General features: G+C 34.8%; 5 protein-coding genes and 1 pseudogene across 6 annotated transcripts; 1 reads left to right on the forward strand and 5 right to left on the reverse strand.

Moving 5' to 3' along the window:
- Nucleotides 1-17,769: 17,769 nt before the first annotated feature.
- Nucleotides 17,770-19,791, forward strand: LOC147282842 (uncharacterized). 2 transcript variants are annotated; one of them, XM_086246855.1, is made up of 3 exons: nucleotides 17,770-18,621; nucleotides 18,779-19,240; nucleotides 19,365-19,791. In XM_086246855.1, exons 1-3 carry the CDS (start codon nucleotides 18,159-18,161, stop codon nucleotides 19,613-19,615), a joined length of 1,176 nt encoding a protein of 391 aa, XP_086102981.1. In that variant the 5' UTR covers nucleotides 17,770-18,158; the 3' UTR covers nucleotides 19,616-19,791. The 2 variants fall into 2 exon arrangements, with proteins under 2 accessions (XP_086102981.1, XP_086102982.1); XM_086246856.1 differs by having other exon boundaries at nucleotides 19,368-19,791.
- Nucleotides 19,792-37,976: 18,185 nt separating this feature from the next.
- LOC147282843 (uncharacterized) lies at nucleotides 37,977-41,718 on the reverse strand. The gene is made up of 4 exons (XM_086248286.1): nucleotides 41,679-41,718; nucleotides 38,511-41,092; nucleotides 38,345-38,410; nucleotides 37,977-38,258 (listed from the first exon to the last, which is right to left on the reverse strand). The coding sequence occupies exons 1-4, from the start codon at nucleotides 41,716-41,718 to the stop codon at nucleotides 37,977-37,979; spliced, it is 2,970 nt and encodes a 989-aa protein (XP_086104412.1).
- A 1,871-nt stretch (nucleotides 41,719-43,589) lies between these two features.
- Nucleotides 43,590-44,983, reverse strand: LOC147282844 (peroxidase 44-like). The gene is made up of 2 exons (XM_086248739.1): nucleotides 44,774-44,983; nucleotides 43,590-44,477 (listed from the first exon to the last, which is right to left on the reverse strand). The coding sequence occupies exons 1-2, from the start codon at nucleotides 44,981-44,983 to the stop codon at nucleotides 43,716-43,718; spliced, it is 972 nt and encodes a 323-aa protein (XP_086104865.1). The 3' UTR covers nucleotides 43,590-43,715.
- Nucleotides 44,984-59,155: 14,172 nt separating this feature from the next.
- On the reverse strand, nucleotides 59,156-60,390 carry LOC147282845 (peroxidase 44-like). The gene is made up of 2 exons (XM_086248713.1): nucleotides 60,179-60,390; nucleotides 59,156-59,917 (listed from the first exon to the last, which is right to left on the reverse strand). The coding sequence occupies exons 1-2, from the start codon at nucleotides 60,380-60,382 to the stop codon at nucleotides 59,156-59,158; spliced, it is 966 nt and encodes a 321-aa protein (XP_086104839.1). The 5' UTR covers nucleotides 60,383-60,390.
- Nucleotides 60,391-64,998: 4,608 nt separating this feature from the next.
- Nucleotides 64,999-66,807, reverse strand: LOC147282846 (peroxidase 44 pseudogene; annotated as a pseudogene).
- Nucleotides 66,808-69,307: 2,500 nt separating this feature from the next.
- LOC147282847 (peroxidase 44-like) lies at nucleotides 69,308-71,182 on the reverse strand. The gene is made up of 2 exons (XM_086249048.1): nucleotides 70,973-71,182; nucleotides 69,308-70,069 (listed from the first exon to the last, which is right to left on the reverse strand). The coding sequence occupies exons 1-2, from the start codon at nucleotides 71,180-71,182 to the stop codon at nucleotides 69,308-69,310; spliced, it is 972 nt and encodes a 323-aa protein (XP_086105174.1).
- Between the last annotated feature and the right edge of the window lie 907 nt (nucleotides 71,183-72,089).

Consider the following 72,089-nt stretch of genomic DNA (forward strand, 5'->3'; position numbering starts at 1 on the left):
AAGGAGAGTAAGAAAAAAAAAAAAAGATCCAAAAGAAATTATGCAACGATTATTAGTGATCACATAACTAAAGCACCAATATCCATTATCAAAATAAATAAATCACATGCAAGAGACATAATGTAATATTTGGTAGTGATCACATGATCTCTTCTTGTAAATTAAAGAGGTCCTAAATTTAGATTTTTCATACTCTGTCACTCTTCAACGATTAGATATGAAAAAAAATTTAAGCTGAAATCTCTTTTCTCATAATAAAGTAATTAGACTTAATTATCATAAGATAAAGTATCAATATTTAGTATATTTTTTGAGCCTACGCTGTCCAACGCCGTAGTTTTAATTAATTTGTATATAATCAATCTCTAAGGAATTAGTAGAGAATTGTTATAAATCATAAGGTGTTTAATGTGTGGATGACCACCATTTCTATACTTTTGATTATCATGTGACCTATGTCTTAATTACATATTTGTAACCTAGCTATATCCTAATTAATGATGATAATTAGTGTTTTTTGTAACCTACAAATTTGTGGGTGGTTAATGATTTGTATTAACCATCCTATTATTATAAGCCTATAAATAGGCATGCATCTTTACCAAATATAAATACACAGCTAATTGAGAAACACTCGATCTTTACCTTTTCAATTTTTCATATTTTTCCTTTCTAGTTTATATATAACAAGAATTAAAATCTTATTAAATCTTATTTTTTTATTGACTTAACCTCTTAATTAGGATAATGTACCTAAATCATAACATAGTTATAGTGTTTACTACTCGCCAGCTCCCACATGGTTGAACAGTAGTATTGGTTAAATCAAGGGCAGGATTCCTATTTGGTCAGCAGGAATAAAACTAAGTCTATAGCATAAAACATGCATGTCGATCTTTGTTATACCTACCACTAACTGTGGAAGATTGAGAATAACGACCTAAGCTATATTTGTGATAGAGACCTAAAATCTTATATACAAGACATATATCATCTTAGAACATATATAGCTCCAAATATAATTTCTCAAATTTGATCGCATTCTCATCCAAAAACTAAAATAAAATCGTTATTTAATTTAGTGGAAGGTTGATCACTTAGTTGGTTAACCGTTCCGATTCCACCAATTATTCCAAGTGAAAGAGTCAAAGAGATCAAAAGCTTTTTTGTGGGCTTGTGGGTCTCTCCAGGGTAAAAAATATAGTATATGATTCATGCATGCAACAAATTATGGGTCAGCTATCAGCCACGAAAAGAGAAAAAATAGACAAAAGAACATTGGGTGGGACATACATAACTATATAAGATGGTGACCAAATAAAACTCGGCTAACGGCATGATCTATAGGTGATAATTGTGTACAAGGTACATAAACAATTAATAAAGTATATATAGAAAAATCATTTTCTTTAATCAATCTAGTTAGTTTCTCATATAATCCTCTTGTTATTGTCGATAACTATAGGCCTTGTTTAGTTAGTTAGATACAAGAAGTTAAACTCAAATCCACCTTAGTTAATTTCATATTGAAGCATCCAAATCTCTACTTAGTATAACGAACCACATGGTGCATCACGAAGTGGAATGATGTGATATTGTTGGTCGATGTGATCCTCCTATGAGTTCATCAATTACAAAGTACTGACAACCTTTTAAATTAACCAAAAACACCCAAACAAAAATAATTACTCAAAACCTACCTAACTTACCTCCCAAAAAACCAAATAGAAAACACACTACATTAAAACAAAAAAGGACACACAAAAGCGGAAAATACCAATTGATTGATTAGCGTGGTATGTCCAAAACAAAATTTAAAACCATTTATATTTGTCATGCAACAAAACACAAGGGTAAACTTGAAAAATATTGAAACTGAACTGATCAGAAAATTGAAATTACGAACTGAAACTATATCGAAAAACTGAAATTGCATAAAAAAACTGAAACTTTGAACTGAAACTGTAAACTGAAACTACATCATAAAACTGAAATTGCATCAAAATAATAATCAAATCTCAATCAATTTAAAATCAAAATAATCCAAAACTATTTTGGCGAATGAACCACAACTTCTTGGCGAATGAACCTCATCATTTGCTGGATTTGCTTGGAGCTACACATAGGAGGCTAAGGACGGCGAGAGTCCGATCTTCAGAGAGAGAGAGAGAGAGAGAGCAAAAATAAGAAATAAATGGCAATTGCAGCCCACTCAACTGAAGTCAATGGAATGATATGTAGTCAAACTAACCATATTATTATATATTAATAATTATGGTATCAGAAGTTAAAAACCATAGCAAAGATGTAATATAGAGTAATTATTTCTCCTCCTATTTGGATTCCATATGTACTTGCAAATACCAATAAAGTTAGGGTTACTAAATTTGCTCACCAATTAAATTACGTCAAACAATATACAAAAAATAATTATTTTATTTAATTAAATAAATGAATAGAATCCACAATTAAATAAAATCAAATGTTATATACCTCATCATTCTATGAATGAATTTAATGAGTGTAGCACTATACTTATTGTTTATTATATACAGTTTACATGAGAGAGCTTCAAATAAGATATGTCTTATTTAAAGGGTATATCTTATTTAAAGGGCCCTCTAGTTTACATATGCACTAAATATACATATATTTATTAATTAATTACTGATTTACTAGTATTTTTTATATTTTTTTGGAAAATGTTCAAAATTCTAATTTTCTCTCCTCCGATAAAAGATACTTATATATATATATTTATGTATGGGAATAGCATCAACTGTATATGACTAGTAAATGATGTTCCTATTCTTGATGTTAATTCGTTATTGTTGTTTGATATTTGTGTAATATCAAAGTTTCTTTGTTGATTTGGAGGAAAAGTTCTTCGGCCAATAGTCCTTTTTATAAGGAACGGTTAAATAAAGGTATAAATATATGGTGATAACTTATGATACTCTTTCAACAAAGGCTGCTCTTTGAGTCCTTTTGCTTCTAAATAAACAAACCTAGCTAATGTTTATATCTGACTAAATTATATTTTGTGTCATTATGTTTTGGCCCTGTAATTTCGTTATCGTGGTTTTGATTTTCCCAATTTGGTCCTCGTGTTTAATATTGTTTGCAATCTTAGGATATTGTGGACGAAAATTTTTCTCAAATCGAGAAAACTCAGGAATTTTACTCCATAATGACCGAAAATCATGTTGTAGCCTTGGATTTGATTTTCAAACAATAATTCAAATAACTCTCAAACTTAAAGTTTAAACCATTAAAATTTTGTGAGCCTCCATTTCTTTAGCAAATAAATATAAAAATGAAAATTGAAATTAGTTCTAGACTATCAATTCCCAAAAAAAAAAAAAAAAGAATAATTTATTCCCAAAATGAAAATATGAGTTTTGTTAAACTTGTCCTAAAATTGCCAAAACATAAGACACAATAACTAAATTGAAAAAATTGAAACTATGAAAACCAAATATGATTCTGAGCCAAAACACGAAACAAAAATGGTAGTTTACCCATTTAGATATGGAAAAGGTGCAATTTGAGCCTAAAAATAATTGATACCAAATCAACTAAAAAGCATGAGTAAGATGGTAATAGACGATTAAGGTACCTGTGAAGAGTTTACGAGTCTTTTAGTTCCCATATTTCACTGCTATTCACCATAATTTAACCATTTTAGAAGTGTAAGTGTAAGGTTAAATCTCGAACAATAAGACTTACATGCAATTTTGTTTTACATAGATCTATTGGTCCAACACATTTGGCTAATACAGTCGAGATGATAAGTCTAATAGGTGTGCATCATACTCATCAAATTGGATATGATGGACCAAACTTATACAGGTCCGACCCATTTTACTTCTCTTGCTAAGAATTTAAAAATAAAAAAATTCTCAAAGAACAAAAAGAAATTAACTATAGCCATGAACCCAATACTATAAAGTATTTTAAATTAGGGAAAATTTTAGCTAAGGACTCCAACTATACCCCATGTCTTTATTCAGATTTCAGGACATAAATTTCACTTTGTGTCAACTGAGGATTAAATTTTCATTTTGTGGCAATTAAGGATCTTGTTTTTTTTGTTTTTTTGTTTTTATCTTAACTTTGGTCCGATGTTGGACCCATCAAACCTCCACCAAATTCAGCAAACTTATATTGAGTTTAAAGATGTGCTTCTCCTCTTTGCAACCATATAAAAATTACCCAAATCGAATAATCGGCCCCAAAGTAGGATATCAGAAACTGTCCAATTTTCTAGATATTTTTTCAGATGTCCGATTGGACAGTTTCAGGTACCCTACTTTGGGGCCGATTATCTGGAGTTGTAGATGTTCGTTTGAGTGATCTTTATATGGTTGTAAAAAAGAGATACATAGCTTTAAACTCAGTATAAGTTTTCTAAATTTGGTGGAGCTTTGATGGATCCAATGTAAGGCCAAAGTTAAGATAAAAGCTAAAATTAAAAAAAAAATGGTCATTAATTGACACAAAATGAAAGTTTCAGTACTCAATTGACACAAAGTGAAATTCATATCCTGAATAGAGACATGAGGTATAATATTGGTCCAACACATTTGACTAATACAGTCGAGATGATTAGTCTAACAGTGTGCATCATACTCATCAAATTGAATGTGATGGACCGAACTTATACCTAAGTTATGGTCCGATCCATTTTACATCTCTTGCTAAGAATTTAAAAAAAAAAATTATATTTTTTTTCGAAGAACAAAAAGAAATTAATTGTAGCCATGAGCCCAATACTATAAAGTATTTTAAATTATTTGTCATTTTATAAATTTGTTATTTTATATCTCATGAATCACAGTTCTTTTTTTTTTTTTTGGTACTTACATAAACAGCATTGTTAATTTAAAAGAATCTTACTATTTTTTCATAAAAAAGAAAAGAATCTTACTATTTAAAAAAAAAAAACAAAATGAAATTATGAGCTATCATTGAGTAGGCCAACCCTTTGAATTTTTCTGTTAAAATAAGAAAAATTTACCTTTTTGAATTTTGATTACTGCAGCCAAAGCGCACGACTGTACAAGCTTGAAAACGCCCCAAAAGCCGCGAGGAGTGTTTGATTGATCAAATGTACCTAAGAGGAAGATGGGCCCTCACCATGGGCAATTTCGTCCGTCCAATAAATTTTCATAAAACTTTCTCAACTAGTCTTTCAACTTTGAAGTATGGGACCCACACCCATTTCCCATATCCTCATAGATTTCGTTACCCGAGATCGGCAGGTTCCCTTTCACTGTACACGTGTACGGCGAGGATGCACCCGCACGTGTAACCGAAGCCAAAACAAAAGAGCAAAACGGTTTCGGGAAAGAGACAAAACGCCAATGCATGAGAATAGAGAAAAGCATGAAAAGCAAATAACAATAATGGCGATGCCAAAAAAGTAAAATAATAATAAATAAATAAATAAATTACTGAAAGGCAGTTTGGAGTTTGGACCGACTCGCTATTATTACGTTTACGTTATAATTCAGACGATGAAACCGTTGGGTGTCGCAGCGGCTTCTCTCGCGCGTGTGCGTATAAGACGTAACGTACTGTAACGATTCTTTTGATACTTTTTTTACTCTCTCTCTCTCTCTCTCTCTCTCTCTCTCTCTCTCTCTCTCTCTCTCTCTCTTCTGTTACAGAGATCCGGGGCAGTGAAAACGAGATCTTTCGGTCACTCTTTTCTGATATGATCTTTTATTTGTGACATAGAGTCATAGAGATAGACTTTACTTTTTTTTTACCTTTTCTTTCTTTTTTCTCTATTATTATTTTTGGGTTTTTAATGTGGAATGTAATGATGAGTTCGTTTGGTTAGGTGGGTACGTTCATTATGCAAATCAAAGGCAATGTTAATTTTTTTTTTTTAATGAAATGCTTGCATTCTTAAAAAGCAATGCTTTTATGTGAAATGCTAGCTGCATTTTCTTTTATGAGCAAATTATTAGTTTGGGGTTATTCACAATTTATACTTTATAGTTTTAATTTTTTAATTAAAAATCTAATGTTTTGATTTACTTACACGACTACAGTTATATTTTTTATTGTCTAATTGTATATTAATTTATGACTTGGTAGTTGCCGGCTTTACATTTTTGCCAACTTGTAAGGTCTAATGACCTTTTTGCATGTGCATTTTTAGTACATCAATTTTGATATGGATTTTGGAAAGTCGTTCAAAAACAAAAAAAAAATCATATCAAAGAGCTAAATCACTTCTTATAGGGCAGTCTGAGAGGTCGTTCGATCTTACAAGTCAACAAAAATGTGAGACCCAAAATTGCTACGTCATCAATTAACGTCTGATTAAACATTTAGATAGGCTACAATAGTCAATTGTAAATAAATCAAAATGTTAGGTACTAAATTGAAAAAATTTAAACGATAGGGCGCAAGTCCGTTGTAAAACACCCCAAACTTCAAGGGTGTAAGTTGTAATTTTATCTTCTTTTATTATTTTCATTATGTACAATGGTCTCATGATTGAAACGTTTATTTTTTAGATCACCATTTAAATATCATTTTTCTAAAAAAAAAATTAATTAAAAAAATCGTTTGAGTATATAACTTTTATTAAATAAACATACGATTTTGGTTACAGTTAGACTGAGTGTTTGTTTATTTAATAACTATTATATGACAGAATGATTTTCGATTTAATTGATTTTGTAAAGATTTTAAAAAATAAATGGTTTCGATCATGAGACTATCTACATTGCAGAATGAGAATAATAAGAAAGAAGATCGGGGAGAAGGTAAATTGGGTAAGGTAGATAGCATTTCATTATGCATATTTCTTTGTTTTTTGTTTTTTGTTTTTTGTTTTTTGTTTTATAAAAAAATTTATGTTTTTTTTTAGTCTAAATCTATAAGTACAATGATAAAACATGTCACATGTCGAAAAACATTATAAATTGGTCCACTTTTAAGTTGAGCAAAACTTCGAATGCTCACTTGTAATTTGCTCAAATGTTTTTGACAATTTCAAGCCACTGTTCATAAATTACAATCCACAATTACCTCAAAATAATCACTGAATAAGGTTTTTCTTATATGTTACATGTGTAATGTTAATACACAAGAAAGTAACACAAATCCCTTGTGAATCTCCTACGTTCGGTGTGAATTTTTTTTCTTTGACTGGTCTAAGGGATTAGTCTAGTAAGCAAAGGCTTGCTTAGGACACCTTTGGTTACAAAAAAAAAAATATATATAGTTACAAAGTGTAACTGTCTAACATTTTCAATGAACGTTCGAACTCACTAATAACGTTCATGGAAAATTGTTAGCTTACGCTATTAATATGCTTGGTTGTATATATTAATTATAAAACTTGAATTGATTTATTATTGAAAGTTTGTTCATTATCTCTTAAAAAAACAACAATTTCTTTTGTGTGTGTGTTTTTTTGTTTTTGATAAATTGAAGAATATATATAAGGTAGAAAGGGGCCAAGAACAGCTATAAAAGGGATGGAGGGAGGGAGGGAGGGAGGGAGAGGGGGGGGGGGAACTAACTAATAAAGATGATAATTTGTGTTAACCAGTTGTGTTAAGAAATATAGTAGTTTCTTAGGTTAATTAACACTAACATCATATTTACCCAAGGAATAAAATTTCGGGTTTCGAGGAAATTTCGATGGAAATTTCGACGGAAATTTCGAAGATTTTTAAATTTCGACAAAAATTAGATGGAAACGATGGAAATTACTATCAAAATACGGAAATTTTGAATGAAACTTTACCATATGTTTATTTAACATATTATCTACTAAATTGATAAAAAACATTGAAGAAACTAATTATATATATAGTAGACTTCATGTGATATAAGATGAATATAATGTGCGCTGGAGACAAATACTGTTAAATAAAATTAGTATAATGAATAAATGAAATTAGTATATTATTTATACTCTATAATCTATACATTAAACCCTATATATTTTATAATCTATACTCTATATTGTTTAGGATATGGTATATGATATTAGGATTTAGGCCCTTTATGGTATTTTTAATTATTTTTTATATAAAAATATATTAAAGTTTATTGATTTAGGGTTTAAAAATAACTAAACGAAACTTCAAAATTGTCAAAAAAAATTCAAAACCATTTTTTTTCTTTACAATTGCCCAAATGCCTCAAACCCCAATCAACCCTAAACCTTTTAATTTTTTTCTCTTTTTTATTATTTCTTTCCCTTTTTTTTCTTTTTTCTTTTCTTTTTTTTTTTCCTTCTTTTTTTTTTCCTTTTTTCTTTTCTTTTTTTTCCTTCTTTTTTTTCTCCTTTTTTCTTTTCCTTTTTTTTTTCCTTTTTTTTTTCCTTCCTTTTCCTTTCCCCCGTGAGTCTCCAACTCTCCATCTCCAGTTTTATCTCTTCGTCATCCTCCCTCCCTCTCTCTCTCTCTCTCTCTCCCCAATCCATCACCAAGCCACCTCACCCTCACCACTTTCTCCCCCCTGCCGCCGATTATGGCGAATCGAAGCCACAGGGCCGACAGCCACTCTGGCGGCGATCTGCCTATCCCGGCGAAGTTGAGATGCCGGGCCTAGTGGGTTTTGAAGCTCTCGCCATTTTGAACATGTTGGTGGCCTCCGATTATTCATCGGACCACTGTACAAGACAAATCGATGCCGAGAAGCCAGCGGCGGGCCGACAGCCACTCCGGGGCAATCTGCCTATCCCGGCGAAGTTGAGATGTCGGGCCTAGTGGGTTTTGAAGCTCTCGTCATTTTGAACATGTTGGTGACCTCCGATTATTTATCGGACCACTGTACAAGGCGGATCGATGCCGAGAAGCCAGCGGCGGCCGAAAATTTCGCCGAAATTTCGAAATTTTCGGCGAAATCGTCGAAATTAGGACGAAATTTTGGTACTATTGTGTTAAAATTTCGAAACCCCCAAAAATCAAAATTTCGGCGAAATTTCACTGAAAATTTCGAAATTTAATACCTTGTATTTACCTAATTGCATCAAATGACCCAATATGAACATGACTTATTTATTGACAAGTAACACGACACCACATGGTACAATTTATGTAACTTATTTAATAACTGAGTTGCGTCAATCAAATGACAAGAGGCCACATGACAACCACTTAACCCATTTGCACGAATTCAACCCATGTAACTCTCTTTAAACTTCATTAATAATTAATTACTAAAACAATAATATTAAGGATCCAAAATTTATATCTCAGATCCAAATGATGTGTCATATCAGCCTCTATGGCACAATAAATTAACGTGGAATAAAATAAAGAATCTAGATTCTTGAGGAAGGAAAAGAAATTATAAAATTAGCCTTTTTTATTTTATCAAATAGCTTGATAATTAACATTGTTCTTGGGGAAGGAAATTAAAGAAATATAGTTAGCCCTTTATTTTTTAGGTCCATTGATTTTAATTTTTAACTACTAAATTTTAATTACTTTTTAGTTTAGATACCAAAATTAAATAGTATTTTAGATTAGATACTAGTTGAAAAGTTAAACAAATTAATAAAGTAAAAAGTATTAGAATTTACAAATATTACATCACATGGCACTACAATAAAAAAAATATTACATCACAAATATTAAATTAATTTATTCTATATTGTATTATAAAAAATAAAAAAATCAATCCAGTCACAACTTAATTGTCTTGGTAAATTGAAAGAGACAACTCACACCACTGTATTATATATTATTTTGAGTAAAATTATTGTTTTGACCTCTATTTATACTATACTGTAATATAATTTCTTTAAAAAAATTCAATTTAGTCACAACTTAACTGTGACTGTCTCACAACTTAGATGTGACTGTCGTTTAGTCACAACTAAATTTGAAGTTGTGAGTGTCGTACAGTCACAACTAAATGTGAAGTTGAGATTATATTAGCAAATTTTCAAAATAATATAAAAGCCTCAAGGACAATTTTGTCAAAACCTTATAAATTTTAACTAATACTCATCATATGTGGGCCAAAGGATAAAAATGTCAAATGAAAAAGGCTCAAATCAAAGGGGCCAACATATTTGTGACCTAATCTAAAAACTACATTTAAATTTGGTAGTTCAATTGAAATATTATATGGTCTTCATGTTATACCAAAAAATTATTGAGATTTAGTATTTAATCCTAATTTTCTTTTTTTTTTTTTCAAAATTTTATCAAATTCTTGATACTTAGCCTTGTTTTTGGGGAAGGAAAAGAAATATAGAACAATATATATTAGTCTCCATCTAGATTCTTTTGAGGCTCATTCTTTTTCGTTTTTTTTTTTGTATGTGTTCCTTCCCCAAAAACAAGGCTAATTATCAGCTATTTGATAAAATGAAAAAGAAAAAAGCTAATTAACGTGAGGGGTTGGACAATAATTTGGCATGCACTTGAAAGAATATGATATTTATTTTTTCAATATTCTTTTCCAATTTATTTTGAGGAATTTAGACTAAAGCAGATCATACATAGAGAATTACTTTTTTTTTTTTTTTTTGAACAAAGGAATAGATGAGAGTTTTCCAAAAAATATAATAAAATAGGAGAATACTATTTACCTTTTTCATCGACCTTCTCTTTTATTATTCTCATTCCACAATATATTTTCATGATTACAATCATTCATGTTTTAGATAATAATTTGAAGATCATTTTTGTAAAAAAGAAATTAACTAAATCAGAAATTATTTGATTATGTAATCGTTATCGAATAAACTAACAGTGAATCAAATTATTACCAAAATAGTCTATTAATTTAATCACACTTACATAATCAAACGATTTTTTATTTGGTTAATTTTTTTTAGAAATAAGTTTTATAATTAGATTTAAAAAATAAATAGTTCTAATCATAAAAAAATATTGTACTATAAGAATAATAAAAGAGAAAGGGAAACAGAGAAGGTGGATTGTGGATGTCATTCCTCAATAAAATAAGAAGAGTATGCATGAGATATGCGTGTAAGGAAGAAGAATGATGACGATGGTGACATGGGGACATGGACTGTGGAACAAATACTTTTGCTGTCTCCCGGAAGACCTGCAATAGTCTCTTCAACATTCAAACAAGTAACCAGGGCCACTCTTATGTAGTAACACTGTGAGCGTTTGAGGCTCTTTTTTTTTTTTTTTTTCAAAAAAGAAAGATACATTTAAAGAAATTTTTTTAATAAGTATCAGAAATTTAATAATTGAAATGCAAAATTTAATAATGTTAATAATTATAAACCCTCTAGTTAGAGATAAAATCTTTCATAACCTCTACCCAAAATTTACCTCTTCTTTAACCCTCAATCTTACACTTAATATTTTCCTAAACCCCCTAGTCAACTAATACCCAGCCAAGTTTGACTCCCCATCTTTTAATTTTTCAGTTTTACCCCTTTTTTTATTTTCATTTTTCATTTTATGGGTGCTCTCTCTTTCTCTCTCAGTCTCTCCCATCTCCGTGCCTCTCCCCTGTGCGTTCTCTCTCTCCCCGCTACTGTCGCTGGCGTGTGCGCCGTCGTCTGGCGACGGTTGCTGGCAATACTGGTCCCATCACACTCACCTCTCCTTCCTTTTCCTCTCCTTGCCTTCCACTCTACGCGAAACATAACATCGACGCCGGATCGGTCTAGGCAAACCCGAGCTCCCTCGTCGGCGATTCGTCAATTCCGGTAACGACGAGGTGTCGGACCGGTTGGGTTCTTCTCGCCTCTTCCTTCTTTATCTATCCATGGCCTTTTCTTTCCCATAAAATCCACAGAAACCCAAATGCAGCCCGAAGTCCGATCGTCATCTCCGGCGGTGAATTCAAAATTCCGGCGACATTGCAGCCGCTCTCCACTTCTAGAAGCTTCCTCTCGACGTGGTGAGTGTGATGGTGGTCTTCGATTCTCCAATTGACCACCATGGACGGCGAATCGACGCCGAGAAAGTCTGAGACTTATCGCCATCGTTACCAGCGATTCCGGCGGCAGATTGAAGTGGTTCCGGTCTCATTCTTCTCCCCTTGATAGTCTCTCTCTACTGGTATACAAATTTTGGTTCAATTGCATTGAATTTCAAAAGCCCTAATTTGAAATTGATTTGTGAATCTGATTGTGAAATGTATAATTTGTGAATCTGTTTTAATTGAATTTGTTATAAATCGGATAGAAATGTGGGTTTTTTAATTGATTTATAAGTATATACAGATTTACTTCATTTATTGATTAAATAGTTTCAGTTCGTGAAACATGAGTTTTAAATGAATTTTGAATGAAATTATGGTTCTGAAATATGATGAATCAAATTTGCAGGTAGAAACATATCGAGGCAGTGACGACTGTCGTGTACTTGTCGCGCGTGAGGTGATCGGATGACGTTGTTTAGGGTTTCAGTTTCACTAAATTCAATTTCACTGAATTCAGTTTCAGTGCATTCAATGAACTGAATTTGATTTTAATGAATACAATAAAATTGAATTCACTGAAATTGAATTCAGACTGAAACTGAATTTAATCTATAGTTGTTTGATAGGCTCACATCGATGGCTTGCTGTGTTGGCTACTCTTCTCATCTCAATGGCTTGTTGTATTGTTGTTTTTTTTATATTTTTTTTATAAGGTTGCTGTGTTCTTTTAGTGAAACGGAATTCAGTAGAGGTGTAACTGTTTTAGTGAAGTGTAATTGTTTTTCAATTAAGATATAATTGCATTTTAGTCAAGGTGTAATTGTTTCATCACTTAATTCAGTTTCAGTAAGTGAATTCATAACTGAATTCTTCAATTTAGTGTAATTGAATTCTTGAAATTCAGTTTCAGTGTAACTGAATTCTTGAAATTCAGTTTTAGTGTAATGAAATTCAATTTCAGTGTTTGATTTTAGTTTTAGAGAAATATTGAGTTTTAGCAAAAACTTCAATTTCTGAAAAAAAAAAAAAAAAAAAAAAAAAACAGTTTCACCAAATTCAGTTACAGTGATGTCATTGTGCGTCAACGCGCATCAGCATGCGTTAGCGCGCGTCAGAAGGGTAATTTAGGATTATAAGTTATAGGAGGTTTTGAAAGAGTTTCTAGATAAGTGGGGGTTTAGGCAAATTTTTTAGGTGATTAGGGGGGTTTAAAATTAGGCACTAAATTTAATAATATGAGCAATTGAAATTTATTTTAAATAAATTTATTTAAGGATTATATTGTGGGGATCCATTCCAGATTTCCAGATTATAGTTTAATTATTCGAACTATGTATTTTTTAAGTATTTACCATTGTAACGGCAATGGTACATATTTAAGAATTCCTTTGACAGTGTTTTTTTGTAATATAACTCCAAGAAGCGCTTACCTGTACTTCCTTTGCCCATTTTTTAGGGTATAGGATATGGGGTCTCATACCCTCTTCGGCTTGTGGGGGTTTACATGCATGTTAAGCTTTAATTCTGAAAATTTAGGCGAACTAATTTAAACTTAACATAAAGTCGATAAATAAGTGCTGAACGCTCGAGGACGAAGCAAAAATGCACTGTCGAGCACTCGGTAATGGCTGCAGGGCGCTCAACGTTTGGTATAAAAAAAAATTTTTGCGGACTTCCGCCTAAAAGAATTAATTACTGTATATATACATATAGAAATATATCTAGTGCAATTTATAGATTTGTGCTCTAGTAAAAACAGTTTATTGAGTTATGCTATGCCTTTTTACAATGGAAAATCAATTGATAAGCTAAATTGGGGTTGAATAACGAAAGTGAAAAAAGAAGGGTATAAAAGCCATTATGCAATCATTTCATTAGTAAAAAGGATTCAAAAGAAAGAATAGAATAGCTGTCAAATGTTCTCTGTAAAATTGGCCAAAAGGACACTATGGCATAGTAAACTATCCAAAATCAAAAGTAGCCAAAACGATCAATCAAAAGTAAGCTGGAAAAGGAGACTGGAGTGAGTCATTAAAAAAAAGAAAATAGAAAGAAAAGAGTTATGGATTCATTTAATTTTAATGAAATATGGTGAAGAAAGGGTTGAGATAGAAGTACTATTTGATGGTGGAAACCAGTCAAGCACTTAGTTTTGTTGATGGGTCAGGGGTTGGAGTTTTGATAATAATTTTTTAAAATTTCATTATCCTATTTTGTACTTAAATACTTAAAGATCTGAATGATTTGGGATATCATGTTCATGTGGAAGCCATACATTATTTGACATTTGTTATGGTGCTTGCAAGTTCTGTAGGAGTTGTGTGGCTCTATACAATTAATGGATGTATATGGATGAAGTTAATTTCATATGAGAAAAGTAACTCAACAATCTATGAGATATAAGTTAGGAATCTACTACTAATAGCATTAAGTCATTATGAGATAAAACCACTCACCTAAAGAGGTTTATTGGGCTTCACCTTACCCGAATGTTAAACCTAGGTGGTTAAGTGGGGACAATATTTGTGCACAAGTGGTATAAGTGCACAATGGTTATATCATTGAATTACTGTAAGGGTTATTATAAAACAGACCCTCATAATTAGTCTATCATACTAGCCATTATGTTATTATATAATAATAAGACTACTTGGTTTTAGCCATTATGTTATACTAGCCATTATGTTATATATGATCCTATCAACGATCATCATTAAAGAAAAATAATTGTCCAAATAGAAATTTATTTAGCTATTTGATTATCATAAAGATCATTTGTTTGTCTATGTATTTGATCACCATTTAGATGATCAAATGATTTCAGATTTCGATTCATTTTCGTAAGAAAGTCTGCACATTGGATTAATTTGGTTTTTTCATTGTGATGTGATGCTAAGAGTACCCTACATCGAGAATGTAAGACATTGTCTTATAAGTTTTGGGCCTTTATACATATTGCCAATTAGTTTTGAGTTATATATATATTTTTTTTTTCATGGTATCAAAGCACAAAATTTGCATGTTAGATCAAATAACCACACATACTTCTACATCACCAATATAAGTTGTCTATGTGTTTAGCTCAAGTTACACCACATTTAAGAGCCGTGTTGAGAATATCTCAGATTGAGAATATGAAGCCTTGCCTTACAATCTACAATGTCCAAACGCTTCACGTCTTACATTAATCCAACATTTTCCATTGTGCATAAGAGAATTCTTGTTCTGTGTAATAATTCAAGTATATTGTAATAGTGATTTGTTTTATGAATGAATGATATTAGTAATAGTGATTCCATGAACCTTACTTCGAACAACTAGCATTTTATATAACCGTAATATTGCCACTTGGTGTGACTAATCCACGTGTTATAATCTGTAAACGTTATTAATACTATATCTTAAGAGTATAAATCCGTCGTCCACCCATTTTAATAAGAAGTGAATTGGTTACACAACGTGACATTGTTACAGTTATACAAAATAGTTTTCCAATGGTTAAAGCAAGGGTAGAAATGTTCAAAATTTCGTCTAAGAGAAAAAAAATAGTAAAATATACACCCCAACAATTTTTAATAGGGTTAATTATAATCTATCCCACCAAACTATTAGGGGTTCGCACTTTACCCCCCCTTAACTAACTTTTTTACATTTAAATCCATATACTACATTCCGAAAAACAAAAAATCTGCGATCCGTAAAACAAAATAGTCTTTTCTATCATTTTGAACATGTGGCGCTTAGAGAGATTCCATGTGTGTAAAAATGATGACCCATTTGATTTTTATTTTTATTTTTATTTTTTACTGAATGAGATTATGTGTTTGACGTAACAGTGTGGAGGCTGAAGTGTCAAAAAGTTTGGTTTGAGGGGCAAAGTGTGAACCCCCAATATTTTGAGAGGATAAATTATAATTAGCCATTTTTAAAAATACTTAAGAACATTTAAGTGATGTTTCTTTAACTTTAAGGACAACATTACGGCATTTTACAACTTTGTAGTGAATGTAGTCACACTAAAAGATGCAGTTACAACAATATTTTCTTTTTGGGATAAATTACATATTTGGTCCTTGTGTTTTGATTCAAAATCACATTTTTGTCTTTGTGGTTTAAATTTTGTCAATTTAGTCCTTGTGTTTTATGTTGTTTGCAATCTTAGAACTTTTTGCACTTGACATGAAATTTTTTCTTAAATTGAAACTAATAACTTGAGTAAAACTCTAATAACTTGTTTAAACTTGTGAGTTTTACTCAAGAATGACAATAAAACATATATGTAGCTTTGAAATTGATTTTTTTTTAAAAAAAAAATTCAACGAAATTTCAAACTTAAAGTTCAAACCCTAAAAATGTGAACCTTAGTTTCTCTAGAAAATAAACGTACACAAAACTGAAAATTAAAATTAGTTTTAGAAAGCTCATAAGATGATAATTCAAACCCAACATAATTTTTCTCGAAAACAAACAGTTAATTTATCCTCAAATTGAACATCTGAGTTTTGTCAAATTAGCCAATGAAATATCAAAATTGGCCTAAAATTGCAAACAATAAAACAGAAGGACCTAATTGAAAAAATTTAAATCACGGGGACCAAATGTGATTTCGGGTCTAAACACAGAGACCAAAAGCATAGCATTTTCTTTATGTTAATTATGAAAGGTTATTTTGGTATGTGAGAGTATGTTTTAGTATGGTTTAGGAGATTTATGAATTTAATTATCATTTAGGATTTATAATTTTTAACGTTTTATTGAGGTTACATAAGTGTCACAACAACGGAAAATTGTAGTAACAGTGGACGCACAATAGGAGGTGCACTAAATTATGATTTTAGGTGAGCATTTGAACACTTAAGAGAGCGTTTGAATGCTTGGCACTCTTGCGAGAAAATTATTCTTAAAATTTAAAACCTCTACATGTAGCCTTACCACTAAATAGACTAACGAAATTGGATTAAAAACACAAAATAAAAATTTGGATATCAAGTTACCATAAGTGAAATAAAAAATTCTTATTTAAAATGTATCATGATCCATGTTAGTTCAAACAAAAAAAAGAGCAACATAAAATCACTCATTTACAGTATGAATTTGTTAAATGCTTTAAAACTATGACATAAGCGATTCTATACTTGTATGTGTATCCAACCACTCACAGTCACAACCTTCTCGTTTCTGAATCAAATGAAAACGTTTGCTTGCAGGAGTGGGTGAAAGGGAGCACTTTGCTTAGGCAGCTGCTACATTTGATGAACTGGAACAATTAGGACATTTATGCATGGAAATTCGAAATGGGAGCAAAAACCCAATAAAATAGTAGTATACCAAAACTGAGAAATAGTGGTGGTACAAATTAAATATATAAATTTATTTTGGGAAAAAAAAATACAATAATGATATTCAGTTATGGGAAGCAAAAGAGAGCACAGAGGCAATGACAGGTGGTGGGGGTGATGGTTGAGACTCTCTCTGGTCGTTTTAATTTTCCCTTGGCCTGGCCTTGCTTTGAAAAAGCAAAAAACGTTTCGCAAACAGACAAACAGATTCTGGTTTTCCCCAAAGCCCGAGACTCCAAATCCGAGAGAGAGAGAGACAGAGAGGAGAGAGAGAGGAAGAGGACAAAGCAAAACAAGAGTCCCAACACCAACATCAACGCCAAGACCAAAGACCACACCAAAACATATGTTTAGAGGGACTCCCACCACCCACACGAGCGGTTCTCGAAGTGCATGCACTGCACAGACTTTCTGCCTCTCTCCTCTCTCCTCTCTCCTCTCTCCTCCTAGAGACGGATAGAGGATAGAGAGAGAAAACAAAACCAAACCAAACCAAACAAAACCAAAGCAAAACAAACCCCATTTAATTTCTATAAGAGAGAGAGAGAGAGAGATCAGTCTCAAAATAAGAACCCTGAGATCAGAGAAAGTGAGTGAGAGCCCTGAGAGACTCGTGTGCCTTCTTCTCGTCTTTTGTGCTATTGCTTTCTCTTTTTCTTTTCCACAGTGAAACCCATTCTCTTCTCTGCCAAACAGACTCGGCCTCTTGTTCTGCTCATCACTTCCTTTCTTCACTCTCACAAGTCCATACAGAAAACCCAACTTGTGTTTGTTGTTCTGCCTTGTTGTAGGCATTGCACTCTAGTTCTTTAGGAAAAGACCCATTTGGGAGCTCAAAGTCTGCCTTTTTCTTTCTGGGTTTTCTTCATTTTCTTTGATTTCTATCTTGGGGTTTTTCTTTTGGGGTTTTTTTCGGTGAAAATGGGTCTTCAACGCCTCAAGAGTAGTTGCGATGCTCTGAGTGGATATCAAGATGTGAACTTTTTGGGACCTCATGTTCATCCTCATCCTGTTTCTCAACTTTCTCTGATCTCTAACCCCTTTGGTGCTTGTGCTTCTCAAATGGGGTTTGAGCCCTTCACCTCCTCATCCCAGCAACGCAATCAGAGACCTTGGAGTTTTCAGCCATTCATGGAAAATGGGGGAACAAAAACAACTGATGATGGGGTTGATCAAAGAAAGGGCATGTCTCTGAAGCTTGTTGCAGAGGAAGCTGAAGAAGATCGAGGTAGGAACCCTGCTGCTGGAAAAAGTAGTGGGCATACAAAGCTTTGTGCTAGAGGCCATTGGAGGCCAGCTGAAGATTCAAAGCTCAAAGAACTTGTGGCCCAATATGGCCCTCAAAACTGGAACTTAATAGCTGAGCAACTTGATGGCAGATCAGGTAATAATTAATCCCCAAATTTTTTGTTTTTTGGATATTGGGTATTTTGAAAGCCTATATGAGAAGCCTGATTATGATATTTTGTTAAAAGATTCAATTTTGTTTTGGTTTTGGGAATGTGGGTACTAATTAATTTTGATTGATTCGTACTTTGTAGGGAAAAGTTGCAGATTGAGGTGGTTTAACCAGCTAGATCCAAGGATCAACAGAAGGGCTTTCAGTGAGGAAGAAGAGGAGAGGCTGTTAGCTGCCCACAGGCTTTATGGCAACAAATGGGCCATGATTGCCAGGCTCTTCCCTGGAAGGACTGACAATGCTGTGAAGAACCATTGGCATGTGATCATGGCCAGGAAGTACAGAGAGCAGTCCAATGTCTACAAGAGGAGAAAGCCCTCTTCTTCTCAGGCCATCAATGCCCTTCCTATGGATCAATTTGATCATCAACCATCTACTTTTCAAAAGAATGCCTTTAGTAATAATACTGATTCAACAACCATCTCAAGCACCATTGATGATCAATCTGCCTCAACATACACTGATCTCTCTCTCACTCCCTCAAGTGGAGTCCCTGTGCCTCCCAGCTTCTTCTCCAAGTTGCATCCCTTTGGATCACAGATGGGTATGTGTCCTTAATTTTCCCCCCACTTTCAGTTTCAGCTTGCATGACCATTTTTTTAATGGGGGTGTTTTTGATTTTATTTTATTCGATTTTAATTAATTTTGTTCCTTATAAATTCTCATAGCAGGGTCATCAGGAGATGGGAATAATGATTTCTATAAAACTAGGCAAGCAGCTATGATGATGATGGGTGTAGGTGTGGACCAATCTCAATCTGGACATCAATCAGATTCAAACTCAGAAATTTCTGCAGATGAATCAGTTACCACCAATAGGACCAATATGGTCTCAATGTCTGGGGAAAATCAAAATGGGAATAATAATGAGAAAATCAGCATGCCCTTCATTGACTTCCTTGGAGTAGGCTCTACTTAAAAACCTGGTGGTTTTTTGGGTACCAAAGGTGCAGTGCAACAACAGCTTAACCATGCAGCACAATACCCATGGCTCTGTTTCTGTGATGTGCTCTAAAAAGTGGGTCTGCAAACATGGGGCAGTCTTGGATGTACTGTACAGTTAGTTCCATATAAGGCAAATAGAGAGCTACAGTAAACTAGGTAAAAAGAATAGGTTGGGGGTGAGAGAGAGAGAGAGAGAGAGATTGTGTGTGTGTGCTGAAAACGTGTGTTTGGACTTGTGCAGCAAGGCAAACAGTGAGTGGGGGTAATTTGTTTGGGTAGTAGCGTTTTGTGCACGAGGCAAAGCCCAAGTTGCTTCTGGTAGACTACTACTGAGTACTGACTCAAATGAATGAACCTGCCCATATTTCATGACTTTTTAATGCTGCATGTCAATGTCATTGGTGTTTGGTGTTGACTTGTTTGACCATGTTTCCCACGCCCTTGCAATTAATACTCTCCTTCTTCTTGTGTGCATATCATATTTGCCTACATGAAACTAGAGGTAGACTAGAGTCAAATTCAATAGTGCCAACATGAAACTAGAGCTGGATGGGTAATTGCTTGCCACATTCATTGTGGTCTTGACATTTCACAAGCAAGATAAAAATTCGAATGGGGACCACAAATCTTTGCATGGGTCTTCCTTATTGTTATATGTTGTCAAAGAGTATTACCAGAACTATCAAACATTCAAACTTGCACATCAAGTATACAAATGTTCTCGATTTATTATGTACTTATTTTTTTCAGCATCGAACTGCAAACTTTATTATGAATATGGAGTAAAAAAAGACTTATTGTTCTTAATACAAGACATGAGCCACTCGAGGATATTATCTAACCACTTATAAGGCAGTCACTAAAACCTAAAACGAGTTCGAAAGAGAGCCATCATAATACAATTTTTGGACCGAAAGTGAATTAATGGTGAAAGACCTTGATGTACCTTCCAACAAAAATTCTTCCTCTTTATGTACTTAATTACTTGGGTTTAACATAGTATATAAATATATAGAAAGTCTATAAAATATGGGTCCCGGAACATTTGGGGACTCCAGGTGGTTGCTTTCTTTGCCTACTCTCAAGGTTGATCTTGAACAGTGGACACTGCATGCTGTAAAACAATCTAACAGGGAAAGAATCTATACTTTGACTGTGAAAAAGTAAAGTCATCAAGATCTAAAGGTCAAACATGTTTGTGTGATACAATTTTTCTAAATTAAATGTGGGTCTATTTTGAACTTCATTTATTTTTCATAAGATATTAGTATGTTATATGGATATTATTTGAGAAACAATAACCCCAATATCATTAATAAAATAGAAACTTACAATTTGGTAGGGTTTATGTCAAGTCAACGAAAGAGCATGTATTGGATGATCTTATAACTTTAGTTAGAGCATAGATGAAAAATAAGGAGAATGACTTCGAGGTACGATTTGAATCGTTTCCTTAAAGTGTTATCTGCCCCACTAAAATGAGCTTTTTAACAGGCTCTTGGTAAATCATGAGGATACAAAATAGTCTGGCATCTGTGTGTTATAGCAAAATTCAAGTATTCTCTTTGAAATTTTAAGAAGGAAATTGTATGATTTGAAGAAGAGGAGGGGAGAGAGCAGTGAAACCAACTGGTTTTATTTCTGATAAAAAATATATCTCAAACTGTTGGCATATGGTGAGTTATAAGAAGAGAATGGGTGCCAAAGATTCCCATTCAATTTGAACGTGTAAGTGCGCATCCATTCAATTTGAACACAAGTGTCCAAATAATAATGTACCCATTCAATTTGAATCTTTTCAAAAGAGTACGATACTTTTAAACCATATTTATATAGTTATTACACCTGTGTGTGTGGGTGTAAATATCATTTGTGCTAATTATGATATATTTAACGATTGAGAAATCTATATCTAACAAATATATTTAACGATTTTTTCTATCGTACAAATAAATATATTTAACGATTGACAAATCTATATTCTAGTATGAAAAATTGAACCTGTAAACATATTCAAATGTTAAAAATTTGTTTATATGCCCAACGGCCCGACGAGTTATCTACTTAAAAAGACCCTCCCCGCAGTGCGCCCCTCCATACAGGTCTATATTATAAAATTTTTCTTATTTATTTAGATTTTTTTAATCTAGGAATGAGGGAAATACGTAGACCATAAGCTAGTTGATCTATTTATTCAGATTTTAAGACGCATCTCACATGCAATGACACAGAGGTAGAATATAAAGAGAGAGAGAGAGAGAGAAATTTCTCTGCAACATGGATAAGATTGATTTGGTATTTCAATCTAATAACATGATGACACCTATGCATTTATACTTTATCACATAACAATTTTTTCAATTTTCAATTAGAAACTATCACTTGGGATACCAGGTCAACTCTTATCCCTATTATAAATGAGGTTTTTTTTTCATATAGAGTTGAGAGCGAATAGTCATGACACATGTGATTTGTTTAAAATTTCTATTTTTACTTGTTACTTTTTATTTATTTTTTAATTTGCTGGCAAACAAATGAATATATAAAAGCCCAAAGGCAACAAGAGAGGAAGCCCAATACAAGAGCAAAAAGAAAGCCATCGGGCAACAGCACATCTAGGAAGTGAGGGTGACCTTAAGTGTGATTTTGATTAAGGGCCACAAAGTCGAGGCCCATGTAGCCCCATTTTTAACCAATTTTTTTTGTATTTAGTTGCTGTTTGGATGTGAGGGTGCTATTATGGGCTAAATATAAGCACTCCTGCAGCCACTGTTGGAAACGAGGCTTACTTAATTTGGACTAACGGAGGAACTAGTTTACCTTGGGCTTTGATCCATTGTTTGTCCGGGCCCCTTCTTGTCTTGTTCAACTTTTGGTTTTCTTGTCTTTAATAAATAGGACAAGCCAGTGAAGCACTCTTTAATAATACACCACAATTCCCAGCCCTTATTTTCTATAGTAACCAAGGTGTTAAATTTCGAAATTTTAACACCAAACTAAAAAAATTTATATTTAGTCTTAATTTTGACAATTTCAAAAATTTCTCGAAATTCTCGAAATTTTGGCAAAATTTTCAGCTCAGGGAGGCGGAAACCAGAGGGAGAGAAGGGAGGAAGAAGCGAGCTGCCCTCGTCGCCGGAGGCAGCAGATCGAATGACGACATCGCTGGAGGTAGCAGTCTGAAGAGAGATCAGAGGGTGATTGGGGAGGGAGGAGAGAGAAGAAATCTTGGAGAGAGAAGAGATGAGGGAGAGGAAGGAGGAAAAGAAGGAGGAAGGAGGAAGGAGGAAGAGGGAGGAGAGAGAGAGAAGATGTGCAGTAGGTCTAGTGTCTCATGTCTGCAGTGGCGTGTAGGACTAGGAAAGAGGAAATGAGAAGGAAGAGGAAGTCACGGGAAGAAAGGAAGGAAATAAAAGAAAAAGAAAAGAAAAGAAAAAAAAAAGAAAAGAAAAAAAAAGAGGAAAAAGAAAAAAAGTTTAGGGTTAATTGGGGTTTGGGGCCTTTGGGCAATTGGAAAAAAAAAGGGCTTGGGGTTTCGTTTAGTTGTTTTTAAACCCTAAACCCTAATACATTTATATATAAAAATAATTAAAAATATCCTAAGAGGCCTAAACTCTAATATCTTAGTGTATAGATTATAGAGAATAAAGAGTATTAGGGTATATAGAGTATATAGAGTTGAGTGTATGAATTATAAAGTATAAAGAATATATTAATTTCATTTATTCATTATACTAATTTTATTTAACAGTATTTGCCTCCAACGCGCATTATATTCATGTTATATCACATGAAACCTACTATATAATTTGGTATTTTCAATATTTTTTATCAATGTAGTAGATAATATGTTAAATAAACATATGGTAAAGTTTCATTCAAAATTTTCGTATTTTGATAGTAATTTCCGTTGTTTCTGTCTAATTTTTGTCGAAATTTAAATTTCTGCGAAATCCGAAATTTTACTCCTTGACAGTAACTAAATAAAAACCCTCTATCCCAGATTTCTAATGTTAAATAAATTCATGAATTTCTCTAACTGTGTGAATTCCCAGCCCTTATTTTCTCTAACTACATTTTTAATTATTGTGTTTTAACCTGAAAGCACATTTGGTTTTAGTGGTTTCATTTTTTCCGATTTAGTCCTTGTGTTTTATATTTTTTGCAATCTTAAGACATTATGCACCTAATATGAAAATTTCTCAAATCAAAACTAATAACTTGTTCAAACTAGCAAGTTTTACTGTAGAATGACTAAAAATCATGTATATAACCTTGAATTTTCTTATTTCAAACAAGAATTTAAAGAAGTCACAAATTTAAAGTTCAAATCCTAAAAATTTTGTGAGCTCAATTTCTTTAGCAAATAAATACGAAAATTAAAATTGAAATTATATAGTTTTAAAAAGCTCATAAGATGGTCTTTCAATATCCCAACAAAATTTTTCTTGAAAACAAGTGGATAATTTATCTCCAAATTGAAGATTTGAGTTTTGTTAAAATTGTCCTAAGATTGCAAACAACATAAAACACATGAACCAAATTGAGAAAATTGAAATTACGGAGGCCAAATGTGATTTCTAGCCAAAACACAGGGACCAAAAAAGTAGTTTACCCTCTGTATTTTATCATGGGAAAAACTGAAGACCCTCCTGTTCTGAGCATTGATGTGGCCCAATAAAATGGAGCCAATGTGTTGCTCTTAACATACAACCAAACATGCTTTAATTTTTTTTAACATACAACCAAATACCCTAGAAAACCCACTCCTAACCCAACCCAACCTAACAACTCTACCACCTTCCATCCTCATAAATTTTGTTCTATTTCCATTTGCTTACTCATAGTAGCTAGAATATATTTCAAGGTAATTGCAATCACATGTAATTGCAGGTTTTAGTGTTCATAATTTTCTGGTTGCAATCACATGTAATTACATCATTGTTTACATATTTTGGTGATTCTTTGTTAGCTTTTTTGAAAAAAGGCCAGGAGAGAAGAGGGAAGGGTTGGGGAGGGTCTTAAGTGGTTTGGCTCGCCGGCGCCGAGGGTGGAGGTTGCCAGTGTTGGAGACTCTACTGTGAGGATGAGAGGTGGTGGGGCTGCTGCTGGGTTGGCTGGGTGGGGGTGGGGTTGCTAGGGTGTTTATTTGTATGTTTAAGAAATATAGAAGCATGTTTGGTTATATATTTAAGAGCAACACATGGCTCGATTTTATTGGGCCACATCAGTGCTCAGGACAAGAGGGTCCTCAAAACTAAAGACCCAAGTATTTCCCTTTTATCATACAAGTAAAATTAAATCTATATTTATATTATGTTTTTGATTTTCGGCCAAATAGGCGGGAACAAAAATCTTACTTGACCTATGTCAAAATTAGATTCTTGTAGATATACCATAAAATCATTCGGAATAGAAGATATCAACAAATTCAATGTATTGACATCATCCTAATGTTATTCCTTGTTGTTTTCTACTGTATTCATTGGTGATAATCTCATTATAGAGTGGTTGTCATTCACTTGTTATTCAACAACTGCAGGCCGGAAGAACAACTCCTTTAGGAAGTATAGGTAAAACACCTTAACTTCTAAGATAACCATTTTCTTTGTTGTACACTGCCACTGATTCCACCACTGTAAATGAATCTAACAATACTGATTTCAACAATTCTTGTATACTATGGGTAGGAAGTAAAACCTATATACCTTTTCAGATTTTTATGGTTAACTAATAAGGTCACCATTAGCCATTCTAGCTAAAATCCAATTTTATTCATGTGAATTATATTCTTTCTTCTGTTGCACAACCCAAACATACAGGTGCTAGGAATTGGGTTTCCTTCATGTCCACAGCTCAAAGGGAGCCTTTGAAACTGCTTACTAGGAACCTGAAAATATACATATGTGCATCACTTATGATCGTGCATCCACATTGATATAGGTAATAATGAATTACTTGACATACTCCTAACCATATCCATAATAGTACGATGTACATGACATACTCTTCAAGGAGTTTTGAAAGTGAACTAGAACATTTACATGAATTATCATTTTTTCAATAAAATTCATAACAAAATGAATCATAAAAAAGAAATTCACAGAAGTACATATTAATCATTTTAAGAAGCTCTAAAATTCTTGTGGCGCGTTTCTTGGTGTGTTTGGTTTGTTTTCTTTAATACAATCCACAAACACACACTGATATTAGTAAAATCTAGGTTCAAAGAACCTCATTCGTTACTAATCTGTTCAATCTTTCTTTGGGTATAGGACCCAATCAATTATGCCACAATAATAAGGAATTTAAATCTATCAAGCTACGTTTAGTTCAAACAATAAAATGCAGAGTCAAAAGATTTTCAGTACAAATAACATCAAACTTTAGTTTGTATAAACCTTTAATTAGAATCCTAAAAACAACAAAAGAGGCATTCTTAAACATGCAATATGAAATATTCTTTATCAAAATTCAAGCCGAATGCAATAGGGTTAGATACATAAATTAAATAAGTTTCAGAAAAATTTAGGAATATAAGTGTTTGGAATAAAATCTAAAAGTTTGGATTCTAAAGGATCATTGCATCCAATTAGACATATAAATTGTATCACATAATTCAACTGACCAAGAATTATAAGGAACATCAACTAAATATCATTCGAAAAATATTAAGAGTAAAAGCGTACCTTTCTTTTCGGATCAAGAAATCTTTATTAAAATGCTCCAACTATTACAGTAGTAGTATTTATCAACCTTTTGTTTGTTCCTATGACTCTGAGTACATTAGCATGTTCATTAATTTTGGGTGATGCTCACTTTATGCCTTTTTTTTAGGCTTTCACCCAAATTTCTTTTCGGCTTCTTGACTTATGAGATGAACAAGATTTATGTCCATATTGCTTAAGCCTTGCCTATTCTTGACAAACATAATGACCCATCATATTCACATTCTACTTGTCCTTAATAGTGTTATAGTGAATTTTAAACAGCCCATAATGAGGAGACAAAGAGTTCAAAATAAACTGAACTAGAAAGAACTATTTCACATTCATTCCTAAAACTTTAATTTTGTTGCTAAATTAGTTATTTCAAGAACATAATCATTCATGCTTTGCGTGCCATCAAATTTCATGATTCAAGCATATATAGTCATTAATATCCATGTAAAGGACAAGTCATCAGTCTTGAAATAATTTACAACATTTGTTAAGAATTAACTAGCATTTTTCAGCTTAAGAGAGCGAAATCTTAAGAGTAAACTATTCAAAACCCCCTAATTAGAGCTTAGTTATTTCAAAATTTCCATCCTTATTAAAACTAATTCAAAACCCCCTATTAGTCACTTAAACTCTCCCAAAACCTCCTGGTCAACTAACATGCACCTATGTTTGACCCACATTTTTTTAAATATTCCTATTATAACCCTGTTATTCAAAATTAGTTTTTTTTTTTAATTTCTCTCATCCTCATCCTCATCCTCATGCTCTCTCTCTCTCTCTCTCTCTCTCTCTCTCTCTCTCTCCCTCTCATTCCCGCACCTTCTCTGTTTTCTCTCCTCCGCGCGCGGCTATAGCCGGCTCGTGTGGCGTCTTCCGGCAACAGTTGACGGCAAGACCACCACCATCAGCTTCGTCTTTCTCTCCTCTTCCTCCCTCTGTCATCACTCGCCCCGAATCAAGCCCAAACAGCCCAGATCGCCGCGACTACGATTGGTGGTGCTCGCCGGCCATCTGCCTTTTTCGGCGGAGTTGGAATGCCGGACCACCCAAGTCTTCTTCCTCTCGACGTCCTGAGCATGATGGTGTGCTCGGATTCTCCCTCCGATCAGCCACGGCGGCAGATCGAAGCCACAAAGGCCGCGGCTTCTCCGCCGGCGATCTGCCTTTTTCGGCGGAGTTTGAATGCCGGACCACCCAAGTCTTCTTCCTCTCAACGTCCTAAGCACGATGGTGTGCTCAGATTCTCCATCCGATCAGCCACGGTGGCAGATCGAAGCCACAAAGGCCGCGGCTTCTCCGCCGGCGATCTGCCTTTTCCGGCAGCCATTTTCGACGAGTCAGGTACCTATCTTCTTCACCTCGTTGTGCTCTTCAATTATATGTATTTGGATTGGTCCAATTGTTGAAGAAACAAGAAAACCCAAATCAAACCTCACGACCACTGCGGCTGCTCCGCCGCGAGTGGTGGCGATTAAAGCCTTATTTTATTCATTTTTTAGTGCGTGAAAATTCAGTTTCTTGGATAGGGAACTTTAAGCCTACATTTATTGATTAAACAGTTTCAGTTCGTGAAACATGAGTTTTAAATGAATTTTGAATGAAATTATAGTTCTGAAATATGATGAATCAAATTTGCAGGTAGAAACAGATCGAGGCAGTAGCGACTATCGTGTACTCGTCGCGCATGAGGTGATTGGACGACGTTGTATTGTTGGCTACTCCTCTCATCTCAATGGCTTGTTGTATTGTTGTTTTTTTTTTTGATAAGGTTGCTGTGTTCTTTTTAGTGAAACGGAATTCAGTAAAGGTGTAACTGTTTTAGTGAAGTGTAATTGATTTAGTAAATGTGTAATTGTTTTTTAATTAAGGTGTAATTGCATTTTAGTCAAGGTGTAATTGTTTCATCACTTAATTCAGTTTCAGTAAAGTGTAACTGAATTTCTGAAATTCAGTTTCAGTGTAATTGAATTCTTGAAATTCAGTTTCAGTGTAATGAAATTCAATTTCAGTGTTTGATTTTAGTTTTAGCGAAATATTGAGTTTTAGCAAAAACTTCAATTCCAGAAAAAAAAAAAAACAGTTTCACCAAAATTCAGTTACAGTGATGTCAGCGTGCGTTAGCACGTGTTAGCATGCGTCAGCGCGCGTCAGAAGGGTAATTTAGGATTATAAGTTATAGGAGGTTTTGAAAGAGTTTCTAGATGGGTGACGGTTTAGGCAAATTTTTTTGGTGATTAGGGAGTTTAAAATTAGGCACTAAAATCTTAATTTAAATTATTTTATTCGAGTCATTCACATAAACTTAAATGCTTAATCTATTCGATCTCTCCTATACTTTATGAAAAGTTTTTTCATCATACTGCTTTAGTAAGTTTCTCAATTTTGAAGTGTCAAATCAAGACCCAGAACCAATTGGTCAAAAAAAAAAAAATCAAGACCCAGAACACTTTGGTAAAACTGGACTTGTTCACACAATTTTGAGAATTAAGTCAAGCATTATAATAAATAAAACATATGACTGAAACAAAATAGAAACCATCATTGCAATATAATCATAAATGCTCAGCACATCAATGTTTGAGTTAACAACACGTAGAAACATAAATTTGAAATATATATACATAATCCGAATATGCAACACAATATTTTCAGGGGAATGAAACTGTTGAAATTTAGACATGCTTAATATGATGACATATTAGTCAATAAAGGAAAATACGGCATCTTTGGATGTCCAATATTTTCATAAGTCAAAAAACACGCCATCATTTAAAATATATCAACAGATTCAAGATTCAATATCATATTTTGGACCTGTAGGCAACCAACTCGTATATGATAAGAATACAAACATAACAATCCAATAATTATAACTACAAATTGGGGCACTGTGGTGAATACCTAATCTATTTTAATATAAATATTAGATCTAAATATTAATCTAATACTCATAATCATGGACTGGAGCACTGTGGTGAACACCAAACCATACATATATGAGTATTAGTATTAATAATAAAGGTAAATGAGTCTTTAATTTGATTAAAGAAATAAAATTATCAAATCATAAGTAATTGATAAATTATCAATTAATTTGACATTTACGAAACTTTATAGTTTGGCCACTTTGGTAACTAACAAACAATCTATAATATGAATCTCAAATTAAATAAACAGCACAATCATCCCTACAGTTAATCACATAAATTAGAATATATATATATATATATTTATATATATTCATAAAAGAAATAAGGCATGATTATATATCAATAAGGCATATACGACATGATTAATGATTATATATCAATGAGAGTAAGGCCCCGTTTGGGATTGCTATGGAGGAACCAAAAGCTGTTGTGGATGACAATTCTCAATCACCCACAACAGTTTTGGTGTTTGGTAAAAAAATGAAAAAGTGCTTTGCCCCACAATTCTCAACTCCCCAAAGGAAAAATAGAAAGCAGGTTTGTAGGTGCTTTTGAAAGCTGCAGTGAATCACAACAACAATAAAAATTTTATTTTTACCCATAATACCCTCATTGATTTTTAAAAAGAGTCCATTAATTATAAAGTACTAACAAAGCAAAATATTAACCAAAACTACTCAATCTATTTTTATTAACTTGCGGACACTATCTACCAGCCCAAAATATAACATGCGGACACCTTCCCAAAGAAACGCATCACAACCAAACCAACTACACAAACAGCCCAAAACTGATCTTCTTATTTTCTTTGCCAAATTGATCTCTTTCTTCAACTTTACCAAATCGACAATTGTTCATCTTCACTCACAAGCATTGTTCTGCAACTGCAAGCCTGCAACTCCAAATAAAATGCAGTTTCAGTTCACTCTGCAGTTTCAGAAACTGCAGTTTTCACTTGCAGTTAGTAACTGCAACTGTAAGCTTGCATCTCCAATAAACTGCAGTTTCACTTACAGTTAGTAACTGCAACTGCAAGCTTGCAACTCAAATAAACTGCAGTTTCAGTTCATTTGCAGTGCAATTTCAGAAACTGCAAGTGAAAACTGCAACTGCAAGCTTGCAGCTCCAATAAACTGCAGTTTCACTTACAGTTAGGAACTGCAACTGCAAGCTTGCAACTCAAATAAACTGCAGTTTCAGTTCATTTGCAGTGCAGTTTCACTTGCAGTTAGGAACTGCAACTGCAAGCCTGCAGCTCCAATAAACTGCAGTTTCAGTTCACTTGCAGTTTCAGAAACTGCAGTTTCACTTACAGTTAGTAACTGCAACTGCAAGCTTGCAACTCAAATAAACTGCAGTTTCAGTTCATCTGCAATGCAGTTTCAGAAACTGCAGTTTCACTTGGAGTTAAGAACTGCAACTGCAAGTCTGCAACTCCAATAAACTGCAATTTCAGTTCACTTGCAATGTTCCAGAAATTGCAGTTTCAGAAACTGAGCTTTAAAAAAAAAAAAAAAAAATCAAGAACCTTCTACTGATAAGCTCTTGGAGGTGGAGAGCCAAGGCAACCAGGTTCGGGCTCTCAAAGCTACTCGTGCGACCAAGCTAGAAATTGAAACGCGCTGAAGCTCCAGAAGGAGAAGATCGAATGAACCTCACCATCTACTGGATCTGCTTGGAGCTAGACATCAGAGGTTGGGGAAGGGAGAGGGAAGAGAGAGGAAGGGGATGGGACCCACACCGCCGGCTACTCTTGCCGGACGGCGAGAGTCTGATCTTCAGAGACATCGCGGGAAGAGAGAGAGCAGAGGAAAAAGAAGAGAGAGACTCGAGGAGAAAGAGAGAAGAAAAAGAAATACCAAAAATAAGAAATAAATGGTAATTGCAGCCCACTAAGGTGGAGTCAACGGAATAAGGTGGAGTCAAACTTACCTGATTGTTAATAAAACTAACTTGATTGTTATATATTAATAATTATGGTATTAGAAGTTAAAAGCTATAGCAAAGATGTAGTATAGAGTAATTATTTCTTTTAAAAATCACATCTTAAATTAAAAAATAGGTTAATTGTTAATTATTAATAATATTGTACGATTAAAATTATAGAAAATTAGGATTAAATACCAAATCTCAATAATTTTTTGGTATAGCATGAAGACCATATAATTTTTCAATTGAACTACCAAATTTAAATGTAGTTTTTTAGATTAGGTCACAAATATGTTGGTCCCTTTGATTTGAGCCTTTTTCATTTGACATTTTTATCCTTTGGCTTACATATGATGAGTGTTAGTTAAAATTTATAAGGTTTTGACAAAATTGCCCTTGAGACTTTTATATTATCTTGAAAATTTGCTAATGCATGTAGTCTCAACTTCACATTTAGTTGTGACTGTACGACACTCACAAATTCAAATTTAGTTGTGACTGAACGACAGTCACATCTAAGTTGTGAGACAGTCACGGTTAAGTTGTGACTTAATTGAATTTTTTTTAGAGAAATTATACTACAATATAGTATAAATAGAGGTCAAAATAATACTTTTACTCAAAATAATATATAATATAGTGTGGTGTGAGTTGTCTCTTTCAATTTACCAAGACAGTCACAGTTAAGTTGTGACTGGATTGATTTTCTTTTTTAAAAACAATATAGTATAAATTAATGTAATATTTGTGATGTAATATTACTTTTTATTTTTTTATTGTAGTGGCATGTGATGTAATATATGTAAATTCTAATACTTTTTACTTTATTAATTTGTTTGACTTTTCAACTAGTATCTAATCTAAAATGCTATTTAATTTTGGTACCCAAACTAAAAAGTTATTGAAATTTAGTAGTTAAAATCAATAGACCTTTAAAATTATAATATACCCAAAAAAATAATAGGCATACTTATTTAATAATGTTGTTCTTTGAAAAATTAATGCTAATACAAATTTGTAGCCAAAAATTTCAAAAATATGTAAAAAAACATTTTATTTTTACCAAACAAATAAGTGAAAGACACTTTCAGCATCATGTCCATTTTAGTCCTTATAAATAGCCACAGCAGTTTTACATTACAATTTACCAAACACCTTCATACTGCTTTTTGTACTTACAACACTTTTGAAAATATAATTTACCAAATACTCAACTGCTTTACTTCACAATTGACTTTACTTCACAACTGTTTTTTCTCACAGCTGTTTTTTCTCACAGCAATCCCAAACTAAGCCTAAACCGTAGTCATCTATCATTCGTTCCATATATATAAATATATAAAGCTAGCATAGAATGAAACATATATAACGTACAGTTGTAGACTAGTAGTCATCTTTTATATATATATATATATATATAGGCTCCTTTTATTGTGGGATTCTATAAATAATTTTATTTGTGGGATCCCTCATAGGGCTTACTTCATATAGTATTTCAACGATCTGAACCGTCTATTCTTTATGTCTTTATTCAAAGATCATCCTTGCAAAAAATTAGCCAAATCGAAAATCATTTACCTATCTAACTTTGATCAAACAAATAGACGAACCAAATATTTTTGACAAAACTATCTATTTGTTTGATCAAAGTTATATAGGCAAATAATTTCCTATTTGACTAATTTTTTGCAAAGATGATCTATGAATAGAGGCCTAAAAAATAGACGGTTCGGATTGTTGAAAAATTACATGGAGTAGGCTTATTCGCCCCATCCCACAAATAAGCTTAAATGTGAGATCCCACATTTGAAGGGACCTATATATATATATATATCTATATCATCATCATCATCATCAGGAGTAGTCGCGCATAAATAGATAGGCCATTAGAGATAATGAAAATATATAGGCAAACATTAGCTTTCGATCAATGTGCGGATTTTGAGATTACATTGTGCGGTGGGTCCAACAATGTGGTTAGCTTTGTATTAACTTACTAACTAATTAGTTTTAGAGCATTTATATATATATATATATCAAGTAGTCGACTTATATATTAGTCGGCAATAAACACATACTCTACTGTACATACTTAATAATACATATTAAATTAATAAACGCATATCACCGAATTCATATATTAACAATCATATCCAGTCGGCATATACCCAAAGTTTATTATCATCATGAATCAAAACTGCTTTTATTTTTATATGGTTGACAAACATATATAACTAAACATCTACTTTCTAAGGCTGAACTTTAGAGCCGCACACGATATACCGACATATTATTCAATTAAAATAAAACAAATGCTTATATTAATTATGGAAAATCATGAGATCAAAATGTTTTAGCTATATATATATTATAATTAATGGGAGATTAGTTGTTGGCCATGACTTATGAGAACTGGAAGTTGGAGGATGGCTTTGAGGTTGTTAGTTTTCAATCACATTAGGCCAAACATGGGGTCAAGCATAAGTCGAGTTCCTAAGCCCGTCGAACCAGACACTTTCAGCCAAGAAAGCTAAAGTTGTGGGTGTTTTCGGCAGAGATCGAAGCTTAACAGCCGAGAAGCTTAACGATAGAGATAACGGCCGAGACAATGGGGGGCATGCCGAGACGGTTCACGGCCGATAATTATTTTTGCTAAGGCGGAGAATATAGTAGTTTCAGCTGAGCATCAGCAATGACCTAAGCAGATGAACGAGGATTAAACACTTGTTTAATTCCTTAACCCTTCGGCTAAATGAGCCGAAGCTCAAAGAATTGGGGAGTAATGTTTATATCCTCTCAAAATGGGTCATGGCGCACTTGAATAGTTATTGGGCTCAAATTGGTGTCCTTACTACCCAAGCTCATTTTCAGCTCATTCTTAGCATATGGACAACTGTTTACCACTCAAAGTATAAGCAATCTTAGCCAAACATGTGGCTGTATTCTATTGAAAGACTTGGGGGCAAAGTAATTGGACCATTATAAAAGGAAGCTCACAAAGCAATTTCAAGGATCCCTCTTCAACACACACAACCCCAAAAACTCACAACAATGTGAATCTCTCTCACAAAGCTTTTTGCTCCCAATTCAACCCAGTTGCTTTTATTTCTCAAATATCTTTTTAATTTCATTTGCGTGCATAGCCTTTCAAAGCCCTTTTAATTGTATTTCCTTATGCTTATGCAATTTTCATGTATTTTGGGTTTTTCAAGAACACAGTCTTGTTCTTTGAATTTATTTTAGTGTTATTTTACATTAAGCTTTATTTTAAATTCATGTTGCTCTTTTATTTACATTTTGGTTGTTCAAAGTCCTAGTCGATCTAGGCAAGACAAGAATTAGATAGGCTTTTCTTGTTCCTTTCCTATCGCACAATATCATTTTCTTTTAGCAGTTAGATTTATATTTGGCGCAATGCATTTATTTTATTAAAGTTTTCATTCACTCTTTTTTCTATTCGGCTTCTTAAAGCAGAAGCGGAATAGTGGCATCCCCGCGTAAGGTTAGAAACCTGCCTCACACACGGCGAAGTGTGTTTTGACTAGACATTCGGCCCTCCACGTGGCTGAGCATTTTTGTGTCGAAACACTTCATTTTTCTGCCTTCTCTTTCTTCAGTCTCTCTTCTTTTGTTTTTAATGTAGTAACATGGTTGAAATCATTCTTTTTCAAGATTATCCTTTAAAGATCATTTCTTTCAAAAATAAATTAAATCGAAATCGTTTAGTTATTTAACTATTATTACATAAATAGACAATTTTGGTATGAGTTAAATACACCGTTTATTTATTTAATAATTATTAAATAACTAAACTATTTTTGAATTTTTTTTTTGTCTGAACAATGTTTGAGGCTTTGAGCTTTGATATCATGACGTGATTCAATATTTTTTTCTTTAAAATAACTTTTTGAAGTAGCACAAGCTTGAAATTCAAGTCCTTACGTCCTAGTACACCCTTCTCAACACCCTGTAAACATAATTACTTTGTGACCCATGTAAGAGTAAATGTTTTTTTCTTGGCCAAAAAAAGAATAAAATTTTGATCTGATGCATTTTGTAGGCAACCTGATGGGATATTGCTAAAGATCATGACATATGCAATTGGAATGGTAAGTCGAACTTGTCCTTAATTCTAATATATGGCTTAGTAAGTCAAATCTGGCTCGTTGTTTCGTGCAAAGTTATGGCTTTTATTTTTAATTTTTTTTTTGTCAGATATGGCTTTGCTTCTTTAGATTGAAAGAAAACGGTTTCATATATACTATTCTAGCTAGAAGCCTAGAATATGAGAAGATGAATTTGGTGAATTTTCCCCTACATATATTCACTATTTTTTTAAATAATAGTGCCTGACATATATGTTTTCTCTGTTATTGTTTTCAAAAATCTATTTTCACTTAGTTTTTCTTTTACAAATTCACATTCGGAATTAAAAATTCAATTCCACATTTGCCTTTTTTGGCGTATACCAACTTTGATAATTGATATCATGGACTATTACAAAGTTTTCAACATATAGGTTACATTAACACACTTGTATTGGAAGACGAACTTTCTATTTATGACTGATCCTCTAACAAATCTTGACCATCGATCTAAGTGTTTCATAATTAAGCAAACATGGTATTGATTAGTACTATTTTCCCAAAATAAAAACTATATAAATTAGTACCGCCTCCTTCCAATAAGGGATCTCTCATTTGTTAAATGAGGGATCTCCTTGTGGGGCTCACACGAGTCATTTTGTGTCGATTTGAACCGTCTATTTTTTATATCTCTATTGATAGATAATCTCTGCAAAAAGCCAAATCGAAAACCGTTTACCCATTTGATTAAGCGGTCAAAGTTTAGGTGTTTATAGACGAACTTGTTGTTCGTCCATTTGTTTGATCCAAATTAGATATCTTAACGGTCTTTGATTTGACTGAGTTTTACAAGGATGACCTATTAATGGAAATGTAAAAAATGGACGGTTCTGATCGACACAAAAAGACCCGTGTGGGCTCCACAAGGGAATCCCTCATTTAACACTAAATGAGGGATCCCTTATTGGAAGGCTCTTGTCAACCGTATATAATGTATAAATTTTTGTTTGAAAATGTATGTATGTAAATTTCAAAGACTTTGGAGCATTCAATCTAAAATTAATCGATAAATAAGTGAAGAGGTTCAACTAAATTACCATATAATGCTATAATTTTTCTACATGTGACAACAATCCAGATTCGCATATAATCAAGGGAAAAATTTTCAAAAAGGACACCTACTTAGGGGTCAATCTTAGTTTAGGACACCAGTTTGGGTTTGTGTTAGTTTAGGACATATATTTTGGGTTTGTATCAGTTTGGGCTTTTCCGTCACCTCTGTCAAGTCCCCCGTTAAAAACAGACCACGTGACTTGCACCTGACTTATTTTAAAGGGCAAAATTGTCACTCCCTTGCTTTTAAGACAGTTCCAACTGCAAGCATCTACCCCGTTCGTCTTCCCGCCACAGAACATGGAATCCCTCCAATTTTCTGGGATTTCCCCCTAAAATCTGACCTTAAGTCTCTATAAAAACACACTTGCGAAAACATAGAGGTTTTGGGTTTTGAATAACATACTTGCGATGATGGAACCTGCGATGATGGAACCGGTGGGTCGGAGGTACTGCTATTGTGGTTTTCCAGCTGCAAGGGTCACGGCTTGGACTGATGCAAACCCTGGTAGAAGGTTCGATGGCTGTTCCAGGGTAGGGTGTATAAAAGCTCTGTGTTTGTTTGATTTTCGTTACACATGTAGATTAATATGGGTTGTTTAGGTAAGTAATTTATGTTTTTATTTGCAGAAACCCAGGGGAGGATGTGATTTTTTCAGATGGGTTGATCCTCCCATGTGTGCAAGGTCAAGGCAAGTGATACCTGGATTGCTAAGGAAACAAAGTTTGCTGGAGACACAGGTTGATCGAGGTCAAGCAAGGGTGAAGAAGCTCTGGTTTTGTTTGATATTGTCTTGGTTGTTTTTTGTGTTTTCCTGGATGAATGACAAAAGCAATGGACCATAAATGTTGAATGAAGTATTTTCGGGTTTTTGTATTTTCGGGTTGTTAATATTCTGGGGTTGAATAGAATAGATCAAGGCTATCCGTTTTGGGTTGATAGCTTAGATTAAGGCTATCTTCTTTTGTGTTGTGTATGGCCAGACATTTCAGATTGCCTTATATTGTAATGGCAATGTTTAAGTTTAAATGAAAGGATATTTTGGCAATGTGCTGGTCTTGGTACCTTTTTTTTGTTGGATTGTATCAAATTGGATTGAAGATAAACACATAAACCTCTTAAAGGGAAGAATTGACCATTTATTTTGCAACACCAAAAATAAGTTGATTTCATTCGAAATGCAAATGAGCCTTATATTTTCAATCCAAGACAAGTCATATGGACAAAAATCAAATTAGACCTGTTATATATGCATTCAAAGGAAAGCATTCCAAACTACTTGAAGCCAAAAATGGTTCCATACATTGTCATCCCATTAAGTACAACATATAGCTAATCATGACAATGTAAAATGTTTAACCAAAAGTAAGATGCTTAACCAACTTCACACAAACAGAATTCCAACCCAAAAGTAAAATGTTTAACCCAAAACCAGTAGTACAACTCAAAAAAACCTTGTGGTCATATTCCTAAAACCTGCACAAAAAAAACCTGGTGATCATCCTAACTTCAAACTACATTTCAGATTTCAGAATACAACATATCAGTATTGTCTTCATGGGATCCTCGACCTTAATGCTTTCTTCTTGACAGGTGATTTGAACCTTTTTTTGGGGAGCACAGAGGCAGTCACATTTGAAGGACAAGGTTGTGATGAACTTTGTGGCAAAATGAATGTTGGTTGGGATTGTGGTCTCACAGAGGATGATGGTTGAGATGACACTTCTCTGGTTTGGGAGTTGGATGAACCTGCAGATGGTGGTCTTAGTGAAGCCTTTTTTGATCGCTGCATTGCATGCCTAGACCTTAGTCTTCGAATTTGGGGTTTCTTTCTTACCTGCAAGCAAACTCAAGTCCATAAATAATGTGTTCTGACAATAATTAAAAAGAGAACAAAATAACAAGGCTCTTGACTTAGATCACCTTCTTGGCTTGCTGGTCTTGGTCCTGGCCTTGCTCTTGTCCATCACCTTCAACCTTCCTCTTTCCCTGCATACAGAAAGCAAAGCACACACCAAAAAGAGTCATCAGTTATTTTCAAATCTAGTCAATGAATATGTCAGTTAAGCACACACAGTCAGTTTGGTACCTTCTTTTGTACATCATTTTCTCTCCCACAGGTCCTTGAATTGTGACCCTCCTTACCACATTTCTTGCAGGTAATGGTGACATCAAACCTTATCAATTTTGTTGGATTTTGTGGCTTCTTTGGTTCATTTGAATCTCTGGCCCTTACTTTCTTGGGTCTTCCTGCTTGCTTCTTATAGCATGGAGGCTTGAGTGGTGGCTTTCCTGTTCTAATCCACTGGTCTTTCCCAGGCATAGGGTTAATCATTGGTGCATATGTTGCCTGGTAAGCAGTAACATGATACTTTTCATATGTGAATTCTTCAATTGTAAGGTCCCTGCCATGCTTCCAAATAGATGATATTGCATGGCAACAAGGTATACCACTTACATCCCACTGCCTGCAAGAGCATGTTTTGAGATCCAAATCAACTGCATACTGATGCTCATCTGTGATTACTTGATATTTTTTTCCACCACACCAAAAAGCCCTACACATACAACAGTCCTTCTTTCGTTTGTCAATTATGCCTCTAATCCTTGGCCCTAGTTGATATTTCCACTTCTGAGCTTGCTCTCTTCTTCTTGCAAAAAGCAACATTACATACATTCTCAGCCTCTCAAGCAAGGTAAGTATTGGCTGGTCCCTTGCTTTTAAGATTGCTGCATTGAATGACTCGCATAGGTTGTTTAGAATCAAATCACACTTTGCTTCTGTTTTGAAGAATGCCTTGCTCCAATTGTGTGGAGGCTTATCATCAAACCACTTGTATGCCTCACCATCTATTTCCTTCATCTTGTTCATCTCTGACCTCCACTTTGCCTCATAAGTTGACCTTGCTGCACTCTGAAAAATCTCTTTCAATAAGAGGCTCGGAAACTTCTTTCTGAAGTTCTCCCCCAAATGCTTGACACAATGCCTGTGTTCTGCATTGGGAAGCAAGTCCTTCACTGCATCAATTAAACCCTTTTGTTTGTCACTCAGTATCACATAATGGTGTGAATTCTCCAAGTTCAAATCCATAATCAAGTGCTGCATAAACCACCCCCAACTGTCTCTGTTTTCGATTTCCACAACTGCATATGCCAATGGAACCATTCCATTGTTAGCATCCACCCCTATGGCAGCCAAAAGCTGCCCCTTGTGAGGTCCCTTCAGGAAGCACCCATCCATACCTATCACAGGTCTACATCCATCAATGAAGGCCCTCTTGCATGCACCAAAGCATATATACATTCTCTGGAACTGTGGTTCATCCCCAGGAAGAAGGTTACTTTGAATCTTGACAGTTGTGTTTTCATTCGTCCTTTGTAACTCCTCAACATAATCCCACAGCATGCCAAATTGCTCCTCAATCTGTCCCTGAATGTTCTTGAAGGCAAGCCTTCTAGCTGTGTAGCACACTGTCCTAGTAACCTCTACATTGAATTGCTTCAAGATTTGCTCTTGGAAAGCCCCAACATCCCATTTCGGATTGGTCCTAAAATCATCCCCATATCTTTTAGCCAACCATTTTGCATTGATATGACAGTTATATCTAGGCCCTGTGCAAGTATGCTCATCAAGGAACTGTCTCACAATCACATTGTCACTCTTGTTATCCTTGACAGCATGGATATGCCAAGGACAGTTTGGTGCACACCCTACTCTACACCACTTTGCATGGTTCTTCTTAAAACTCAGCTCTCTATCATTCAATATGGAGTATTCCTTGATAGCTTCTTTGAATACCTCCATAGATGCAAAACACTGACCCAATGTAAATTTAGGATCTTTCATATCCACATCTTTTCTAAAAACAGTAAGCCTTGGTCGCTTTACCCTAGGTCTCTTCCTTGGAACATCATCTTCTTCAAAGTCATCTGATGAACTTTGTACACTCCCCATGTTGTCAGAATCAGCCATGTCCTCAGAGTCAAACTCACCAAAACCCCCACCATCATCATCACTATGAACCTCAGGGTCCACATCATCATCCCAATTTGTTTCATCTTCACTCTGCTCATAGTCACTATCCACATAATCAAAATCATCCTCATCTGTTTCATCCTCATCGTTTTCATCCTCACTTGCAGAGTTTCTTCCTTCACCACCTTCCTCCTCAGGCACCTCGGCATTCTCATCTTCATTCAATCCAACATGTACCTCTCCTTGTTGGTTGACTGATGGCTCTGCATCAAACTCTCCAAATGCCTCATTCTCACATGGTCCCTCATTCTCACATGGTCCCTCATTCTCACATGGTCCCTCATCAGCATTAACCTCTCGTCCCTCATCAAACTCTCCAACATGACAGAAATACACCACAGCCACTCTCTGAGGTGTTTGAAAACCACACAGTCTCAATATACAAGCATCAGTTATAGCAGCTACCCACCCCCTGTCTTCTGGATGTCCTGGTTCCTTGTAATAATATACAATGTTGTCATTGTACCCTAATAACTTAGCTAGACCATCCATCTCCAGTAAAGACATATAGTCAATGTTGGCATAATCCCCCCAAGTGATCATGCCACCAACATATCTCTTTTCACTACCATCAGCATTTAAGTTCACTAGCCTACCACCATGGTGAAATTCTAAAGTGAAATGGTCTGGATTACCTGCCAGAAATAAAGCCATGTCATGCTTATTAACAGTAGCCTATACACTAATGTAGAAAACTAATGTCACTAGCCTATACACTAATGTAGAACATGCAAAAATAAAGACATTATTCTAAGTAGTAAACCCTAAAGTAAAACAAAATCAGAGTCTAAACTACAATAAATACATTATTCTAATTAGTAAACCCTACGACATTCTTCTAATCCCCTTTACATTATTCTAATCCAGTAGCAATCCCAACATGACTCAAATGTTACACCATACCAAACCAGGAGTCTCATTTATACTACACCTATCAATATTTTACTCTACGCCCACCATAGCAGACCATGTGGGATTCCCATTACTTTCAATTATTTATTCAACATCTCTGGTCCCCCCCATCTCCCATAAAGACAATAATGAAGCAGAAAAGGTCAAAAATGTTTAAACAAATGGGTCACAATTGAAAAAGACAGTCACTACACAACACAACATCACACAGACCCAGCCAAAAATAAATTCTTTATCGATTCACCAACATACACCATCAAACCCCACAAAGAGAATCTTCAAACAGTAATTAATAAGGGGACAACTTACTGTATTCGGGTGGAACTCCATCTGTCCTCAGGAACTCCATTTCGAATCTCCACAGAGAATATCACTTTTTGTTGCAGCGGATATCACTTTCGCAGTGATTAGAAAGCCAAAATCCCCTTTACCCCTTTAATCGAAGAAGAAAGCGTCCAAAACCCTAACCAGCGAACACTTTTGCGCGACCAGATTGAATTCTAAATCATTAAACTGAATTCCCTTTTGTTTAAAGTTAATCTTGCAGTTGGAACTGTCTTAAAAGCAAGGGAGTGACAATTTTGCCCTTTAAAATAAGTCAGGTGCAAGTCACGTGGTCTGTTTTTAACGGGGGACTTGACAGAGGTGACGGAAAAGCCCAAACTGATACAAACCCAAAATATATGTCCTAAACTAACACAAACCCAAACTGGTGTCCTAAACTAAGATTGACCCCTAAGTAGGTGTCCTTTTTGAAAATTTTTCCCTATAATCAAATACCTGTTTTTACTACTAGAAACCCCACCTAATGCTGCCTCTAGAGTACTTGGTTGTAGTTTATTTGGATACATGATTAATTTGCTACCCACCTATAGTGGGTGAGGTACTTGGTCTTGGTTTATAATGTTGTTTGAGAGAGAGAGAGAGAGAGAGAGAGAGAGAGAGAGAGAGAAAGTAATCATATAATCACATTTGACATTTGCAACACAACACCTCATACATGATTGCCACTTAGGCCATGTTTGTTTCACCGTGCTAGCTAGTGCTAGCTAGGATTATGTTAAATAACACCCTTATATTGTGTTTGGTATCACCGGTGCTAATTTAAGTGGGATTGCATAGCACCGGTTTTTCTTAAAACACTGGCTTAGACATCCTTGTATAGCACGGTCTGTTGAGACCTCGTTGCATAACACAGCCTGCCTTAGAGCAGCATGAAAGCCAAGATATTATACCCATCCATATTTCCTGATTTCCTGCCATCTACACAATGAATAAACAACAGTGAATAAACAGCTCATGGTTTGCAGGAAGAACAAACATCCATATTTCATACTGCATAAATATTAAATACATTTCAATCAAACTTTGTAATCCAAACACAAAGAACACGTCAAAAAAAGGAAGGAAAAAAACCCCCACTAATAGAACCTGTTATTGCAGTAAGCCAAAAACACGATCGCCGGCGAGGTGACTTTCAGATTTCTCATCATTTTTCCGCCGTCAGTGACTGTATTGACAATCGGAGTCCATGGTTGGACTCGCCAAGGTGAGGAGGTGAGGACCCAAGTGGTCCGGAGCCGTGATATGGTCGGAAAACACAGATCGTCGACGGAGAGGCTTGGCTCTGTTCTGCGTCGGCAATGATGATCAGATGGGTCAATGAAGACCAGAGGGAGAGAGAGGGAAGGAGGCGAGCAAAGCCCGGCAAGAACCTCCGACTTTGACCTCCGGACGGCGCCACACGCGCAGGTGCAGGCGAGCGGAGGAGAGAGTGCAGAGAAAGGGGTGTCGGGGAGAGAGAAGAAAGAAGAGAGAAGGGGAGAGAGAGTGCGTGAGTTGAGGGAGAGAGATATGATTTAATGAAAAAAAAATTTTTGGTCCAATTTAATGAAATCATAAATGATAAATTTGACTTTGTGGTTTTTTTTTTTTTTTTTTTGTGAAAATCTGACTTTGGCAATTTGTGAAAATTTAATGAAATGGAAAAATTTTTAAAATTGTTTATTAATTTAAAAATTAAAATAATTATAGCTTAGTTCGATCATGCACCAAACACAGAATAGTGTTATTTAGCTTATTCAGCTTCATAGTCCGACTTAGCACCAAACACAGAATAACATTAGTCCAGCTTACTCCAGTTCAACACAATCCAACATAATTCATAAAAATAGTTCAGTCCAACACAATCCAGCGTGTCAAACGTAGCCTTACAGTCTACTGAGTCATAACAACTATGCATATATAATTATCATGACTTGCCTAAGGCATAGATTATTACCGGCCAAAATATCATCACTACAAGGTATGAAATTTAATTACTAGAATTAATTAATTATTTGTCTTTTACTCGGGATTAAAAACTCTACAATCTTTCCTAATTTGTCCAGCTTCCCCAACAAGAACGTTGAGACTCCCCATCTTTAACATAGCACTCGTAAAACTTTGACTAAACCTATCACCATTTGATGCAAACCCAGAAACAATCCCGGCCGTAGAGTTATCCAAACCAAGCTCCTGGTCAATCTGTAACACACCTCTCTTTAACTGAACCTGGTTGTAGAACTGGTTATCAAAAACAAAAGATGTGTTTTGGTCCAAAAACGTTTTTGGGTCACTAGGCGTAGACGCCCCACAGAGATTGCTCAACTTGGCAACCAAAGTGGGGTCCATTGAAGGGTCAGCAGCCCCTGATCCTTGAAAGTTGGAAAGCCTGTTGTTGAAGAAACTACAGTGTACGACACCAACTGTGTGTGCTCCCAGAAGAGTCACCATGTCGTTTAGAGTCATGCCTTTGGCGGTGAAAGATTGTAGAGCTTGAGACACAGAAAAAGATGGGCTAGGCAAGGAAACTTCGTTGGGATTAGATACAAGCCCGTCGCGGCGGCCGGTCGGAGCAGTATAGTTTGGGCCTCCGGCAAGAACCACGGCGTCTCGGGTTGCAAGGGTGATGATGTCTGCGCAAGACACAGTGGAAGGGCATGCAGCCTCCAGGGCTTTCTTGGCCTCATCAATAAGCTCAAATCCTCTTACTGTCAAGTTTGGTCCTGCAGTTTTCTCAGAGGGTTTCTTGTTCGTGGAATCTATGAGTATGGACGCATCACAACCCTACAATGTACAAAATGAAGTGCATGGATAAGAAAATGTATTTTCTTCTGACAATGTAGTATATTATGTTTTCATATTATAAATTTAGATGGGTGGCCATAATCACATAAATTATTAATTGTTTTATAATGTGATACTTGATTAAAAGTTTGATAATACAAGATGCTAGGAAAAAAAAATGACAAATATATATATACGCATGTACATTATATATATGTAGATACATTATAAATTAAGGTTATATATGCGTTAATTTGAATATACATATATGTATAAGAATATATATTCGATCTTACTCGGACAAAGCAGTCATGGAAATGCATGCGAAGCAAACCCCCAGTTATGGTAGCATCAGTGGAGAATCCTTTTTGCACGACTTGTCGTATAATGGATTCAGCTTGTGGGCAGCTAGCTTTGTAGAAATCAACCCGTAGCTCAGCCACTACAAGAGGAACAAGAACAAAGAAAAAGGCTATTAATGAGAATGAGCTCTTTATCTTCATCATCTTTCTCTTACTTTTTTTTGTTGTTGTTGGTTTTTCTCTACTAAAGCAGTGGAATTTATGATGGACTAAGAGTTTGAGGACGAGCATATATATAGTGGGAGAGATGATGAGGTGGTAGCAATTATACTCAGCATTATATAGCTGGAGACTGAAGGTGTCAACGGCAGGCCTTTTGAATTATATTTTGGATATATGAATGCGTATGTGTCTACAAATTAAGTCTATGCTGAGTCTGCTGGATCAGAATTCAGTACTCATCTTTTTTTACAAGGAAGGGACAAATGGCCGGACATTATGCATGAGAAAAGCCTTTTATAAACGACAACGAAAGCAATACAGTTAAGCACTAAACGTTATTCGATCATCCTGAGTAGGGCTGCCCATTGGTTTGGTATTTACCGAACCAACCGATTATCGATCGAAATTTTTTAATTTGGTAAATCGATTTTAACAAGCCGAAAATCGAAAATCCGAAACCAAAAAATTACCGAAAAAGTTTGTTTGGTTTTGGAAAAAATCGAAAAAAGTTGGTAAACCGACCGATTACCGAAAATTATGACCGAAAGCAACCGAATCGATTATTACCGAAAAAATCGAAATATATACCGAAAAATTTGAAACAATTACTGAAATTTAGTTATATATATTTATATGTTATATTATTACATTAATAATTTAATATGGTTAGTATATGGTTATATATATTTATATGTATTATTATTACATTAATATGCTTAGTATATAGTTTATATAGTATATAGTTTATAACAGGCTCCTTCTATTGAGGTATACTTCAACTTATTTATGTTGAGATATGACCTTGTTGGGGCCCACACGAGTCGTTTTGTGTCGATCCGAACCGTTCGCAAGGATCATCTTCATTGATAGATCATCCTTGCAAAAAATTAGCCAAATCGGAAATCATTTGGCTATTTAACTTTGATCAAACAAATGAACGGTTTCATCGAAAATATTTGGTTCGTCCATTTATTTGATCAAAGTTAGATAGGCAAATGATTTCTGATTTGGCTAATTTTTTGCAAGGATGATCTATCAATGGAGATGTAAAAATTGAACGATTCGGATCGACACAAAACGACTCGTGTGGGCCCCAATAGAGTATACCTCAACATAAATAAGTTGAGGTATACCTCAATAGAAGGAGCCTGTAGTTTATAATACCATATAGTTTATATAAATGTATAGTTTATAACTTTACTAACTTTATATAGTATATAATTTATAACTCTATATAGTATATAGTACAAAGTATAAACTACTTATATAATAATGTTTTAATATATAATTTTAGTTATACTTATACCCTATATAATAAAATTACTAATTAGTACATAGTTTTAGACTTTTAGTTAATTATAACTTATAGTTTTAGACACTTTACCTTATATATTATATATTCTCTATAGTCTATACACTTTATCTTATATCCTAAACTTAAAACTTAAAAGTTAAATACACTAAACTCTATTAATATCTTATACACTATAATTAAAAGTTAAAACTTAAAACTTAAAACCTAATTAAGCATACAATTTTAATTTCTAAACACTAAACTCTATACACTAAGTCTATTATTATTTATTAATTACTCTATAATGTTATATATACCTAACATTGTTTATGTATATAATATATAGTTATATATAAAGTTATAAACTAATTAGTACTTAGTAGTTACTATAATTTGATAGTATATAGTTTATAATACTATAAGACTATAGTTTATATAATTAATAGTATATAATATAGTATACAGTTTATAATACTATAAGACTATAATTTATATATTTGATAGTATATAGTTTATATAATTTATAGTATATAGTTTATAATACTATAAGACTATAGTTTATATATTTGATAGTATATACTACATAGTTTATAATACTATAATTTATATATGTAACATATATAACATATAACATATAGTATTATAGTCTTATATTAGGGTTTAGTATTATGGTATTATAGTCTTATACTATAGTTTATATTAGGGTTTAGGATATTTTTAATTATTTATTTATATAGAAATGTATTACATAAATTAAAACAACTAAAAAACCCCAAAAAAAACGCCAATCGAAACCCCAATCTTTTTATTTTCTTTCCTTTCTTTTTTATTTTTTTTTCATTTTTTTCTTTCCTTTCTTTTTTTTTTTTGCGCCCACCCACCCCTATTCCCCCCCCCCGTGACTCTCTCTTCCTCACTTTCTCAGTTTTTCTTTTCATTTTTTTTCTTCTTCTCTCTCTTCCCTCTCCTTGTGCCGATCACCTTCTCTGACGAGAACTTTCTCGTCCAGCGGTCGATGGCGACGAGACCAGTCCTAAAAGCTTCCTCTCTCCCTCATCTCTTTTCTCATGAGCGTTGATTGCCCAGAATCCAGCCGAAAACCCAGAACCCGAACCCATAATCCGGCACTGTCGCCAGCGTTGACTTCCATTCCAGGCGGCGTCGAGCCTTCCCACCACCCAAGTCTTCTTCCTCTCGACGTCCTGAGCACGATGGTGTGCTCGGATTCTCCATCCGATCAACCACGGCGGCGGATCGAAGCCAGAGATGTCGGAGGTTCCATCTCTCTTTCTCTCTCTACCTCTCTCAGACTCTCACTCTTCCATCTCTCATCTCTCTAACTCTCGATCTACCTCACAATCCTCACCCAACTCAGTCGCCGATCTGGAATTGCAGGTAAATCTTGTTTTGATTAATGGTTTTTCTGTTGTTTACTTGTGTAGATTTGGCACTGCAGGGCTGGCTGATTGTATTTTGTGATGAATACAGAAAATTGCCGAAAATCGAAGGATCCGAAAAATACCGACTACCGAAAAAAAATCAATTCAGAAATCGGCATCAAAATTGAATTACCGAAATTTTCGGTAATCGAATCGGCAAGGCCATTTACCGATTTGATCCGACCGATGGGCAGCCCTAATCCTGAGCAATCGAAGCTAGCTGGCATCCATTCCGACTTGGCGTTAATAACAATAATATTGATTAATTAATGCTATATATTGGAATTAACTCAAATTTCATTTTTTATCTTCATCGATCACCTCTCTCTCTCTCTCTCTCTCTCTCTCTCTCTCTCTCTCTCTCTCTCTCTCTCTCTCTCTCTCTCTACTAAAGCAGTGGAATTTAAGGACAGTTGAAGTTGATGTTGATGTGTTGAGGGAGCATTAGCTGGAGTATGGAGACTGGAGACTGTAGGGGTCGACGCCCAAGGACAAATGGACAAATATGGATGCATGATGAAGCCGATTATAATATTAGATATATGCTATCTACGTGCATGAACCTTCATGTTCAACCCTTCTATCTTTTTTATATCTTAATCGTTTAGTTTTTAGATTATTTTTAAAAATCATCCCTATAAAAAATTAACCGATTGAAAATTATTTGGTTATGTAATTATTATCATACAAAAATTGTTTTGTTATATAATTGCTATCAAATAAGCAGACAGTTTTGAAAACAATGTATATCAAGCTAATTAGCACCCTTCCTTAAGTGCATTCTCAACTTACATGTGGAGAGCAAACAAACTAATATAATTTTGGGATTTATGATTCAAACCCAGAATCTCTTGGAAACAAAGTTCTGATATTATGTTAGATAATTACTGTATAACAAAAATTTAAATTTAGAGAATGAGCCAATAATAACCTAACAAAGGGTTTAATTATGTAACGTAAAGCTTGTGTAGTTGTTCAGTTGACATAATAATGGAGAGGTTTCAAGTCCAAATATCGTCTCCCAAAAAAAAAAAAAAAATTAAAAGAAAAATAAAACTACCCCCGATAAAGCCAATATACAAACGCCCAAAGTTAAGCACTAAACGACATTCATACGAAAAATAGAAGCTGGCATCCAAGTCGGTGTTAAAACAACAATGTGACTATATTGGAATCATATATCTCACATGTTTGTATTGTTGTATATTCCAGGTAAGTTCCATATAACGACAGTGGTATAGGCTAGCTATAGATGATAATGGATGACTAGGAAGCTGACCATTATAAATTATAAGATTGGTAAAGTTTGTTGCAAAGAATGCTTACCGTATTCGTTTCATTATTTCTTAGTTGACAATGTGAGCTATAGACGTGAGTCGCATGAGGCCGGCATGCTAATTTTGTGAAGGTAACCTTCAATCATCAACAGTGCTCCAACTGCATGCATGATGCATCATCATTTATTATACAACAAAATTAATTAATTGATTAATTACACTAAGATTCATCCAATTATGGCATTGCTTACTCATAAAATTATTTTTAATTAATTGATTAGTTAATTAGTCAACTAAATTAAATAACTGAAAATAATCATAAATTAATTGCTTTATAATTATATATGCATCATAGCCGGCCACATCCGGTTTATGACTTTTTCGAGACCGGGACAAAATTTAAAAAGAGGCTTCTTTACATATGCATACTAAGGGTGCGATTTGATCTGTTCAAATTAGTAATGGGGTTTATTATAATTAAAATAAAAATTTTGATATTTTTTGATTTCGGTAAAGCTTTAATATCGATCTTCAATTTTCAGTAATATTTTGACAATATTTTGGTATTTAATATTTTTGGTTCATTTTCATTATATCTTTGATTTATTTCAGTTTATTTATAGTGATACTAATTCTATTACAATATAAATTACAATTTAATGAAATCTAATGCAAAACCTATAATTAATGTTTGATGAATATCTATTCAAGAAATTTATAAAACACTTTATTATAACTTTTACACATATAAAAATTAATTAATTTTGTGACAATACTACTTAAATATATTAGGGAACAAACACTTTTAATTTAAATATATGTAATTTTTCTATTACAACATATATATAAGTAAAATTTGAATAACTTAATTTGTTAATAGTAATACTTGTACTAATACTATATAGTAATATATAATAGTACTAATAATGTATATATAATAATATTTCCTTATGCTTATGCAATTTCCGTGTATTTTGGATTGTTTAAGAAAACCATCTTGTTCTTTGAATTTATTTTATGTTATGTTATTTTACTTTAAGCTTTATTTTAATTTCATGTTGCTCTTTTATTTACATTTTGGTTGTTCAAAGTCCTAGTCAATCTGTAACACCCTGGATTTTTGCAATCCAATCGTGTTTTGACACGTGTTTTCGAATTTCTTTTGTATTAAGAAACTTAAGATTTCTTAAAGGGAATGGAGTTTCATTTGTTTTGAGTAACTAACTTATACCAGTAGAAGTTTAGAGTTGAGCTCTAGTACCCTTGAGTGTGATTTTGATGATTATCAAGTTGAAATTAATTTTTGAAAATTAAATTCATTGGTGTTGGATTTTTTGTAATTTTTCTGGAGATCAATTTTTTTTTTTTTTTTAGGTTACAGGAAATTAGGATTAATCACTACGAGTTCGTAGGATTTTTTAGGGAATGTTTTTAAGTCTCGAGCTATTTTTGGTGATTTAAGGAAGTTTATGAAAATAGGAAAACAAAAGAAATGGATTAAATAGCTGACTGGGCAGACAGCTTGACGCGTGGCCCACTCCAATTGGCGGAGAGCTAGGCACTGACGCGGGGACACTCGCACAGAAGCTTCTGGTACACCGCATCACACCAAAGACGCCCTCATTCCATCCCAATCGTTCGCCTTCATTAATTGGGTTCTAATCTGGGCCGTCCATCCATTAGGCACCGATCACTGTAGCACCAGGTCAAGCTTGACCAGCATGTCTTTTGTGTGCTGACTCGTGGGTCTGTTGTGTGTACAAACGGGTTTTTAGTTGGGTTCTCTTGACCCAGTTCGAGTTTTAAGCCACTTTTGAGCAATTTTAGTGCAATTTGTCTCACATTGGAAATTTACAACTTCTTTCAACCCTCTAATTCTTATAAATAGAGATCCTTGTCCCTCATTTTCACTTGCACCATCAAGCTAGAGAAGTTAGAGCTACTCACTCCTTGGTTATTTGGGAGTCTCTCTAAGAAGAGACATACCAAAAGAAAATAAACTTCCCATAGTTTAAGTTTTAGGAATACAAGGAGGAGACCCTAGGAGTGGAGTCTAGCTTTGGAGGTCTTTAATCGAGTAAGTAATTTATTACTTCTGCTTTATTTATTTATTTATTCTTAGGCTTTAATTTTAGAATGTATGCTTAGATTAATTAAGTAAGATTTATTTATTAATTAAGCATGCTTAGCCTTATTTTTGGAGACTTAATTTTTTATTTAAAGGTAATTAGCATGATAGGATTAGGAAGTTTCAATTGGATTAATCTAATTTATTTCAAGGATTTTCTTTGAGTTAAAGTAACTAGTGAATTGGTTTGACTTTAAGATAAAAGTTGAAACTTGTGAACCCTTAAGTAAACTTTAAAGAGAAGAGTTTATTCCACGTACCTAAGACTAGAAACGAGCGACGTGTGATTAAAGGAAATGTCATATCGTCATATCGTCTTCCCTTATTGTTAATTGTCCCTAACTTAGGGTTTGTTTTCTCTTCTTGTGTTTGTTTCTATCGGATTACCCAGTTACCCAGTTATCGAGTTATTAAGAGGTTAAGGTTGCCGTATTTGTCTCGTTACGACGGATTTGCCAAGATAGGACCTTGCACGAACGTGGAAGGCTTGTGGAAGAGAATACTTGAAGAGCATTGGATTACAGGTAGGGGGATTTATTCTACATTCCTGATTATGGACTTTGTGTGTGTATGTGTAGTTTTTAAATTGTGATAACAAGCTATTATTATTATTATTGTGTTTGGTCTGAGAGTTTGGATAGCGTAGTACGTGACCTTGGGTTCAAATCCTTAAACCTTCTACAAGAATTGATCTGTATATTATGGGGAGTTTAGCCAGGCTAACACGTGGTTACGTGTGTTTATGCGAAATAGGGACCCATGATTAATCAGGTGGCAGTGATACGATTTCTCAATTGCGAGTTCCTATTTTTGTTTACCGTGGCACTCTCGCTATGAATGCTATTTCTTTGATTATAGCTGGCATAGTCATACCTAATTTGTATCGACCATTTGAGTTATTGTTATTTATGAGTTTTTATGCATGTTTACCATATACTGCTGCAGTTGAGGTGTTAAATCGATTATGTGGAAATCTTTTGGGATTTTGGAAATCATTTTTTCACAGGGAAATTTTTTTAAAGGTTTTCAAACCTAGCAGGGTCCCCTGAGGGAAGCTATGATCGTATGAGATGCTTATCCTCTACTCGCTTTGTTTGTTTTGTTTCTACTCTATTACTTATGTAGATTTGCTTCTTGGAGGAGATCTTGATTGAAGGGGTGCGCTGCTTGGATTCTCTTGTTAGGTGTCTCAAGGTCTCTGTTATCATGTCTTTTGCTATCGTAGCAGTTTTTGCTTTCCCATGTGTGTTTTACATTGGGAATCCTTTTGAAACAATGTTACTGTGTAATTTTTGTGGGTTTTACTTATACTTTGGTACGTAATTCCCTTTCTGGAGTGTTGATTTAACAATTTCACCCTAGTAGGTTGGTTAATCTTTATTTTGATCTTATCATTTCTTTAAAGATCTTATTATGTAATGAGTACTCTGATCCAATCCGATCCATTTAAATTATAAAAGGCTCAACATTTCTTGAGCGTCTTGGGAGATTAACGCCAGTGGTTTGGTATTGATTTCTTAGGACACACAGGAAAGGTGCCTTTGTCGCATACCAGGGGTTCGGGTTGTGACAGATCTAGGCAAGAAAAAAATCTAGATAGGCTTTTCTCGTTCCTTTCCTATCGCACAATCGTTTTCTTTTAGAAGTTTGATTTCTATTTAGAGCAATGCATTTATTTTATTAAAGTTTTCATTTACTCTTTTTTCTTTTCTGCTTCTTAAAGCCGAATAGTGGCACTTCCGTGTAAGGTTGAAACCTCTCTTCATAGACCGCGGGATGTGTTTTGACTAGATGCTCGGCCCTCGATGTGGCCGAGCATTTTTGTGTCGAAACAGTTTTGGCACGCTGAGTGGGACTCAAATGAACAACCAATGGCAATATTCCTACAATTCCTACGAGCCGATATATACCTATCCCGACTCTGATGATAACCAAAATGATTTTGGCGGTCATTATGAGCTAGATGACACGGCCGATGACGATTCTCTCGGCTACAATGGTAACCAAAATGATTTTGGCGACCTATGAGCTAGACGACACGGCTGATGAAGATTCTCTCGGCTACAATGGCAACCGATATGATTATGATGACTATTATGGGGATAGTGGCACGGCCGAGGGGCAATACACCCACATTTTGGCTATTCTCACCCATACGACATGACTGAGGACAATTCTCTCGGCTACAATGGCAACCAATATGATTATGATGAGTATTATGGGGATAGCGGCAAAGCCAAGGGGCAATACACCCACATTGAACCCCACGGCCAACATCATGGCTATTCTCACCCATATGGCTATGTTGACACACATGGGGGGCAATATAACTTTTTTCAACCCTAGTGTCAATATTCTCGACCAACAAAGGTTTCTAGAAAAATTGAATAAGCCATGAAGATGCTCAATGAGGTGCAGGAAAAGCTTCTCTTGTCGATGGAATCCGTGTGCTCGGGAGTGAAAGAGCATTTGGTGAACCAAACAACCCTTTTGGAGCACATGCTTAACCTGCAGCCAATATGTGGTAAAACCTTGCCAAAAACTCATGTTGAAAATGAGCCCCCACCTCCCCCACATAAGAAGAAAGAAGAAAGATTGGAGGAAGTAAGTAAAGAAAAAGTTTCGGAGGGCCAAGAAGAACTCAAGGAGAAAGAGATTTGTGCCCAAAAAGTCATCTCTTTTGAAGCCAATATTAATATAGAGCCAATCTCTAAGTCATGCAAAGAGAAAAGTGTTTTAGCCTTAACAAAAATGGAACCAACAAAAGCTCAACTTTTTCATGAAAATGAAAATGGTTGACAAAAAAGATACCAAAAATTGTGCATCAACCACAAAATTCGACATGATGGTCGGAAACAAAGCCGATTTGAAAAATTGATTTTCGGCTTAAATCACAAAATTTAATTTGGAGGCGATATATGGTGGGTATGGCACACTTGGGGGGCAATGTTTTTTGGCCTATTTGAAGGCCGAAAAATATAATTTTTGCAAAAAAAATCACCTTTGTTCGTTGTTTCACGGCCCACAAAAAATCAAGATTCAAGCCGAAGGTGCAAATAGATTAAGGCCAGGAGTGAAACATGGCTGACCACTCCCACATTCTCATGCTTAGGTAGCCTATTTCTCTTATATATATATTAGACAAAATGGGAAATTTGTTGTTAGCCGTGACTTATGAGAACTGGAAGTTGGAGGATGGCTTTGAGGTTGTTAATTTTCACTCACATTAGGCCAAACATGAGGTTAAGCATAAGTCGAGTTCCTAAGGCCATCGAACCAGACACTTTCAATCGAGAATGCTAAATTCGTGCATGATTTCGGCCGAGAAGCTTAACGGCGGAGAAACTTAATGACCGAGATAACGGTTGAGATAATGGCCGAGATAATGGTTGAGACAATGAGGGGCATGCCGAGTGACCGAGACGGTTCACGACCGATAATTATTTCTGCTAAGGCCGAGCATCAACAACGGCCTAAGGAGAGGAACGAGGATCGAAGGCATTTTTAATTCCTTAAGCCTTCAGCTAAATGAACCGAAGCTCAAGGAATTAGGGGGCAATGTTTATACCCTCCCAAAATGGGTCATGGCCAACGTGAATAGTTATTGGGCTCAAATTGGTGTCCTTACTATCCTAGCTTATTTCTAGCTCATTCTTGCGCACATGGACATCTTTTCACCACTCAAAGTATAAGTCATCTTAGCCAAACATGTGGCTGCATCCAATTGATAGACTTAGAGGCAAAGTAATTGGATCACTATAAAAGGAAGTTCACAAAGCAATTTCATGGATCACTCTCCAACACACAGAACTCCAAAAACTCACAACAATATGAATCTCTCTTGCAAAGCGTTTTGCTCCCAATTCAGCCTAGTGGCTTTTATTTATCAAATCTCTCTTTATTTTCATTTGCATAGCCTTTCAAGGCTATTTTAATTGTATTTCCTTATGCTTATGCAATTTCCGTGTATTTTGGATTTTTTCAAGAACACCATCTTGTTCTTTGAATTTATTTTAGTGTTATTTTACATTAAGCTTTCTTTGAAATTCATCTTGCTCTTTTATTTACATTTTGGTTGTTCAAAGTTCTAGTCAATCTAGGCAAGAAAAGAATCTATAGATGGGCTTTTTCTCTTCCTATCCCATCGCACAATATCATTTTCTTTTAGCAGTTAGATTTCTATTTGGCGCAACGCATTTATTTTATGCTTATTCGTAAAAATACCCCCTAAAACTAACTTTTCTTCTCACTTTGCCCCTTTAAAGTTAATTCTTTCCACTATGCCCCCCGAACTTTACAAATGACTCCCATTAGACAAGTTCCGTCAACTGCATCCATTAGTCCGTTAAAACATCTGACCTGGCGCCTTTCGAACTTTACAAATGACTTCATTAGACAAGTTCCGTCAACTCCATCCATTAGTCCGTTAAAACATCTGACGTGGTGCCTACGTGGATGGATATTTTGGTAATTTACTACCCTAAATGTGAGTGGGATTGACAACACGCCAAATGGGCGCCAAGTTAGACTTTAGTGGGTCCTATTCCCATTTAGCCTAGGGTTAAAACCATTTTCCTTTTTTCAGTCATTTTTCATTTCTCCATCTCAATTATCGATTAAATTTCAAAGGGAGGCTATTTCACCCACTGGTAATCTCTCCATCTTCTTGCATCCAAGTTTCCATCAATGAGCACCATGAGCCACCAAAGCAACATCAGTAGGCAGTGTGCAGTGGGTGCAAGGGAACAACCCATGCTCTGCTACTGTGAAAGAGTAGCCCGATTTGCCACATCTTGGACTAACAAGCATCCAGGGAGGCGATTTCATTGCTGCCCACTGTGCTCGACTGTAAGTATTTGGTCTTGTTTTTTACTTTCGCTGATGTAAATGGTATGGGTTGGGTATAATTATAAGAACAATACTTGGGTCACCCCTTGGAGGTACCTCAAGGTCACTCCACCCTCCCAAATTCTGATTTCGGCAATGGCGGCGCATGATCAGAACCGTTTACTTTTTAGATCACCTATTATAGATCTTCTCTGCAAAAAATAAACTCAATCGGAAATCGTTTGGAATGTCGATTAAATAAAAAAAATCAACGGTTTGGTAAAAAAATCACTCTTTAATTGAAAACCATCTATTTTTTGTATTTAATTAACAACAGTTATATAATCAAACGATTTCTGATTGATTTGATTTTTTGCAGAGATGATCTATAATAGGTGATCTAAAAAGTGAACAGTTCTGATCATATACCGACATTGCCAAAATTAAAATTTGAGAGGGTGGGGTGACCTTGAGGTACCACCAAGGGGGACCCAAGTATTGTTCTAATTATAATGGTGAGTTCAGCGATTTCGTATTTGGTAATTTTTTAACTTTCGTCAATTTCGTGATATGAGGGTCAATGGATGTGGGTTCTTTGAGTGGTTCGATCCCGAAATGTGCAATTGCTCGAATACTATAATACAAGGAATGTTGAGAAGGATTAATGCATTGGAGGGTCAAATTGCAAAGGGATGCCCAAGGGAGAAATATATGTGGTGTGGGTTGATTGTGTCCTGGGGGTTTCCGCTGATGTTATTTTGCTTTGGAGTGGCATTTGTTTTTGTGGAATAAACATAGTTGGGTTCGGTTATGGCAGTAGAATTTTGGATTTGGTTTAGATGCATGTATTAATTTTGTGTTCTTGCATAGTCTGGTGGTAGCAGTAGGGTTTGGGTTTTGGTTTTGTAAAAGACCTACGTGTATAGGTAAAAGAGACTCTGAATATTTTGTAAAAGATCCTGAATATTGGGCATATGTTTGGTTATGAATTTTAGCTATGAATTTTTCAATTACATAAGCATCATGTTTTGTTAAATTATTGAATTTCACCTATGAATTTTAAGGGAGTTGACGAAACTTGTCTAATTAGAGTCATTTGTAAAGTTTGAGGGGCAAGTGGGAAGAATTAACTTTAAAGGGGGCAAAGTGAGAATAAAAGTTAGTTTTAGGGGGTATTTTCGCAAATAAGCCTTTATTTTATTAAAGTTTGCATTCACTCTTTTTTCTATTCGGATTCTTAAAGCCGAATAGTGGCATGCATGCCCACGTAAGGTCGGAAACCTCGCCTCACACACAGTGAAGCGTGTTTTGACTAGACGCTCGGCCCTCCACGTGGCCGAGTATTTTTGTGTCGAAACACTTCTTTGTTCTACTTTTTCTCTATACATTCTTCTTTTGCCTACAATGTAGTAACATGATTGAAATCATTCATTTTCAAGATTACCCTTTAAAGATCATTTTTGTCAAAAATTAACTAAATCAAAATCGTTTAGTTATTTAACTATTATTACATAAATAGACAGTTTCTTATTAGTTAAATACACCGTTTATTTATTTAATAATAAGTAAATAACTCAACAATTTTTGAGTTTTTTTTTTGTCTGAACAATGTTTGAGGCTTTGAGCTTTGATATCATGACGTGATTCAACTGTTTTTTTTTTTTTTTCTTTAAAATAACTTTTTGAAGTAGCACAAGCTTGAAATTCAAGTCCTTATGTCCTTGTACACCCCTCTCAACACGTACCCTGTAAGCACAATTACTTTCTGACGCATGTAAGAGTAGATTTTTTTCTTGGCCAAAAAAAGAGTAAAATTTTGATCTGATGCATTTTGTAGGCAACCTGATGGGATATTGCTAAAGATCATGACATATGCAATTGGAAGGTAAGTCGAACTTTTCCTTAATTCTAATATATGGCTTAGTAAGTCAAACCTGGCTCATTGTTTCGTGCAAAGTTATGGCTTTTATTTTTATTTTTTTTTTGTCAGATATGGCTTTGCTTATTTAGATTGAAAGAGGTTTCATACTATACTAGCTAGAAGCCTAGAATATGATAAGATGAATTTGGTGAATTTTTCCCTACATATATTCACTAATTTTTAAATAATAGTATCTGACATATATGTTTTCTCTGTTATTGTTTTAAAAATCTATTTTCACATAGTTTTTCTTTGCACAAATTCACATTCGGAATTAAAAAATCAATTCCTCATTTGCCTTTTTTGGCGTATACCAACTTTTTTTGGTAACAGAGGGTGTTCTGGGTCAGATTTCGCGGACCAGACTAATTTTTTGAGCTGGTCAAAGACAGGCAATCTACGCCGGGCCTTGGAGATTCACAAGAGATTTTACTTCCCTTGTTGCCTGGCTTCAAAGGTCGAACTGAGACTTGAATTCGGGTGTCTGGGTTTACAGTTACACCAACTTTGATAATTGATATCATGGACTATTACAAAGTTTTCAACATATATGTTACACTAACACATTTGTATTGGAAGACGAATTTTCTATATATGGCTGATTCTCTAACACATCTTAACCATCAATCTAAGTGTTTCATAATTAAGCAAACATGATATTAATTAGTATTTTCTCAAAATAAAAACTATATCAATTAATATACGATGTATAAGTTTTTGTTTGATAAGGTATCCATGTAAAATTTGAAAGACATTTGGAGCATTCAATCTAAAACTAACCGACAAATAAGTGAAGAGGTTCAATTAAATTACCATATAATGCTATAATTTTTCTACATGTAACAACACGAACATAATCAAATACCCATTTTTACTACTAGAAGCCCAACCTAATGCTGCCTCTAGAGTACAGCTACTCGGTTGTAGTTTATTTGGATACATGATTTGCTACCCACCTATAGTGGGTGGGGTACTTGGTTTTAGTTTATAATATTGTTTGAGAGAGAGAGAGAGAGAGAGAGAGAGAGAGAGAGAGAGAGAGAGAGAGAGAGAGAGAGAGAGTAATTGTAGGCTCACGTTCTATTACAAAATCACATTTGACATTTGCAACACAACACATCATACATGATTGCCACCTACAGTCTACTGAGTCATAACAACTATGCATAATTATCACGACTTGCCAAAGGCATAGATTATTACCGGCCAAAATATCATCACTACAAGGTATGAAATATAATTACTAGAATTAATTAATTCGTAGTCTCTTACTTGGGATTAAAAACTCTACAATCTTTCCTAATTTGTCCAGCTTTCCCAACAAGAACGTTGAGACTCCCCATCTTTAACATAGCACTCGTAAAACTTTGACTAAACCTATCACCATTTGATGCAAACCCAGAAACAATCCCGGCCGTAGAGTTATCCAAACCAAGCTCCTGGTCAATCTGTAACACACCTCTCTTTAACTGAACCTGGTTGTAGAACTGGTTATCAAAAACAAAAGATGTGTTTTGGTCCAAAAACGTTTTTGGGTCACTAGGCGTAGAAGCCCCACAGAGCTTGCTCAACTTGGCAACCAAAGTGGGGTCCATGGAAGGGTCAGCAGCCCCTGATCCTTGAAAGTTGGAAAGCCTGTCGTTGAAGAAACTACAGTGTACGACACCAACTGTGTGTGCTCCCAGAAGAGTCACCATGTCGTTTAGAGTCATGCCTTTGGCGGTGAAAGATTGTAGAGCTTGAGACACAGAAAAAGATGGGCCAGGCAAGGAAACTTCGTTTGGATTAGATACAAGCCCGTCGCGGCGGCCGGTCGGAGCAGTATAGTTTGGGCCTCCGGCAAGAACCACGGCGTCTCGGGTTGCAAGGGTTATGATGTCTGCGCAAGACACAGTGGAAGGGCATGCAGCCTCCAGGGCTTTCTTGGCCTCATCAATAAGCTCAAATCCTCTTACTGTCAAGTTTGGTCCTGCAGTTTTCTCAGAGGGTTTCTTCTTCGTGGAATCTATGAGTATGGACGCATCACAACCCTACAATTAATGTACAAAATGAAGTGCATTGATAAGAAAATGTATTTTTGTCCGACAATCTAATATATTATGTTTTCATATCTAATTACATCAATTATTAATTATTTTATAACATGACACTTAATTAAAAGTATGATAATATAACATGTTGGCAAAATAAATGACAAATATATATACGATGCATTAGAAATGAAGGTTATATATGCCTTAATTTGAATATACATATATGATATATGTATAAGAATATATTTTCGATCTTACTCTGACAAAGCAGTCATGGAAATGCATGCGAAGCAAACCCCCAGTTATGGTAGCATCAGTGGAGAATCCTTTTTGCACGACTTGTCGTATAATGGATTCAGCTCGTGGGCAGCTAGCATCGTAGAAACCAACCCGTAGGTCAGCCACCACAACCGGAACAAGAACAACAAAGAAAATGGCTATGAATGAGCTCTTTATCTTCATCACCTCTCTCTCTCTCTCTCTCTCTCTCTCTCTCTCTAGATCTCTTTCTCTGCTAAAGCAGTGGAATTTAAGGACAGTTGAAGGTGATGTTGATGTGTTTTGGCAATGGATAAGAGGATCGGAGCTTGATATATATATATAGTGATTGAGGGAGAGAGATGACAAAGCAAGCATTAGCTGGAGATCGACTGGAAACTGTATGGGTCGAAGCCCATTGTCAACGGCAGCTGGAAAGATATGGAACAAGGTTTTTGAATTTTATTTTGGATTATTCTACCTTTTTTCCGCCTAAGTTGAATCCTGCATGTTTCCTACGTTTAAAGTAAATCGATCTCCTGGCCAAAAAAAAAAAAAGTAAATCGATCTGCTGATGAGTCTGTTCATCATTTTTCCGCACAAGGACAAATGGACAAATATGGCTGCATGATGAAGCTGATTATAATATTAGATATATGCTATCTACCTTCACGTTCATCCCTTCTATCTTTTTCATATCACAATTGTTCAATTTTTAGATTATCATTAAAGATCATTTTTATAAAAAATTAACTAATAAAAAATCATGTTGTTATGTAATTATTATCATACAAAAATTATTTGGTTATGTATATCAAGTTAACACCCTTCTTCAAATGCACTCTCAACTTAAATCTCAACTTAAATGTGAAGAGCAAACAAACAAATATAATTGTGGGATTCATGATTCAAACCCAAAATCTCTTGCAAAAACAGTTCTGATATCATGTTAGATAATTACTGTACACGAAAAATTTAAACTGTTAGAAAATGAGCTAATAATAATTAACAAAGGGTTTAATTATGTAAACGTAAAGCTTGTGTAGTTGTTTAGTTGACACAATAATGGAGAGGTTTCAAGTCCAAATATCCTCTCCCAAAAAAAAAAAAAAAATAAAACTACCCCCGATAAAGCCAATAGACAAACGCCCAAAGTTAAGCACTAAACGACATTCATACGAAAAAATAGAAGCTGGCATCCAAGTTGGTGTTAAAACAACAATGTGACTATATTGGAATCCTATATCTCACATGTTTGTATTGTTGTATATTCCAGGTAAGTTCCATATGACGACAGTCGTATAAGCTAGCTATAGATGATAATGGATGACTAGGATGCTGACCATTATAAATTATAAAATTGGTAAAGTTTGTTGCAAAGAATGCTTGCCGAATTTGGTTCATTATTATTTCTTGTTGACAATGTGAGCTATAGACGTGAGTCGCATGAGCATGCTAATTTTGTAAAGGTAATCTTCAATCATCAAGACAGTGCTCCAAGTGCATGCATCATCATTTATTATACAACACAATTAATTAATTGATTAATTACACTAAGATTCATCCAATTATGGCATTGCTTTCTCATAAAATTATTTTTAATTGATTGATTAGTTAATTAGTCAAGTGTTCGTATGATTAATCATCTGGGCATAACGACAAGTCACACAAGGCTTCACATCATGTCGTTTGGGCCTAGACCCAAAAGCTAAGCCCCCGCTAGGCTCCGGCCTCCTAGGCCTTGACCTTCTAGGCTCCGGCCCCATAGGCTCCGGCCTCCTAAGCTCCGGCCCCATAGGCTCCGGCCTCCTAAGCTCCAGCCTCCTAGGCCCCGACCCGTGTCAACTCACTCGGATCCTCGAGACCGGTGACACGTGGCGCTCCTACAGTGCAAGTCATCACAAGGGACACGTGTCATCACCGGATTGGTTGGCACTCTTCCAAAGGTACTATAAAAGAGGTACCTTCTTATCACAAAAGGAGGACTGAAATCATTATTATACTATTCACTCACTCTGCTCTCAGATCTCTCTGAACACTGACTTGAGCGTCGGAGGAGCTTTGGCCGGCACCACACCGGTGCCCTTCCCGCTCACTTTTGTGTACCTGTGCAGGGTGCTTTGGATATCATTCTCTCTCATTACTCACCAGTCGGACCCAGCTACCCGTTCCTGCCCCACTTCGACGTGTCATCCGCTCAGTAGCGGGTCAACGGGCCTACGTGGTTCGACTCGACGTTGACTGCTCTACCATTTTTGAGCATCAACATCAAGTAAATTAAATAACTGAAAATAATCATAAATTAATTGCTTTATAATTATATATATCTGTACTTGTATATAGTCCGTGACTGTGAGCGTGTTTCATCCTCTCTAGTCTCTGCGACTGTGACACATGCAAGAAGTTCCCAACGCAGCCGTCCAACTTTCGGAAAGAAGATAAAGTAGAAAATCCTTTCACATCTAAACAAATTTTGAGAAAATTATTTTAGAAATCTAAATATATATATGCTTTAGCAGACCGCCTTTTTTGCTTTTTGAGTTGAGTCATCCAAACACAAGGCACATCCGGTTATGATTTTTTTGAGACCGGGACAAAATTTAAAAAGAGGCCTCTTTTTTTTTTTGGCCATGAAAAAAGAGGCCTCTTTATATATGCATACTAGGGGTACGATTTGATCTGTTCGAATTAGTAATGGGGTTTATTATAATTAAAATAAAAATTTTCACATTTTTAATTTTGATATTTTTTTTATTTCGGTAAAGCTTTAAATTAATATCGACCTTCAATTTTCGGCAATATTTTGACAATTATGGTGTTTAATTAATATTTTGTTCATTTTCGATAGATCTTCAATTTATTTCAGTTTATTTATAGTAATACTAATTCTATTCCAATATAAATTACAATTTAATTAAATCTAATGCAAAACCTATAATATATATTTGATGAATATCTATTCAAGAAATTTATAAAACACTTTATGAGAACTTTTACACGTATAAAAAATAATTTTGTGACAATACTACTTAAATATATTACGGAACAAACACTTTTAATTCAAATATATGTAATTTTCCTATTACAACATATATGTAAAATTTGAATAACTTAAATTGTTAATTGTAACACTCGTACTAATACTATATAGTAATATATCATAGTACTAATAATGTATATATAATAATATTAGGATGACGATTTTCATACTTCAAATTTGTACATTTGCATTCATTTCCTTGATTTTATATATGCCTTGATATATATATATATATATATACTTGACAAATGAAGGAAGAAAAAGTGTAAGTGTACATAATAAGAGTGTGAAATTGGACCCTAATATCATATGCATGTTGAATATATATGTATTTGAGTGTATATTAGTACAAATAGTAATATTGTTTTTTTTAAGTACTAATAGTAATATTGGTAGTTTAGTATTAATGAACACTGATCATATGATATAGTTACAAGAGCACTAATATGATATATACCCTTATTAAAACCCAACAATTCTACTTAACACACCCAAACCCAACACCATCACCATCGGCCATCTCCCAACCCCAACGACATCACCACCGAAAATCAGCCCCTGCACCCACCGCCCCTCATCACCACCAGCCAAAGCCTGCGTGCAGGGGATCCCAACTCTCGGCCAAGAGGTAAACAACAGTTAAAACATAAAACAACACTAGTTATGAAATCATGCTGGTGTTGGAATGTTGGAATGAATTTTCATGTTGGTGTTGTTTAACTGGGGATCCCAACTCCTAGCGCCCCCTATAATTGTGCTTCACATGTTGGAATATATGAAGCACGTTCAGTGGTCACTGTATTCGTATTCATATTCATATATGGATCTGTTAATTATTCTCACTGCTACCATAACCTTATTGCACCGTCAAATCACATCGATCTTCGGCCAACCGCCACACCCTTCTCCGTTGAACCTATTAAAAACGCCCAGCCACAACTATATTCTTCTTGTAATTGGTTTTATCAATCATAACTGGTCTGTCATGATTGACAAGAATGACCGCTTTGTCATGCTATATTCAATTGTGTTTGCATGTTAGAATGAATTTTCAATCGTCCTTAACATTAAATTTACATTAGGATAAAATTAAAAATGAACATTTCATTAAATTGTTGGGGTTATTAATAAAAAAATTGAGTCTGAATAGCGGCACCCTATGAGACTAATACAACTTAAATGTATAACCATGTGCATGTTTTAATATAATATATGAAAGCGGTTTTGTTGCGGATAAAAGATTTTGAGGTTAAATACGAACAAATAAAGCTGGCCGTTAGATGCAATGACTGGCTTTGATTTAAAAATAAAACCACAACCCATTTCAAGGAATAACCCGGGTGCAACCCATTTGGTACAGAAGAACCCAACTAAACGTTTGAAGAGAAACCATTGCCCTAGAGATGAACGCCATGGTGATTCGATAGAGGAAGAGATGAACCCTGCCATGGTGATTCAATATATAGAGGAAATGAAGAATTCAAGAAATTAAGGAGCTACTTCATGAACAACCCACTTAATTACTGATTTGGGTTTTTCCATAACTTTCTTGATTCCAAGCAGATTATTCCAGCAGAAAAAATAAAAAATAATAGTTGTAGGCTTCTCGTTCAAATACATAATCACATTTGACATTTGCAACACCTCATACATGATTGCCGCCTACTATGTGTCATAACAACTATGCATAATTATCTTGCCTAAGGTATATTATCACCAAAATATCAATCATCACAACAAATAATGAAATTGAATTCCTAGAATGCTCTTAATTAACTAATTAATTATTATTCTTTGACTTGGAATTAAAAACTCTACAGTCTTTCCTAATTTGGCCAGCCTTTCCAACAAGAACGTCCAGACTCTCCAACTTTAACATAGCACTCGCAAAACTCTGACTGAACCTACCACCATTTGATGCAAACCCAGAAACAATCCCAGCCATAGATTTATCCAAACCAAGCTCCTGGTCAATCTGCAACACACCTCTCTCTAACTGAACCTAGTTGTAGAACTGGTTATAAAAAACAAAAGATGTGTTTTGGTCCAAAAACGTTTTTGGGTCACTAGGCGTAGACGCTCCACAGAGCTTGCTTAACTTGGCAACTAAAGTGGGGTCCATTGAGGGGTCAGCAGCCCCTGATTCTTGAAAGTTGGAAAGCCCGTCGTTCAAGAAACTACAGTGTACGATGATAGAATTAGAGCATCCAACCCAAAACTAATTGGCAATGGGTGGAGAGGCCCAAGACTTATAAGCACATATGCTAACCTCTAGTTTTCCAATGTGGGACATTGCTCCACACGTGTGGCGAGATTTTAAGCCTTACACGTGAACAAATTGTATTGGGTGACGTGGGAGCACGTGTGGCCGTTGGGCCTTACACGCAGATAACCAAGCTCTGATACTATGATAGAATTAGAGCATCCAACCAAAAACCAATTGGCAATGAGTGGAGAGATCTAAGACTTATAAGCACATATGCTAAGCTATAGATTTCCGAAGTGAGACATTGCTCAACATTGCTCCACATTACTCTTAACATACGACACCAACTATGTGTGCTCCCAGAAGAGTCACCATTTCGTTTAGGGATCAGATACAAGGCCATTACGGCGGCCTGTCGGAGCAGCGTAGTTTCGGCCTCCGCCAAGAACGACTGCGTCTCGAGTTGCAAGGTTTATGATGTCTGTGCAAGACACAGTGGAAAGGCATGCAGCCTCTAGGGCTTTCTTGGCCTCATCAAGAAGCTCAAATCCTCTTACTATCAAGTTTGGTTCTGCGGTTTTCTCCGAGGAGTCTATAAGTATGGAGGCATCACAACCCTACAATATACAAAGTGAGGTGCATCAGTTAAAATATTCAATGTTTTGTTCATTTGGCAATTGGCTAAATGATGGGTCAATATTTCAGTTATTTCAGCTATAGCTAGCATTCGATCCAAGTTGGCATCCTTGTTTTACTAATTTCAATTGTTTTGATTTTAGTAATGTATTTTACAATTGTTGTAATTTAAAGACACATTAGTATCTTTTCATTTGAAAGAAAAAAGAAAAAAAAAAAACACATCTTCTCCTTGCATCGTTCTTTCAATGTCAAAACCCTTAATTAAGTTGTTATCTTCCCCTTTGCTAAATATGACGGAGCGCTGGGTTTTTGGGACCTTTATCTATTTAATCAAGCCTGGCAAAACAACCTAGGTTGGAGAATTGTGGAGTTTCTTGATTCTCTTATTTCTCTGTTGGCATGAGTCAACATATAATTGATTGTGTAATTAGTAGTAGAGGAATTCATGGGATTTGGGATTTTTAATGAATGGGTGGCTGTTGGAGAGTGTTCACCTTGTATTCTTATCATATTTGTATATCCTGTAAAAGCTATATATATATACCTCCTTCTGGAGATGAATAAGATATCTGAAAATTTTCTCAAACATTTTAGCATGGTATCAGAGCTGCCTCAGAATACCTCTCCATATCCATAAGAATCAGAGTTTGTTCTCTTTCGTTTGAGTTGTTTTTTCGATCGCTTATACATTTGGTTAACAATTTTTCCATAAAATTGTGGGTGAAATCCTACTGCTTTCGACATCCTACTTCATTTCGTTACAGTACCAAGACATGAAACTTCTTTCTAATTTATTGTAAACTTAGTATTATCAATTAATCCACTGGTTGCATCGTCTTCATTCTCGGATTTGTATCGACGAATTACCTCATACTTTCTTTATCCTCTTCCAAACAATTGTTTTCTAAATATCTAGAGTTCTAGAGCTCCGATCGACGATTTGTTTTTGCTTACACGATCATAGCGACAAGCTTTTTGATTCTAGCAGTGTGAAGGCCTGGTTTTTTTGAAGTTTCTATCGGATTTGAATCTCTAGTTTCCTAGCAAGTACAAGTGGGACCAAGTAAGAAAAAATGGATCAGGCAAGAGACACACTCTGGTAAATAGGTAGGGGAAAGTATCACATCCCAGTTAGTAGATTTCTTACCTATTTTCGTTATATATATAAATATTTTTTTACAAAAAATATGCATTTTTTTGTATGGCATATTTGTGTGGTTTTTTGTTCTATGTGCTATCTTGTACGAATTCAGAGTCTAGGGTCACGTGGTATTGATCTTGAGTTTCGATCACCTAAACCTCATGAGGCGGTAATACGGACGGGTTAGTCGAATGTCCTTCTAGGGAGGCTAACCTAGGCTGTATTACCAGAAATGTTTACTCTCGCTACTGTATCAAGGTGTTTATTTTGTTGATACTGGTAGTTGGCCTATATGTGTTTGGTTGGCAGGTATGTTTCTAAACTTTGTCACGTGATAAGATTTTTCACTGAGAAAGCTGTGTGAGCATGCAAAGGTTTTTACTCACTAGCATTGATTACATTATTTGGCATTATTCCTGTTGTTTCCTCGATTTCTGGTTGTGCATTGTTTTCAACTGTTTTCCTTCAAAATCTATAAATATTTTGGGCCATTATTTTCAAACCTAACTTGGATTTCCTCATAGGGGAAGCGATGAACGTATGTGACTCTTATCCTCTACTGTACTCATGTGAGTGCAAATAATCCAGTTGTTAATGATTTGGACTGAGGTCGTGGGCGTGACATCTGCAACTTGTCAACTCCAGCTTTCCTACTTGGTTTAGATTCTTTCTTTGGATTTGTAGTGGTGTTTCTTCTTCATCCTCATAGGGGACATCCCTCATCAGCTAGCTACCCAAGAGTCTAGTTTGTTGCATCATTTTATTGATTATTGAATCACTCTGGCATGAGTTGGAATATTCTGGCATCTTTGTTTATCTACTGATTTTATACTGTTTATATAGTTTTAGGGTTTAATGTATTCGAAACAAAAAACCCTCTCGGGTTGGCACTTTTTAGTTAAATATATTATGAGGTATTTCCAGTAATTTATTTCGTTGCATTAATTTACTACTATGATTCAACCCGGTACAACTCAAAAGGCTTAACTCGTTTTAAGGAACTTGGGAATATAATGCCTAAGGTAAAGGGTATTATAGTCTCGATAAAAAATTTTTGAACGGGTGCTGCTGTGACATTGCCAGTCTCGAGGCGTCACATTGTCTGCATAAATGGACGGTTTCATCGAAAATATTTGGTTCGTCCATTTATTTGATTAAAGTTAGATAGACAAATGATTTTCGATTTGATTAATTTTTTGCAAAGATGATTTATCAATAGAGATGTAAAAAATGAACGGTTCGGATCGACACAAAACGACTCGTGTGGGCTCCAATAGGGTATACCTCAACATAAATAAATTGAGGTATACCTCAATAGAAGGAGCCTGTATATATATATATATATATTAATTCATGGACTATTACAAAGTTTTCAACATATATTAATCCATCGACTATTACATTAACGGGTACATTTGTGTTGGAACTTGGAAGACGAATTTTACAGCTGATGCATTAGCAAATCCTGATCATCATGTGTTTCATAAGCAAACTATTCTTGTAAATATGACGTATAAGTTTCTGTTTGACAACATATATGGAATTGGGTGTACAGCTCACAGCTGCTAGGTTGTAATGTTATTTTGAGGAGAGGGAGAGAGAGAGAGTAGTTGTAGTTCAGAAAAGATAAAAGATAGTAGTTGCGGGCTTCACGTTCGATTACATAATCACATTTGCAACACAACACCTCATACATGATTGCCACCTACAGTCTCATGAGACATAACAACTATGCATACTTATCATGACTTGCCTAAGCCATATATTGTTACCGGCCAAAATATCATCACTACAAGGAATGAAATTTAATTACTAGAATTAATTGTTGAGATCAAAGTGTTTGTATAATGTACGCAAGAATTGGGAGAATTCAACTTATTAGATTAAACACTTTAGTTGGCCTTAAATAGCCTTACAAGATAACTGAAACAAAGCAAGTTGCAGCCCACGTTCTACAACTCTAATAACGTGGTACATGGCTAAGGAATAGGTCAAAGGAAACAACATGTCCCTAAACAATAGGGATTATTAACAGAGCAGTAACAAACTGCCAAACCAAACTCCAATGACTAACAACTTTAATATTAATTAATAAGTAGTCTTTTACTTGGGATTAAAAACTCTACAGTCTTCCCTAATTTGGCCAGCGTTCCCAACAAGAACGTCGAGACTCCCCAACTTTAACATAGCCCTCGCAAAACTCTGACTGAAGCTACCACCATTTGATGCAAACCCAGAAACAATCCCAGCTGTGGAATTATCCAAACCAAGCTCCTGGTCAATCTGCAACACACCTCTCTTTAACTGAACCTGGTTGTAGAACTGGTTATCAAAAACAAACGATGTGTTTTGGTCCAAAAACGTTTTTGGGTTACTAGGCGTAGATGCCCCACAGATCTTGGTCAACTTGGAAACCAAAGCGGGGTCCATTGAAGGGTCTGCAACCCCTGATCCTTGAAAGTTTGAAAGCCTGTCCTTGAAGAAACTACAGTGTACGACACCAACTGTGTGTGCTCCCAGAAGAGTCACCATGTCGTTTAGAGTCATGCCTTTGGCAGTGAAAAATGGTAGAGCTTGAGACACAGAAAAAGATGGGCGAGGCAAGGAAACTTCGTCGGGATTGGATACAAGCCCATCACGGCGGCCTGTCGGAGCAGCGTAGTTTGGGCCTCCAGCAAGAACCACTGCGTCTCGGGTTGCAAGGGTTATGATATCAGCACAGGACACAGTGCAAGGGCATGCAGCCTCCAGGGCTTTCTTGGCCTCGTCAATGAGCTCAAATCCTCTTACTGTCAACATTGGTCCTGCGGCTTTCTCAGAGGGTTTCTGCTCTGTGGAGTCTATAAGTATGGAGGCATCACAACCCTACAATATACAAAGTGAGGTGCATTGGTTAATATGCAATGTTTTGTTCATTTACCAATTTGCTAAATGATGGGTCTATATTTCAGTTATTCATATATATGTAACTCAATCACTCTATATCTCATTATTTTTAAGTAAGATGCTGACATGCATGTATGTGTGTGACACATTATTTGATCCACAAATTTAAGGACTCTAGCATTCACTAAGATTTGACTTAATTAAAAAAAGAAAGTTACAGAAGTAGATATATATTTTTAAAAACATGTTCCTTCTCTAGGATAATTTAGTATATTATATTGTTATATTATGAATTTAGATCATTCTTCAAATGATCTATTGTTTCAATATATATGTAATACTTGAATGATAGTCTGAAAATTTAAGGCTAAATTTTATTTTTGGTCCTTGTAGTTTGAGTTGGATTTCACTTTGGTGTCTATAGTTTCAATTGTTATGATTTTGGTGCTGCACTTTACAAATCGTTGCAATTTAAGGACACGTTAGCATTTTTATCAATTAATTCGTTAAATTAGTCATTAAATTGCTAACGATATGTAATGTACATGACCAAAATCGAAATGGTTTGTAATGTACATGATCAAAAACACAACAAATTTGATGATTCGATAAACAAAAATGCTAAGATGTTCTTGAATTGCAACCATTTATAAACTACATGACCAAAATCATAATAATTGAAACTACATGGACCAAAGTAAAACTTAACTCAAACTACAAGGACCAAAATGAACTTTGGCCAAAATATAATATACCAGCTAGCTATATAGTGAAATAATATTAATGTACATATATATTAGAAATTAATGAAGGTTGATATATATATATATATATATATGTGTGTGTGTGTTTGAGTGTGTATTTAACAAATAAAATTCTTACTCTGACAAAGCAGTCAAGGAAATGCATGCGAAGGAAACCCCCAGTGATGGTAGCATCAGCGGAGAATCCTTTTTGCACGACTTGTCGTATAATGGATTCAGCTTGTGGGCAGCTAGCTTTGTAGAAATCAACCCGTAGCTCAGCCACTACAAGAGGAACAAGAACAAAGAAAAAGGCTATTAATGAGAATGAGCTCTTTATCTTCATCATCTTTCTCTTACTTTTTTTTTTGTTGTTGGTTTTTCTCTACTAAAGCAGTGGAATTTATGATGGACTAAGAGTTTGAGGACGAGCATATATATAGTGGGAGAGATGATGAGGTGGTAGCAATTATACTAAGCATTATATAGCTGGAGACTGATCGAAGGTGTCAACGGCAGGCCTTTTGAATTATATTTTGGATATATGAATGCATATGTGTATACAAATTAAGTCTATGCTGAGTCTGCTGGATCAGAATTCAGTACTCATCTTTTTTTGCAGGGCAGGGACAAATGGCCGGACATTATGCATGAGAAAAGCCTTTTATAAACGACAACGAAAGCAATACAGTTAAGCACTAAACGTTATTCGATCATCCATTCGGTCCATGTTGCATGTTTTGGGCCGAGTTTTATTTTAGTTTTTATAAAAGAAATTTGCATATTAATTTATCACCGAGACAATGGGGGGTGTGTATATTTACCACTCAAACAAATTTTTTTTATTATTTGCCATCTAGACTTTGCACCATGTATCAATGTGGCATCTCCGTCACATTTTCTGTTAAATTAGAACAAAATTCCTATTTTACCCTTGTATAAAATTAAAAAATTCATTTTTTTTATCCACTAATTGTTCTAAATAAAAATATTACTCTATTCTAATTGAAAAAGAAACTTAAAACTTAAAACTTCAAAATGAAAAAAACTATGAAAAAAAAAATATTGAAAAAAGTTTTTTAAAACCCTTGTATGTAATTTTATGAAAATACCCTTATAATTTAATAGAAGAATTGACAGAATGTGACGGAGGTGCCAAATTGCTATACGGTGCAAAGTCTGGATGGAAAATAGTAAATTTTTTTTGTTTGGGGGGGTAAATGCACACACCCTCTCTAGTCTGAGTGGCAAATGTG

The sequence above is a fragment of the Dryas octopetala genome, chromosome 6 (genome assembly GCF_963921425.1).
Source record: "Dryas octopetala chromosome 6, drDryOcto1.1, whole genome shotgun sequence".
In the NCBI taxonomy this organism is placed as follows: domain Eukaryota; kingdom Viridiplantae; phylum Streptophyta; class Magnoliopsida; order Rosales; family Rosaceae; genus Dryas; species Dryas octopetala.

Coding starts and splice junctions, on each gene's coding strand:
- LOC147282843 (XM_086248286.1), bottom strand. CDS start 41,718: ATGGAGTTCCTGAGGACAGATGGAGTTCCACCCGAATACA. Junction 38,411..38,510: donor AAAATGATGTACAAAAGAAG/GTACCAAACTGA, acceptor TTCTGTATGCAG/GGAAAGAGGAAGGTTGAAGG. Junction 38,259..38,344: donor AAGACCAGCAAGCCAAGAAG/GTGATCTAAGTC, acceptor GTTTGCTTGCAG/GTAAGAAAGAAACCCCAAAT.
- LOC147282844 (XM_086248739.1), bottom strand. CDS start 44,983: ATGATGAAGATAAAGAGCTCATTCTCATTAATAGCCTTTTTCTTTGTT. Junction 44,478..44,773: donor TCCATGACTGCTTTGTCCGA/GTAAGATCGAAT, acceptor TGTACATTGTAG/GGTTGTGATGCGTCCATACT.
- LOC147282847 (XM_086249048.1), bottom strand. CDS start 71,182: ATGATGAAGATAAAGAGCTCATTCTCATTAATAGCCTTTTTCTTTGTT. Junction 70,070..70,972: donor TCCTTGACTGCTTTGTCAGA/GTAAGAATTTTA, acceptor TGTATATTGTAG/GGTTGTGATGCCTCCATACT.
- LOC147282845 (XM_086248713.1), bottom strand. CDS start 60,382: ATGAAGATAAAGAGCTCATTCATAGCCATTTTCTTTGTTGTTCTTGTT. Junction 59,918..60,178: donor TCCATGACTGCTTTGTCAGA/GTAAGATCGAAA, acceptor CATTAATTGTAG/GGTTGTGATGCGTCCATACT.
- LOC147282842 (XM_086246855.1), top strand. CDS start 18,159: ATGGGTCTTCAACGCCTCAAGAGTAGTTGCGATGCTCTGAGTGGATAT. Junction 18,622..18,778: donor GCAACTTGATGGCAGATCAG/GTAATAATTAAT, acceptor CGTACTTTGTAG/GGAAAAGTTGCAGATTGAGG. Junction 19,241..19,364: donor TCCCTTTGGATCACAGATGG/GTATGTGTCCTT, acceptor AAATTCTCATAG/CAGGGTCATCAGGAGATGGG.